Raw genomic sequence first — 60,948 nt, 5'->3', positions numbered from 1 at the left:
TTTAAAACAAACAAAATGTGTCACCACGCCTGTGTATGCGCAATAAGAAGATTTTCTCTCCTGACACACTTCAGAAACAAGGTTTCCCATCCATCCCAGGAGCCTGTGTTTCTGTGGTTGCCCCTCCTCCTTCTCTTTATAACTCAGAACCCACAGGATCTCTCCTGCGGCCTAGTGGAGGCAGAGGGGACCGAGAGCATATGAGGTCAGGGATGCGGCTGCCAGTTGAAGGGACTGCTCTGAGAATGCCGTGAGTGCCGCTCATTCAGCATCTGTCTCCAAGGTGCCCACTAGGGCACCTTCCTGAATCTTGTACCCGAGGCTGTGGGGGGCCTCCCCTAATTCCATTGGTGATCTCTCTGCCCTGCCTGCCTTCCACTCCGGGTGCCAGGCGACCTACTCCACAGGGCATCCGGTGGCCAGACGAAACGAGCCACCGGGAAGTTGTGCGCAGGCCCCGGGACCCGGGTGTTGAAAGCTGAGGCCCCGCTCGCAAATCCAGGATGTCGCTGGGACGCGCATCCCGTTGGCGGACACGCCTGGAGGTGCGCGCGCACGTGCGGGCAGCCGGCCTGAGTGGGCGAGCAGAAACCGAGGCTGTTGGCTCGTCGGGGCTCCGTGGTACACAGGCCCGTGGTGAACGGGCCACTTCCACCTGCCGCAGCCGCGTTTCTCGCCGCCTTTGGTCGACCCCAAAGGACTGACAGCCTAGGTCTCAGGCCAGCGGGAGCTGCGGTCTTGGGGCAGGATGGGAGGGAGAGGTGGGATCGAATGCCCCACAACGCGTCGGCTCCGCTGGACATAACGCTTGCCCTTCTTCCTCCAACACATGTATTGGGCGTTAACTAAGTGCCAGGTGGCGCTGGGTGCTGCGGATATACCGCAGACCCAAGTAGCTAACAGGCTCAGGGCGAAGACTCATAAATTGTAACATTACGTAGTGAGTGCTGCGCTAGGGAGAGCCAACAGAAGGTGCTCCCAAAGCAGAATGGGAGGAGAGATCAAGGAAGGCTTCTAGGAGGAGATGACCTTTCGGCTGTGCGCTGGAGAGTGAGGAGGGGTTCTCCAGGGAAAATCAGTGGAGAAAGACCAGTATTCCAGGTGAGAGGTGAATGTGTCTGTGGCTGAGCAAGCTGCGGTCTCCGCATGCACTTTTTTTTCTTCTTAAATAATTTATTATCAAGTAGGGTAACATATAGTGTATACAGTGTGCTCTTGGCTTCAAGAATAGAGTCCTGTGATTCATCACTACATGCAACACCCAGTGCATATCCCAACAAGTGTCCTCCTCAATGCCCATCACTTATTTTCCCCAGCCCCCACCCCCTATGCCCATCCACTCTCAGTTTATTCTCTGTATTTAAGAGTGTGTCTTGGGGCACCTGGGTGGGTCAGTCGGTTAAGCATCCGACTTCGGCTTAGGTCATGATCTCGGTTCGTGGGTTCAATCCCCACATTGGGCTCTGTGCTGACATTTTTTTTTTTGCCTGGAGCCTGCTTCAGGTTCTGTGTCTCCCTCTCTCTCTGACCCTCCCTTGCTCACACTGTCTCTCTTTCGCAGAAATAAATAAAACATTTAAAAACATTTTTAAAAAAGAGTGTGTCTTATGGTTTGCCTCCCTCTCTGTTTGTAAATTATTTTTCCTTTCCTTCCCCTATGGTCTTCTGTTAAGTTTCTCAAATTCCACATATGAGTGGAAAAATATGTCTTTCTCTGACTGACTTATTTCACTTAGCAAAATATACTCCAGTTCCATCCACATTGTTGCAAATGGCAAGATCTCATTCTTCTTCATTTAGTAGTATTCCATTGTATGTGTGTATGCATGTATATATACATATCACATCTCCTTTATCCATTCATCAGTTGATGGACATTTGGCTTCTTTCCATATGTGGCTATTATTGATAGCACTGCTATCAACATTTGGGTACATGTGTTCCTATGAATCAGCACTCCTGTTATCCTTTGGATGAATTTCTTTTTTAAAAATGTCTTTTAACATTTATTTTTGAGAGAGAGAGAGAATCGAGCAGGGGAGGGGTAGAGAGAGACACAGGTTCTGAAGCAGGCTCCAGGCTCTGAGCTGTCAGCACAGAGCCTGATGTGGGGCTCGAACCCACGGACTGTGAGATCATGACCTGAGCCAAAGTCAGATGCTTAACTGACTGAGCCACCCAGGCGCCCCCACTTCTTAAAAAAATTTTAACGTTTATTTTTTTTTTGAGACAGAGCTTGAGCAGGGGAGGGGCAGAGAGAGAGAGGGAGACACAGAATCTGAAGCAGGCTCCAGCCTCTTAGCTGTCAGCACAGAGCCTGATGTAGGGTTCAAACCCACAGACCATGAGATCATGACCTGAGCTAAAGTCAGATGCCCAACCAAGCCACCCAGGTGCCCCTCCTTTGGATAGATTTCTAGTAGTGCTATTGCTGGGTCGTAGGGTAATTCTATTTTTAACTTTTTGAGGAAACTCCACTGTTTTCCAGAGAGGTTGCACCAGTTTGCATTCCCACCAGAGAGCAAGAGGGTTCCCCTTTCTCCACATCCTTGCCAACATCTGTTGCTTCCTGAGTTAATTTTAGCCACTCTGACCAGTGTGAGGTATCTCAATGTGATTTTGATTTGTATTTCCCTGATGATGCAATGAGTGATGTTGAGCATCTTTTCATGTGTCTGTTATGCATGCACTCTTCAAAGCAGGGTCACTGACAGCTGAAAAAGGAAAAAAAAAACCCTCTGGTATTTTAAAGAAGATTATGAGGTAGGCCTTGTGGGAAGGATCAGAACATTTTGTTAGTCATCTTTACACATATTTTCCAGTTTGGTACTGCTTGTATGTTTAATTACTCCTGGTGGTGGAGGGTAGGTCAAGCCTCATTGAGACTGCTGGGGGGGGGGGGTGGTGGTGAGGTGGGGGTCTTCTGAGCCACTTTCCGACTGGTCATTCTGGAGAGAACAGCAGCAGCAAGGGCAGGCCAAAAAGCAGCCCTGCTTCCCTGGACTTGCCCCAAGCCAGCCCCAGTGCCCATACATTGGATCCTCCCTGAAGGTGGAATTTCTTGACCCTGGAGGTGGTTGCTGCCAGGAGTTGCTGAGCTAAGTGCTCCAGCTCCTAGCAGCCCCGCTGCCCCCCACTGTGCCTGATATCCCACAGCTTCCATTTTGTCCCTTGACTCATTGCCCACTCCATCTCGACCCCCTGCCCCTCTGCCCCTGAAGTCTCTCCTCCCAAGACCAGTGGCCTCTGCTCTAACAACAGCATTATTGAACCCCTTCTGAAAGGTACACTTAATCTTTACGACCCCACTCTGACAGATCTTACGTTGTAAAGACGCCAATTTGTGGCTCAGAGGAGTTAACTAGCTCAGCCCTAAGTATTTAAGACGCAGAGCTGGGATATGAACCCTGTACGAAGTCTGCGGTGCCCTGTGGCTTTTAGCTCTCCTTTGAGTCCAGATCACCATCTGGAATCCCTAGATGTGCCTATGCTGCGGCAGCTAAACCGCTACGCAGGGCCAAGAAAGCCCACCTCCAGGTCTGTTCAGCCAGAATTGGGGCTGGCCTGGGGAACCTTGCAGAGAAGGCAGGCTACCCCTTGGCCCTCTTTCAGTGCTGCTGTCCTTCCAGCCCCCCAACACTTTCCTCAGAAAGGATACTCAGAGGCCCTCAGTGAAGTCAGGCAAAAACTCCACACTAGGGATTGATGGTTTCCTAGTTCCCAAGAGGTGCTGGACACTGCCACCCAGGATTACCCAAGGAAAGCCGCCCACACCAAGGCCAGAAGATGAAGTTGACTGACCCTGTACAACTCTCCCCTCTGCATCCCTCTGCCTATGGTAGTCAGCTTCCTTTCCACCCTCAGGTATGCCTGCCCCAAGGCACTGGATCCCAGGAGATGCAGATAGGGCTGTTCTCTGCCCAGAATCCCTGCTTTCTAGGTCCTATTCAGCCCACAGCTCCCAGCAGTCAGATAATGGGAGTATTGAGGAGTTGGAAAAAAACACACCTCATTGGGCACAGTTTGCTGGGTGAGCCCTAGGGACCCACCTCTCCCAACACCAGAGGCAGGCTTGGACTGGGCTCCTACCATTGACTGTCACCTCACACCTTCCCATCTCTAAAGGGAAATAGATGATCCAGGATTTTGCTTCCTAAAGCATGGTCAGAAAGTTCTGAGACACATCCTCAGTGAGTGGGGGTGTGGAAGCCTTCCAGATCTCTGTAGCTTGGGGGATTGAGGAAACGATACCCATATTTCCTCCATGGCCACCAGTCCCTGGGTTCCCCCTGCACACTCATGACAGGCAGGAGACAGCATAACAAAGGCCAAATGAAGGCTTAGAAGCACCAGCTTCTCACTAGGGTTAGGCAGTGTTATCAGGGCCCTACCTAGTTCTGTTAAAGTTTGCTAGTTTCTTCCAAGATAGGAAGTAAACCAGGCCAACTGGAGGGCTCTTTAGCTCTAGACAACTACCATACCAAAGAAGCTTCTGGGTAACCAGGTTGCCAAAGGGTTGAAAGTAGCCACGTTCACTTTTGGCGGGGGGGGGGGGGGGGGGGGGGGGGGGGGGGGAAGAGTGTTAGGCTAAGAGAAGGGGAAGGAGGGAAACCAAGCAAAAGAGAGGCTTTCTTGGACGTTCAAAACATGACTTTTGAGAGTTGCCACTCAGGATGCAATCCTTGGTTTAATTCCGATCCCCTTGTTAAAACAAGGTGGAAAGTTTATTTACAAATATATATGTACAGTTTGAGTGACAGCTCAGGACTTCACAGAAACAAAGAAAGAAATTCTTTTCAAAGGGAAGCTGCAGGCAGTAGACTTTCCCTGCACCTGTTAGAAGCAAGGCAGACAAACAGACCTATACATCATGAGCTAGGCATATGGACATTGGCCTTTTTGCTTCTTGGAAGGAAGTGAAAAATGTATAAAACAGCCTTAGGTGCCGCACCCTTCAACACTGAAACCACATGGAGTGGGGGAGGTGTGGAGCAGGGAGCCATGGCAGCAACTCCCCAGTGTAAGAAATATCTCTCGTGAACAGCCAAGAAGTCCAGCTTGGCAGCGCCAGGGCCAGGGTGGGAGGGTGGGGTGCGTGCGTAATAAAGCCAATGTCTTCTGCTTGGTCAAGATCTCAGTTTGGAGGCCCTACCTCAGTGAAGATTGGAGACAAGTTCTCAGGCCTGATTCCAATCACCAAGGAGACGACTCAGGTGATAAGTTGGTTGGCTTTTCTCTTCTCTGTGTTTGGGCGTCTCAGAATGAAAGTTTCGGCAGCTGTGTGTGGGGAGGTAGTGGCAAAGTGGCTACAGTGTGATGCAGTTTTAATAAAAATTTTATTACACAGCCATAATGTAATCGACACTTCTCCAAATCCAAATGATACTAAATACAGATCTACATGGTGGATCAGAATGACTCCAGCAAATTATATGGATTCTATAATTTCATGTCTTTTAAAACCAGAAAGAAAAAAACAATCCAGGTTTGTCATGATAGGAGAGGTCCCAGCAGCTTCCAGGGCTCTGCCGGAGTCTGGGCAATGTTTAGCAGTCTGTGATTCCACATTTACACAACAGTCTATAAAGGGTTTCGGTCAATGGACTATTTCAAGTATATATGATTTTAATGAGTCCACTGCCCACCTTTGCCCAACCGAACTGCGTCACAGCTACCACAGAGCTATGTTACAGTCACAGTTTACCAATTTTACAGTCACAATACTTTTAAAAAACCATCCATTGCTGTTTTTTTTAAAATAAAAAAGTGTAAACTAAGTTAAAGCAACGCTGAGGCTCTACTAAACCCAGAAGAGTCACCAAGTTCATTTTATATGTTTAAATACAACTTAAGTCCATGTTTCCCATCATCCCACTTCCTTACAGAAAAGTAGGGTGAAGAAGTACAAAACAGAGCTTCTAAATTCCTCTCCCTCTTGTGGGACTCAGCAGCTCTCAGTTGTTTCTTTAGCTTAGTTCTCGGTATATATAGTCAGCTGTACTTTGTTCTGAAAAGATTTGTTAAATGCCACTTTTATTTACACTTGGAGCTTTACACCTGAGAATGATTATCAAGCAGTCAGCTTATCTCTTTTCAAACATTTCATAAAGACATACACACTTCTTTGCTGGCCTCACCCTAGCTGCACAACAATATATATGCTTACCATATATATATGTATACACACACACAAAACTGCACATGCTTGTAACATTTGCAACCTAAATCTTTTTGTGTTCGTTCTCTCCACATTCACGTTGAATACTTTCTCTTAAAAAGAAAACATTATTCTTTCTGAAACAGCAAAACAGAATCACTAGGAAGAGACAAGAACATGGGGTGGGAAAAAGACACACTCTATGTTCAGCCGAGAAGCTGTGGGCTGTACCCATGGGTTGAGTAAGACACCCGAACTGCCTTCCCTGGTACCTGGCCGTGGGCTTCCCTCCTACCTGCCAGGACACAGCCTGCAGGGCCGGGGCCAAACTGGGGTGTTTTCTCTGAGGGGGGGAAGGGAGAGAGGATGGGAGGAGGGGATGTTACACAGCTACAGCAGTCAGGCCTGTTTAGTAAGAAGAATCACATTTAATGAGTTTCTTTCTTGCAGTTTCAGATGCTCATGTACAGCTGAAAAAAATCTGAAACAGCTATAGACCCATGACAGACCGATACAAAGAGTACTGCATTTTAAAAAAATGATAAAAAAATCCACGCACTTAAGACACACACAAACACACACGTACACACACACACACACACACACTCTCTCTCTCTCTCTCAAAGAGCCCCCCCCTCCCCCAAATGTACACTTTTTGGAAACTAAATTGGATTTGAAAACCTCTCTTCTGCAGAGATGGGAAGAAGAGAAAGATGAGGAGAGAGGGAGGAGGGCCGCAGGTGCCCAGTCCCCACTCCCTCCACAAGTGTCCGGTGCCAAATGTTCAATGGTTGGGTCCAAGGCAGCCCGCAGAGGAGGCCACCAAGTGCTGCTGCTGGCGCCACCAGGAGCGACAGCAAGAATCCCAGCTCCACGTTAATACTGAATGTGTGCAGAGTGGCCAATGAACTGTGCTGGTTTAAAAAAAAAAAAAAAAAAAAGGCAAACACAAATCTAAAGACATGGATAAAGCCCAAGAGAGCCCAGGCCCACACTGGGTGAGAGGCCTGGGGGGTTGGTGGGAGATGGTGCAGACAAGGGAGGTCTATACAGCAAATGGTTTATATTACAGATGATTGGCAGTTTAGAGTCTCTTCCCAGTTCTACTGCTGCTCCAGCCCAAAGAGGGCAAATGAAAGGAAAAGAGGAAAGGTGGGGCACTGTGATGGGGCATGCAGGGTCAGAAGCAGCAGGCTGGGTGTGCTCAAATAAGCCCTCGCCGTTTTTTGTAGTCTTCCAAGTTTAGAGATCTCCTTGGAGCCCCATCTTTGGCTGGTGGAGCCTTGGAGGTGATGGCCAAAGCCTTGGACTCTGTGGGAAAGAAGATCAAATTGGCATCTGAAGTGCCTACTAAGTCCTGCTAGTCTCCTGCTTCACCCCTTCCAGTTGGCTTGGCTGTCCCTGCTCCCTCTCAAAACATGCCCGTGGCCCCGCTTACTCTGGCCTCTGTAAATAAGGATGAGCAGACACCTGCACTTCTTCCCTAAAATCAGGCCTCCCTGCTGGCTGAGAGAGCCATGGTGCCATCTGGTCCTCAGCCGTCACCACTCCGCCACCTGCACCTACCTGAGCTGGGAACTTGTAAATCAATCTTCACATCGAAGTCATGTACTTTAAACAAATCTTCTGAGAGGTCACTGGCTGACTTAGAATTCAAATCTTTATCCTTTCCCTGACCCTACAATGTGAAGAGAAAGACTAATTATAAAAGCATAAATGCAAGAGGACTTCAAGAAACAGCAGTTACTAATAGTAAGGAAAAAAAAAACTCTTGCTCAAGTTCATCAGATTTCCTACTAAGGCCCATTTCTGATTCTCTCACTCAGAGGGAGGACAGGGGAGGCCATTAAGTGGGTTTCTTTTCTGAAGCCTGAAAGAGGAGAAAGAAGGCTCATGTCTGTGGTGTGAGGTAGAAAGGGTGGGCTTAAGACAATAAGCTACTTTCTGACCCAAGATTTTAGGAATTCCTGGGATAGTTTGGGCTCCACAGGAAAAGACCTAACTTAGGGGAAAAAATAGCTTCTAAAACGGGCAGTTTCTTTAATGTTTATTTATTTTGAGAGAGTGAGTGAGTGTGGGAAAGACAGAGAGAGGGAAAGGAAGAATGCCAAGCAGGCTCCACACTATGAGCTTGGAGCCCAACGCAGGGCTCAAACTCATGAACCACGAGACGATATCTGAGCTGAAACCAAGAGTTGGACGCTTAACCAGCTGAGCCATCCAGGTGCCCCTCACATTTTAGTTTTGAAAGAGCTTTCATTTTTTCAACCGTCTGATCCTTATGTGTCATCAGTTCCTCCAAGTATCCTGCAGGGCAGCAGGATAGAGAGTATGACCCTATTTTACATAGGAGAAAATGTGGCTCAGGGCTAGGTGTCAGTTGCCTAAAACTGTAAACAAGGCCTTAGTTAAGCAGTGGTGTTGCATTTAGCACTTTGGTTGTCTGACTAAAATTCAGTAGCTGTTTATTACATTTGTAAATAATAAGGATGGAGAAAGGACTGCAAGTGAAATGCTAAGTTCCTCCCGGTGGGAGAGAGGAGGCCCCAATTAGGCCAAGCGTCTGGGCCACAGGGCAATGCTGCACTTGCCTTGCTCATTTCTTTTGGAGCATCTGGTAACACTCCAGAACCGTATTTTGCATTCAGCTGGGCCAATATGGCAGCTTGAACAGCCGGGTCTCTGGACTGAGAAAGAAGATCAAGTTATTTTAGAGATATAACACTCACAACAGTCCTACACTGACCACCGACCACCGACCACCACTAATATCACAAGTACCACAGCAGATCCATAAGTAGCTCAGTGGGGTTTTCCTCAAGGCAGCAAAGAGGCAATTAAAAGCTTTGAAGCCCAGCCCAGGCTGGCCTTCTCCTAGATGGCTCAGCCCACACATTCCTCATGTATGCCATACTGGTAAAGCCACCCTGCCACAGGAGGGGTTAGTTTGGACGTTTCTACAAATCCATGCCAAGTTTTCACTACCTGTATGCCCTAGAGCAAGATAAAACAAAAAACAAAAAAACAGAACAAAAAAAAGGGGGTAGCCAGACCCAAGAGTTTGAGGCAAGCAAATCCCACTAAGACAACATTATTTTTAACTTCCTTATTAATCTCCTAATGGAATTCATTTTATGTCCTAGAATCTAGGTCCTGACTAAAAATGTCCTCCTTAGGCACTCACATTAGAAACAATGGTAGGTTTGCACTGCCGCCTGGTAAAGGGATCCATCTGTTGGTTTTTCATGTTGTGACTTTCAGCCTGAAAACAGAGGGTATGCATTACAGAACTGCGTCTCCTTCCCCCCCTTCACTTATCCTAGCTTACATATACATAACAGTCTTTGCAAGGGCTTAAAAGGGTCACAGGTGGTTTCTCATCCTCTTCTCTTCAAGAACATCAAAGCACATATAGGAACAACAACAAAAGAACAAAACTGGAAATCAAGAAAGACGAACACCTGCGGAGCAGAATCTACAGGATGGGGAGGGATAAGAAGGGCAGAAGACTGTTGCCTTTCCCTATAAATCAATACCTCATACGGGACTATGTGTGCACGCAACGCGGCTGGATGTGAAGAGTACAGGTTACTTTAATAATGAAAAAAAATTAACTGGAGCAAGATGTATAGAAGATGTATTTCCTATCATTTTATTAATTAAAATGGTCTTCACTGATCCAAATAAAATTGTCTTACTCACCACAAGGGCCTTCTCAGATTCTACAATGTTCCACTCCCGGTTCCGCTGGTTGATGTAACTGTGAGTGAGTAAATGGGTGAGTCAGTGGGTTGTGGAAGGAGGGAGCGGACCACTGAGCCCTGAGCCCTGACCCCGGAGCCAGTGGAGCACAGCATGTGCAAGGCCACGGGCTCGCCTGATAACTGTGGCAAGGTCTATGGGTCCAGGACAGGAGGCCAACCAAAAGAGATCTGTAACACACCTGATGGCAGATATGTTCTTGGTCCGCTGGCGGTCCAGGGCCTCTGCCCGTTCCTCCAGCTCATTCAGCTGGTCTTGGATTTGTTTGGCCTTGTCCTGATCCCCCAGGTCCTCAGCCATGGCCTGCCCAAGAGAGAAGTGTGAGTTTCTGGCTGTGACTGGCTTTGTAACGAGTGTCCCCTTACTTCCAGCACAGGCAAGACATCACATGCAGTGAACAAATGACAGGAGACAGGAAAGAACACTGAAAACAAATTTTACAAATACAAGGTTTAATTATTATTATAGTAGTAACACCTTGCCACATAGCTATCTGGCTCTGGGTCCCCAGATGTCTAACATTAACCTTGGAACCCAGACCTCATTGGGCTGACTCACCCTACCAAGGCTCATCCCATCCTTTTTTTTTTTTTAATATTTATTTCTGAGAAAGAGAGAGAGAGAGAGGGAGGGAGAGGGAGGGAGGGAGGGTGAGAGGGGGAGATAGAGAGAGAGAGAGAGGCAGCGTGAGCAGGGGAGGGTCAGAGAGAGAGGGAGACACAGAATCCGAAGACAGGCTCCAGGCTCTGAGCTAGCTGTCAGCAGAGAGCCCGATGTGGGGCTCGAACCCACGAACCGTGAGATCATGACCTGAGCTGAAGTTGGATGCTTAACTTACTGAGCCACCCAGGTGCCCCGGCTCACCCCATCCTGATGTGAAGAATGGAAAGCCACCCACCTCAGCTGGGTGTGGCAGTATCATTTGTTCAGACCCAATGCTGACATTACCCTGGGTTCTCTCCTATTACACACGAAACTAAAGGGACTTTCTAGAAAGTAAGGGGAACAGAACAGACATGATCAATTTCAATTTATAGAAAGGAAAATGGCCAAGGGATGCTGCCTCAGTGCCTGGAAAGCCCAGCATTTTCTCCCAATCCTGCCAGGACTAACTTAGCAGAGGATGAACAAGTCTGGTATCTACACCTTACAGGATGAGGAAAGAGGTTCAAATGCAACTCCTCACCTTTTCCTTTAGCAGCTGAGTCTTCTTCATTGCATAGTTGGGTGGAGCTTTCCTGAACCTTTCTTTCTCTTTTACAATCTGTACCAGAGAGGAGATACCAGCAGTGAGGTATTCCTAAACTAGGTTTGTAGACAGGCTAAGTGAGCCCATTTTGGAGGCAAGCAGCTAGTTAAGAGGGGGCTGCTCTTCCTACAGCAGTGTCATGCCCCAGAGAGAGAAAGCGAGTTCATTCCAAGGGATACTATGCTGCTTCCAGGGTCACGGAGATTCTTCTGGGACAGTCTGAAGGAACATGCACCAATAAGCAGCAGCAGCCCAAGGACCTGGTACTGTAAGGCTAGCCACTGTCCAAGAGAACAGAGATCGAAGAATTTTACCAAAATGTTTTGGGGAAAGGAAACTCATGAAGGACCAAGCCTAGCAGAATACAGATCCCTGAACTCTATTTTAAAAAAAAATTTTTTAATGTTTTATTTATTTCTGAGAGAGAGACACAGCGTGAGCAGGGGAGGGTCAGAGAGAGAGGGAGATACAGAATCTGAAGCAGGCTCCAGGCTCTGAGCTAGCTGTCAGCACAGAGCCCAACGTGGGGCTCGAACCCATGAACTGTGAGATCATGACCCAAGCCAAAGTCAGACGCTTAACTGACTGAGCCACCCAGGCGCCCCGATCCCTCAACTCTAAATACACATCTTTACTCTAGGACTTCAAATGAGAGTGTACAGAGAAAACCTTAATGAATTATAAATAAAGCAGTAATATCAACATTCTCTCATCCTTATGCAATAGTAGCACAGCTAAAAATATTAAGATATAGGGAAAGAAAAGAAAGTCATGATGTTCTCTAACACTGGTTCTTACTGAACCTCCAATCTCTGGGGTACCAGGTTTCTTACCTCTTCAATGTCCTGATCATTGAATTTATAATTAAGAGCTTCTTTAATAGATAATTCCTTCTTATTGATTTCATCTAGAGTGGGCAACTGCATGCCAGCAGAGAACATCTAGACCAAAACACGATAAAAGGTTATTAATTAAGGGATTTTAGAGACTTCCTCAGGGTTTTCATGAACAACTGCTAGGTGCTATCTATCCACTTACCGCCTCTTTCCACTTCATGAATTCACTTTCAGTGAACTCTTGGTTTGAGACAAACTCTAGGCGGAACACTCGCTGGTCATTGCCATGCCTACATAAAAAAGAGAAAGCATCTCCAAGAATGGGTTTGTTAACTGCTGTACCAGCAAAACAACCCTACCAGACTGTGACCCACCTATCTCTGTGGTTCTCAATCTTGGCTGCCATTTAGAATCATCTAAGAAGACCTAGAAATTCTAATCATCTAATCATCTACGGAAGATCGAAAAATTCTAATGCCAAAGTATCCTTCTAGCTCCACTGAATCAGAATCTCTGGGAATAGGAACCAGGCAATGAAATTAAACGAACAATACCTCCCAAGCTGTTTAATAGGCAGCCAGGATAAAGAATCACAGCTAGCACTGGGACAAAAAAGAGGACTTGGCTAATGCTTCAAAAGTTCATTTATAATAAAATGTCACAATCAATCCGCATCCAGAATATGAAATACTATGGAGACATCTGAATGACAAGGAAACTCCATGCCTTAGGGAAATAAACTGCCTTAAAAAAAGAAACCTTTTTGGGGCAGAGAGAGGGGGAGACACAAAATCTGAAGCGGGCTCCAGGTTCTGAGCTGTCAGCACAGATCCTGATGCAGGCCTTAAATTTAAAAGCCATGAGACCATGACCTGAGTTAGTTGGATGCTTAACAGACTGAGCCACCCAGGTGCCCCAAGAAACCCCCTTTTGACCAACAAACACCTGTGCTGGCAAAGTTAAGTGAGTCAGTGTCATTATCCTAGGGACAGTCACTCTCTGAATGTCATAGTCACTGCCTACTACCCCAAATGACTCTTTTAGGTTTTTTTTTTTTTTTAAATGTTTATTTATTTTTGAAGAGAAGCAGACAGAGCATGAGTGGAGGAGGGACAAAGACAGAGAGGGAGACACAGAATCCGAAGCAGGCTCCAGGCTCTGAGCTGTCCACACAGAGCCCAACACAGGGCTTGAACTCACAAACTGTAAGATCATGACCTCAGCTGAAGTCCAACACTTAACTGACTGAGCCGCTCAGACACCCTACAATTGGCTCTTTTAAAGAAGACCAGGAAAGACGACGGAGACAGAAGGGAATGGAGACCAGGGAGACAAAATTAGGCCATGCTACAGCTGGGTCTATTCTCTGTTACTTGCAGTGATCCTGGCAAACTACTTGTATTCCTTCTCATAAAGGGTCTCTAGACTTTTCAGGCTCCAAGAGGGCAGAGATTTTCATGGTTTTACTTTGTTCCTGCCTCTATCCTGATGCCCAGAACAGTGGCGGGTAGCAAGCATTCGGTAAGTATCATGTTACAAAAGAGGAAACCAAGTCCTGAAAGGTGGTTTGACTGGTCAAAGATGAGGTTACTTAGTCACAGGGCCTGGACCAGAAGCAAGTCTCCTGACCATGGTCACCAAGGAAATGCCTGCAGAGCTCTGGGATGAGGGGAGCTCACAACCTGCCATTTTCCTTCTCTACTTCCCACCATGTCTTGTCCCAGATCTCCCATGTGAGAGGGAGATGCCCTACCTTTCCCTACGGGCAAAGGCAGAATGTAAGTTTCCCCTCTAAGCCCCGTGGGGGGCAACAGAAATTCCCTGTAACAAGAAACATCACACTGGGAGAGAACAACAGCTCTAACAGGCAGTGCCTGTGCAGAGGTCGCCCCCGCCACACCTCCCCTACCGTAGCTGTAGCCCTTTGTTTGTTCTGGTGCCACCAAGCTGGTAGACCTTGGCGGTTTCCACAACACCCGTGATCTCGGCCACCTAAGTGAAAGGACAGAGGCACCAGTTAAAAACAGACTCTTTCAAAGCTCTCCACACCACTCTCTCTGGCTGTACTGACCTAACTACGAAGAGTGACCCTGCACTGAGAGAAGCCCACAGTAGCCAGGCGTTCTGGGCATCTTCCTCAGGTTCAGAACTCAGCCAAGCACTAGGCACCCCACGCACGGAGCAAGTGCGCCAGGAAAGGAGACGGTTAGCCTGGCGGCGCCCATTAGGAGCTTCCCCTCAGACTTAGTCCTTCCTTACTAAGGGGATATACTTGGGATTTCAGAGATCAGTGTTATCAATCAAACATGAAAACCATGGAGGTCAGTTTCTGTTTGTTAAGCTTTTTGGGACATGGCATGGCTGCTGGTCCTCAGAGAAGGAGGTAAACACATAATAAAACCATATAAGCCAGGATAAAACAAACAAAAACAAAAAGAAAAAACATCAAACAGCTATGTTCCAGCCATCCAGATCACAGAAGCAGTGCCAGAACTCACAAAACCACCTCTATTACGTCAGAGGGTGGTTTTTCGTAGTTTTGTTTTTAAACCTCAATATAATCCTATCTCAGAAGTCACTTGGTAGGTAACATGGAAATTTTTCATTTATTTATTTTTCAAATGAACAAAGCTTCCAGATTATGTAATAACCGATGAATATTCCCTAAATGTTTCCCTTCTTGCTTTTATATGGAAGGGAAATAAATAAAATTATTCTGAATCCAAACCCCCCATCCTTGGGCTCCAAAGACCCTTCCTGGCAGTAGTTTGTGCAGGATCTCTGGTCACCTCAGATTGTCGTTATTCTATGGGCATCTCAATTAGAGTCTATTTTCCCATCAAATGGTAGCAGAAAAGTGACAGATCTGTGTCCCTCAGCAGCTCCTACTTCCGGTCGAGAATCTTTATATTTAAAACATGAACAACTGTCTAAGGAAAGAAACACTAACCCGGTAAACTGGTTTGCTGTTGTGGTTTCCAATGCCAATTCGTACAAAACATCCTGTGACCGTTTTAGCAAAGAAGGGCATGTGACACCAACGTTCCAGCTTATGCCGTGATAATCGAACCCGATTCAATTCCTCGGGTAAGGACACGGGTTGTGATTTGGGAGGGATCTCTTCTTTCCTGTGAGGAATAAAGGACACTGAGAAAAGTGTTCCTCATACAAACAGATCAAGACACATAGACACTACCAGCTTCTTAAAACTTGACCAAAGGTACACGTGATTAACCATAGAAGAAATAAATGAAGCAACAGCAAAGAGTGGCAACAGAATCCTGCTCCTAATGGGTACTGTGAGCTGTCTTCAATGACGTGGTCATTCCAGATAACCTATCAGAGTAAGAAAACAAATGAAGCTCCAAGACAATCTGAGGGTGACATGAAGTCAGTTCCTACCTGCCAGACCCAGACAAAATGTCCAGGGGTGCAGGCTAAGAGCCAAAAGCAGAAGGAGCATATTTTTGGGGAACTTAGCCCTGCAATTGAAGGTACTAAACCAAATCAAAGTTCACCATCCAAAAAAGGAGATTTTGGAAACTACACCTAAACTTCTCCCCAAAGAACCCACCTATCCTGACTACTAGACCAAAATATACACAGCTTACTCCTCTTCTTCATCAGATGACGATGTCCTGGAGGAGCGGTCTGACTTTTCACTGGACTTGTCATCCTCTTCCTCTTCCTCGTCATCAGAGTACACCTCACTGGTTTTTAATGGCTGTTTTTTAGCGAGGAGCTCGGCTAAAAACAAAGGGGGAATGTTTACCCATGTTCTCTCAGTAAGAAACTGAACCATCTTTCATCCCTGAAAAAGAACTGGGACAATGGAGCCCCGTCGTCTGTGGACTGCACTGTGATTACTTGCGTTACAGAGGCAAGTTACATCATCCAGGCACCAAATGTCAAGCAAGCCGCAGTAGACAAAGGGGCTGGATGTTTGTTGCTAAGTGGGCAGAAAGCATTACCGACTCTACGGACAGGAGTCTGTTATTACACTCAAGACACTTGAAAATGGGCAAGAAAGACGGAGCAACATTTTATGAGGTCTTCATAGGGTCTTGGAGCAAAACTTTATTTTCAATATTAAGTACTATTTTCTAACAACCCAAAAGTCTGCACAGGGGAATGGCTGACTCGCCGCTAGTACATCCACCCAAACAGACCACTATGCAGCTATAAAAATGGAACAAGCCATCACACTAAATCCTGAGTCAGAAAAAAATTTTTGGAGGGGCAGACAGTAGATACTTTAGGTTTGTGCTTCATGTGATCACTATATCAACTACTCAACTTTGCTGCTATAGATAAAAAGTAGCTATAGACGGGGCACCTGGGTGGTTCAGCCAGTTGGTTGAGCACCAACTTTAGCTCAGGTCATGATCTCATGGTTTGAATTAGAGCCCTGCAATGGGCTCATTGTTATCAGCCCAGAGCCCACTTTAAGTCTTCTTTCTGTCAGTCTCTCTCTGCCCCTCCCCTTCATTTGCACACTCTTTCTCAAAATGAACATTAAAAAAAAAAAAAAAAAAGCGCAGCTACAGACAATGATGAAACAAATGTGCATTATTGCTTTCCAATAAAATTCTATTTATAAAAACAGGTAGTCTAGGGGTGCCTGGCTGTATCAGTTGGAGGAGCATGGGACTCTTGTTCTTGGGGTCATGAGTTTGAGCCCCATGTTGGGTGCAGAGATTACTGAAATAAAACTTGAACAATGCAAAACCGGATGCCTGGGTGGCTCAGTCGGTTGAGCATCCGACTTCAGGTCATGATCTCACAGTTTGTGAGTTAGAACCCCTCACTGGGCTCAGGGCCTGCTGAGGAACCTCTGTCCTCCCATCTCTCTCTGCCCCTCCCCCACTTGCACTCACTCTCTCAAAAAATGAATAAAACATTAAAAAAGTTACCTGAAACAGAAGGAAAATAATTTTCAAAAACAAAACAAAACAGGTAGTCTACCAAAGACTGTGTGACATAAAAACTAAGGAATAATCTCTAGGATCTAAGGTTAAGTGAAAAAAGCAAGGTAGAGTAAAGTATCTATGGTGAGCTACCTTGGAAGGTGAATCTGTGTTCTTTCATTTAAAAAAAAAAGGAAAGATGTAAAAAAAACTTTTTTTAAATGGTTGCCTGTTACAAAAAGGAGGCCAAGGGTAAAATAGAAAGATATAGATGCTAAACTTCTTTGAATATACCTTGTTTAGTAGCTTTGGCGCTTTGTCTTTGGAACCTTGTATTTTTTTTTAGAGAGATACATGCACGTGAGCGGGAAGTGGGGCAGAGGGAGAGAGAGAGAATCTTAAGCAGGCTCCACACTCAATGTGGAGTCTGAAGCGGGAATCAATCCCATGATCCTGGGGATCATGACCTGAGCTGAAATCAAGAGTCAGACACTCAAGCAACTGAACCATCCAGGCACCTCCCACTTTTTTTTTTTTTTAAAGTAAGCTCTACACCAAACATGGGGCATAAACTCACAACCCTGAGATCAAGAGCCAGCCACATACTCTACTGACTGAGTCAGCTAGATGCCCCTGGAACCTTTTATTTCATGTAATCATGGAACAAAATAATAATAAAAAGTTACCTCCACATATCACAAGCAAAATGAAATAAATAAAGTATTCAACTGATAGCAGAATCACACAAATACAAACTATAACAAGTGACTTTAAAATATAGTCATTCAAAAGACAGACACACAGGTCAATGACATAGCCCAGAAAGAAACCCTTGTATATATGGATATATGGTCAAATGATTTACAACAAGGGTGTCAAAACGACTGAATGGAGTCATTGATACTTTTAAAAAAAGTGGTACAGGGAAAATGGACATACTATGTGCAAAAAAAAAAAAAAAAAGAAAATGAAGTTAGGCCCTTACTTTACACCATGTGTGAATCAAAGATGTAAATTTAAGAACTGTAACTATAAAACTCTTAGAAGAAAACATAGAAGAAAGCTTCATGACTTTGGATTTGGCAAAGATATCTTAGATATGACACCAAAAGCACAAGCAACAAAAGAAAAACATTAAAATAAATTATACTTCATCAAAATTAAAAACTTTATATGCTTAAGGATACCATCAAGAGTGAAAAGAAACATATAGAATGGAAGAAAATAGTTGCTAATCTTGTATCTGATAAGGTATTAATATTCAAAATATCTGAAAAACTTACAAGTCACAACCAAAAACTAAGAACTTGATAAAAAATGGGGAAAAGGGGTGCTTGGGCGGCTCAGTGGGCTAAGCATCTAACTCTTGTTTTTGGCTTAGGTCATAATCTCACAGGTTGTGAGATTGAGCCCTGGGCACGGTGATTACTTGCGATTCTCTCTGCCCCACCCCCACGTACATGCCCTAAACAAAACAAAACAAAAAATGGATAAAGGACTTGAACACTTTATCAAAAAAAGATACCCTTATGGCCAGTAAGTGCATGAAAAGATGCTCAACAGCACTAATCATTACAAAAATGCAAATCAAAACCAGAATGAAACACTTTATTTTTAATTTTTATTAAAAAATATTTTTAAAAATTTTTTGTTTTATTTTTGAGAGACAGAGAGACTGAGTACCAGTGGAGAAGAAGGGGGGAGAGAGAAAGACAGACAGACAGACAGACACACACAGAATCTGAAGCAAGCTCCACACCTGACACGGAGCTTGAACTCATGAGATGTGAGATCATGACCTGAGCTGAAGTCAGATGCTCAACCCACTGAGCCACCCAGGCAACACCTCCCCCCAAGACTTTTTTTTTTAATGCTTTATTTTTGAGAAAGAGAGAGAGAGGGAGAGAAGGAGAGAGCACACCAGCTGGGGAGGGGCAGAGAGAGGAAGACACAGAATTCGAAGCAGGCTCCTGGCTACGAGCTATTAGCATGGAGCCTGACGTGGGGCTTGAACTCATGAACAGCGAGATTATGACCTGAGCTAAAATCAGACACTTAACCAACTGAGCCATATGGGACAATTTGAGAATAAATAAGAACTGCAATGGACTGAAATACACAAAAGTATGTTCAAATCCGTAAGTGCACAAGGATATTTAAAATAGGCAAACAAACCTTACTGGTCACCTCTGGAAGTTGCTAAGGTACTATCTCAGTCTGTTGAAAACTAGTAAATAAAGGGGGAAAAAAATCAAGCATTTATTCTGCCTTTTCTATACAAAATGTACCTGATGATAACTAAATACCTGATGAGGAGTTTCACTTTACAGAGGTAAATGAAGAAAGAATGAAGAATGATAGATTAGCATATCACCATTTTGCAACTCATAATGAATTAAATGATCTAGGTAATAATTATCAATGGCTGCGGGGATAGAATGTATGACTATTTCCAATTCTTCACCCTTCTCTGTACCCATGCCCTGTACCATATGTCTCGGTAGTCCTCCCAGCTATTAATGATGGACTTGGTCATGTGACTTGCTTTGGCCAATGAAATATGCACAGACCTGACACTATGCCTACCAATTCCAAGTCTAAGGTCTTAAAAGGCATCTCATGTTTCTGCTTGCCCCTAATACATTTCTGCTATCACCAGGAGAAGAATGTGCCCTAGGTGTCATTATCATGAGAAGAATGTGCCCAAGGTCAGAGGAAAAACAGAGATAGGCATAATAGACCTGGCCCCAACCTGCAGCCTGGAGACAATCTAGGCAAAACTGTATATGTGTATCAGGCAACCCTCTGCTCAACTGCAGACGCAGGGCAGGAACAAGTGAGTATTTACAAGTTTGGAACAGTCCTTCAATTCACATTATTGTGATAAAAGCTAAGTGATAGGGCTGGTAATATCACAAAATGAGAGCCAATCAGATATTGTGTGTCTCCTGATGGAAGTATACAGCACCACCTAAAACTTAGCCTTCCCCCAAAAAATAGTAACGGAAACAGAACAAATCTGAATTTGTCCAATTTTCTAGCTCTAACTAGAAATTACAGGAAATTTAAGAGATTATAGAGCAACGCATTCAATACCACCAATGGGATGTACCTGGCATCTGAGAAACTATAGAACAAATGACCTAATTTCTTCAAAATAAGCTGCAAGGGGGAAAAAAGAGATGTACGGGAAAATCTATACAGATTAAGTGACTTCAGGGACATATTAACAAATCACAATGCGTGGATTTTGTTTCAGCTTCTGATTCAAACAACCAAATTCATATTAATGATATAACAACTAGAGAAATTAGAACACTGACTAGATAAATGATAATATTAAAAGGGTCACTGTTACTATTTTTTACATGTGATAATGATATTATAGCTATGCTTGAAAGAAGAGTCTTTATCTTTTAAAGTCACATATAGAAATATTTACGGGTGAAATACAATGATGCTGTGATTTACATCAAAATCACCCAGTAAAAGAGGGGAATATAGATTTAACAAGATTGGTGATGAGTTGACTGTTGAGGCTGGATGATGGGTTTATGGAGGTTCATTATACTATTCTCTGTATGTGGTCAGAATTTTCCATAATAAAAAGCTAAAAAGGGGGGTCCTAACAGGGGAAACGTAAAAGTGGGCACCAAAAAGTCAAATCGTACGAGAGACACAAAGTAGCCATTACAACATTTTCCCCACTGACCTGTTCTGTTCTTTCGTTTTTCTCGCTCTGCTTTTAGCTCCTCCATGGCTTGAGATTTCTTATCTAGTTTCTCATCCCGTTTGGAACGCCGTTCCTTGTTGTGGGATGTTACCTGGGAAGGGAAAAATATGTAGGATGGCTCTTTTTATTAACAGCCAATGACAACATTCTCTATAACTAATGATTAATCATTCAGTTTTCTAACGTGAATCTATATTGTCTCTAGAAAAGTAAACTTGCTTAAGGAGAGAGAGCATCCCCTAGTGGAAAAAGAGGATGGAGCAGTAAAGTCAGCCCCCTTCTTACTTGCCTGACAATCAGAAAACCCAAGAATTACAGGAATAAACACTTTCTGGAAGGACACGCTAGATCACAGCTAATATTTGTTGACACCGTCAACAGAGCTTTTTGTGATGAATGGAGACATGACTAACTTTCACAGCTACAATTATTATGAAGTTCAGGATGACATACACCTGAGTAAACATCATAACCAATCTGGCTACCTGGGACAGGACGTTTATCAACTTTCCCTTAAGGGATGCCCACACAGCGGTGAGTTCCTTTTTCAAATGCAGACCTGAGTAAACAATTCCTGAGAAACTGAAGAGCAGAGCTAATGGTGAGATATGTCCAGAGATTAGTGAACCTATAAGATGAAGACTACATGTCTTGCACTAACTGAACAAGGCTGATTTATATAAAACCATTAAAAACAACACCACACACCTTTTACAAAAACATACACCTGCATGCATGCACGAGCGCACACATACACACTCAAAAACAGAGGTTTATTTTTTGGGTAACAAGGACCACTGAATTTCCTACCTGAGATTCTTGAATCTGTGTCAGCTTTTTCTTTTCCTGTTCCTCTTCTTGCTTTTTCTTTTTTTCTTTCTTTTCTTTCTTTTTGGCTGTTTTTAGTTTTTTCCTGATTTCAAATCTGATTAAAAGATATTTGTTTGGTTTTTAGGTGGCAATGAAATATTTACAAAAACTGATTTCTGTTAGATAGGAAAAAGAACTTCATAGGGGGAAGGAGTTAAACATTTTGGTTTCCTGCAAGAAAATTCCAATATTCCTTATAAGTACACCAAACACAGTTGAAAGCATTACTTTGGAATAGGCTTAAAATGAGAAAAAATATTCAGGATACTGTTGTATCCTGTTGGTATCCTGTTCTTCACCTTCACATAACAGTTGATTTCTGGATAAGTGTCATGATGTCCTATTAGAAACAGAATAAAGCCATAGAAAGCCATTGTCAAATTTTAAAGGTGTTCAGGCTGTATCTTAAAAACATCATTTTTGGGGCGCCTGGGTGGCTCAGTCAGTTAAGCGTCTGGCTTCAGCTCAGGTCATGATCTCACAGTTCGTGGGTTCGAGACCCACTTCAGGCTCTGTGCTGACAGCTAGCTCAGAGCCTGGAGCCTGTCTTTGGATTATATGTTTCCCTCTCTCTCTGACCCTCCTCTGCTCTCTCTCTCTCTCAGAAATAAATAAAACAGTAAAAAAAAATTAAAAACAAAACAAAACACCATTCTTGGGGCACATGGGTGGCTCAGTCAGTTGAGCATCTAATTTTGGCTTAGGTCATCATCTCACGGTTCGTGGGTTCAAGCTCCACGTCAGGCTCTGTGTGGACAGCCTCAGAGCCTGGAGCCTGTCTTCAGATTCTGTGTCTCCCTCTTTCTCTGACCCCCCCCCCCACTCATGCTGTTTCTCTCTCTCAAAAATAAACAAAACATTAAAAAAAAAAAAGAAAACGCACACCATTCTTGGGGTGCCTAGCTCGTTCAGTCAGCAGAGCATGAGACTCTTGATCTCTGGGTTGTAAATTTGAGCCCCATGTTGGGTATAGAGATTACTTAAAAATAAAATATTTAAACAAAAACAAAAGCAAGGGGCGCTTGGGTGGCTCAGTCAGTTGAGTGTCTGGCCCCTTACTTTAGCTCAGGTCTGGTTCTCACAGTTCGTGAGTTCAAGCCACACATCGTGCTCTGTGCTGACAGTGCAGAGGCTGCTTCGGATTCTGTCTCTCTCAAAAATAAATAACCTAAAAAATAACCTTAAAAGGGGGAGGGGCAAAAAACCCCCACCACTCTCCATTTTCATTAGGAAAAATGTCTCACCACCACCACCTCCACACCAGCAAACATAATGAAATAAAAATACTATTGTCCTCAACAAATGGCAATTTAGACTCCTTTCCTATAACGAAAATCAGGCTTTTATAAAACAAAACTATATTTTTGTGCATAAATTTAAGGAATATTATGGAAGGAATAAAGGAATATAAGAAATATTAAACCCTTTTCATAACTCTTTAAAATAACCCCATCGGGGCGCCTGGTGGCTCAGCCAGTTGAGCGTCTGGCTTCAGCTCAAGTCATGATCTCACGGTTTGTGGGTTCGAGCCCTGCGTCGGGCTCTGTGCTGGCAGCTCAGAGCCTGGAACCTGCTTTGGATTCTGTGTCCCCACTCTCTGACCCTCCCCTGCTCATGCTGTCTCTCTCTCTCAAAAATAAACAAAACATTAAAAAAAAAATTAAAATAACCCCATCAATTTTTTAACTTAATTAACACAGTACACAAATTTCTTTTGTTATGTCCTTTACATGCATAATTAAGGTTGTCAATACACATTTATAATGTAATATAAGGGATCACTGTTAATGAATTCACTGCTTAAGATTCTCTTTCTCTCTCCTTCTGCCCTTCCCCCACTCACACACCCTCACGGATGTGTGCGCACATTCTCTAAATAAACACTTTTTTTTTTTAAATATGAATGCATATCTTTTTTTAAATGTTTTGTTTATTTCTAGGAGAGAGAGAGAGACAGCATGAGCAGGGGAGGGTCAGAGAGAGAGGGAGTCACAGACTGAAACAGGCTCCAGGCTCTGAGCTGGCAGTCAGCACAGAGCCCGACGCGGGGCTCGAACCCACGAACTGTGAGATCATGACCTAAGCGAAAGTCAGACACTTAAGCGACTAAGCCACCCAGGCGCCCCTCTCTAAATAAATACTAAAAAAAAAAAAGAGAGAGATGATGGGGTGGCCACCTTATTCAATTGGTAGAGAACATGACGCTTGATCTCAGGGTTGTGAGTTCAAGCTCCATGAGAAGGAAGAGGAGGGGAAGGAGGAGGGGGAGGAGGGGAGGAGTGAGGAGGAGGAAGAGGAGAAGGAGAAGGACAAAAAAGGAAGAAAGATTTCAAATCAGTAACTTAATCTGTCCCTTTAACAGAGTGGAAAAATAAGAGCAAACTAAATGTAAACCAAGCAGAAAAAAAGAATTAATAAAGATTAAGGAAGGGATTAATGAAACATGGAATTGGAATAGAACAGAGATAATCAATGAAACCAGAAGTTGGCTCTTTGAAAAGATCAGCAAAACTGATAAAACTTTGTCTAAACTGGCCAAGAAAAAATGACGGAAGATTCAAATTACTAAAATCAGGTATGAAAGAAGAGACAACACTATCATCTTTACAGAAATAAAAGAAAAATCATAAGGGAACTACGAACAACTGTATGGCAACAACAAAGTAGGTAATTTGGATAGAACGGGAAAAATCTCTAGAAAGCCAAAACTCATCAAAACTGATTCAAGAAAAAATAGAAAAATCTAGACAGACCTGTAATAAGAGATTGAAATAGTAATTTAAAAAATTCCCAGAAAGAAAAGCTTATGCCCACATGGTTTCCCTGGAGAATTCTCCCAAATATTTAAAAAAGAATTAACATCAATTCTTCACAAACTCTTAAAAAAAAAAAAAAAAAAAGATGAGGAAACACTTCTCAAATTATTCTGAGGCCAGTATTCCCTGATACCAAAACCAGACAATGACAATTGTAAGAAAAGTATAGGTTAGTATCTCTTATGAATACTGACATAAAACTCAACGAAATAGCAAACTGAATCCAGAAACATATAAAAACTATGACTAAGTAGGATTTATCCAAGATATGCAAGGTTGGTTCAACATAAGAAAATCAATCATTGTAATATATCTATTATTAATAGAATAAAGTACAAAAATCTCATGACTATCTCAACAGACCCAGAAAAAGTATTTGACAAAATCCAACAACCTGTCTTGTTAAAAACTCTCAACAAACTAGGAAAAGGAGGGAACTTCTTCAAATAGACAAAAGTCAGCTATGAAAAACACATGGCTAATGTAACAACGATGAAACACTGCATGTTTCCCTCCATAGATCAGGAACAAGACAAGAATGCTCTCACCCTTTCTACCCAATACACTAGAGGGGAAGAAAAAGAAATAAAAGGAATCCATATTGGAAAGGAAGAAATAAAATTTATCTTTTTAAATAAATTTTAATGCTTTATTATTTATTTTTGAGAGAGAGAGAGAGCGTGCACAGGTGAGGAGCAGAGAGACACACACAGAATCCAAAGCAGGTTCCAGGCTTGTAGCCGTCAGCACAGAGCCTGACGCAGGGCTGGAACTCACAACTATGAGATCATGACCTGAAGCGAAGTTGGATCCTTAACCGACTGAGCCAGAGGCCCCCAAATTTTCTTTTTTATAGATTACATGATCTTGTGTATAGAAAATCTTAAGGAATCTATCAAAAACTAATAAATGAGCTCAGCAAGGTTGGAAGGGTAGGAATCAATATACAACAATTAACTATTTCTATATGTTACAATGAGTACTCTGAAAATGAAACAATTCAATTTATAACAGCATCCAAAAGAACAAAATATTTAGGAATAAATTTAACAAGTGCTAGCCTTCTACACCAAAAACTGTAAAACAATGTTTAAAGAAATTAATATCTAAATAAGCAGAAAGATACCAGGTTCATGGATTGAAAGACTTAATATTGTTAGGATGGCAACATTCCCACATTTGATATACATACAGATTCGACACAATTTCTATAAAAACCCAACTGCTTTTTTTGCTCTTGGAGAAATGGACAGGCTGATACTACAATTCATCTGGAAATGTAAAGGGCTCCGCCCTATATAGCCAAAAACAATTTTGAAAAAGAAAAACAAAGTTGGAGGACGCACACTTTCCAAGTTAAAAACTGATTACAAAACTATGGCTACAGTCAACAAAACCATAGAAGACAGACATATGGATAAACAAAAAAAAAATGAGAGGTAACAAATAAACCTATATATCTAAGGACGACGGATTTTTGATGTGTGTGTCAAGACTGTGGAAAGACCAGTCTCTTCAAGTGGTATTGAGACTAACTGGATGCCTACATGCCAAAGAATAAAGATGGATCCCTCCCTCACAACACACAGAAAGATGATGTCAAAATCGATCAATGACCTAAAACTCTTGGGGTGCGTGGGTAGCTTAGTTGGTTGAGCGTCTGATTTTGGCTCAGGTCGTGATCTCATAGTTCATGAGTTCAAACCTCACAATCAGGCTCTCTGTTGTCAGCACAGAACCTTTTATGCTACCTGCATACGCCTTCAACAAAAATATTTTTAAAAGAAGCAGAGGATGGTATTTCACTACTGGTGCTGTTGGCTATAAAATGGGATGCTAATGGTGTTTATGTAAAAACATCATTATTAAGATTAAATGAGATCCACAGAAAGACTTCTAGTAAGAAGTGAAAAGGAGAAAGTTTATGAGTTACATACAGTACTGCACTGTCATATAGCTAAGCAAATGAACCACAAAAAAAAAAAAAACTCGGGGCGCCTGGGTGGCTTAGTCGGTTAAGCGTCCGACTTTCGCTTAGGTCATGATCTCGCGGTTCGTGGGTTCGAGCCCCGCGTCGGGCTCTGTGCTGATTGCCAGCTCAGAGCCTGGAGCCTGTTTCAGTCTGTGACTCCCTCTCTCTCTGACCCTCCCCTGCTCACGCTGTCTCTTTCTCTCTCTCTCTCTCTCTCTCCTAGAAATAAATAAAAACATTAAAAAAAATCTCAATTTTCTGTGATGGCTCTGAACTTCTGTCTTAATTGTCATCCCTGAAAACATTTCTCTAGTCACTAAAAAAAAAGTTACTGACTCAGTCAACTGCCTCATTCATATAAGATGAAAAATATAAAACCCAAGCTTGAGATAAGCCACGGCTCACTCTCAAGTTATTCCGTGATGTTAATATAGGACCTTGTAGGTCTTATAGAAGACCCACTGCTCTCCACGGTATAGAAATACAAACTTTAAGTCATCCCTAACCATCTGGGAAACTCCAGCACAGTTTCTTTTGTCCTGTTTGTTCCAAAACAAGTAATCTTAGAAGCATTTATACTCAAAACAAATGTCTATTACTTGCTACTGATTGAAAGCCAAACATTCTTGCTTAGGATAACTTACTATACTTAATATGGTCTCCACAGGAAACAAACACAGGCTCCCAGATGAAATGGAACTAACTGCTATCAGAACAAATTCTATTTTTCTTTCATGACATGAGGTAGGCAGAAAAGGCCCCTAGTTCCGAGGACGATTTTATTTCTAGAGACAAAAAGCACGTCTATTTATTTATTTAAAAAAATTTTTTTTAACTAATCTCTATACCCAACATGAGGCTTGAACTCACAATCCCAAGATCAAGAGTTGCACGCTCCACTGACTGAGCCAACCAGGCGTCCCAAAGCATGTTTATTTTTACCAAGGGATTCTGTTATGAGATAAGAAAGAACTTTTACCATTTAAATATGGCAAAAGTAATTCAGAAAACAATGAAGCATCTTTTGACTATCAAAAAGCAATCTGTTTTTTTTTAAAAAAAAATACATAAACCATGTTGGAAAGATATCAGATATGTAACTCAGAAATTATGAGAAGTTCTAAATCTTGAATCCTAGGAAAATGGGCTGCAAATGTGAATTATAGAAAATTTTTTTTTATCATTAAGGACTCACAAGCTTACCTTTTTTTCAACACCTCCCTCTTCTCTATGCGGTTGAATAGTTCTTGCTCTCGCTCCTTCTCTGTCATCTGCTCCAGACGGGCCCTGTCTTCCTCATCACCCATGAGGTCTTCTCCATAGCCATCATGGAACTCTTCATCTTCTGAAGAAGAGTCTGAATCCGAACTGGAGGAGGAGCTGTTGCTGTCAGAATCTGACACTTCACCTACAACAAAGCCGAAACTCAAGATTAGGTTATGTTACAGAAGACTGAGGACACACAGGGGACTCCCCCCACCATGTAGATAATTGCTATCGTCTCCCTTTTAATAAAGTAAGCTCTTTGCTCAACGTGGGGCTTGAACTCATGACCCCAATATCAAGAGTTGTATACTCTACTGAATGAGCTAGCCAGGCACCCTGGAAAGTCATTACCCTCTGACTTTCCTAGGTTAAGGGGCACACGGCCATCTCAGTTTCGTTAGTAACAGTCACTGCTTTGCCTTTGGCAAATGCAAACACAGGTTAGGGAAATTTAAGCTGGAATAAGGAATTAGCATGATTTTTTTTAGTTCAATCTTTGTTTTTTTTTAAAAAATTGCAGACCTACAGAAAAAAAGCTACAAGAATACTCAGACTCACAGGGACCTGGGTGGCTCAGTCAGTTAAGAGTCCTACTTCAGCTCAGGTGATGATCTCCTGGTTTGTAGGTTTGAGCCTCGCACCAGACTCTTGGCTGTCACACTGAGCCTATTTGGATCCTCTGTCCTGCTCTCTCCCTGCCCCTCCCCCACTCATGCTCACACTCTTTCTCTCAAAAAATAAACAAAAAAATAATATAAGAAAAAAAAGAAGAGTTTGACTCACATACGTCTTTTACTTAGGTTCACCCATTGTTAACATTGCCAATTTACCTTCTCTGTGTCTACAAATATAAAATAACGTATACAGTTTTATTATTTATTTTGTTGAACTGAGAGTAAGTTGCGGAGATTATGATCCTTCACTTCTAAATACTTCTTGTAAAAAAAGGACAGTCTTAGGTAACCAAGTATACAATTACCAACTTCAGGAATTTTAACATTGACATAATACTATTATCTAACTTACAGTCCATATTCAAATTTCACCAATTTTTCTCATATAGTCTTTTACAGCTACTTTTCAGCCAAAGGAGGACCCAATCTAGGATCACACATCATATGTAGTTGTCTGTCTCTATTGTACGCTTTCATCTGTAACAGCCTCTCTGTGTCTTTTACGTCACTGAATTTTTTAGGTAAGCTCTACAGCCCTATGTGGAACTTGAACTCATGATCCCAAGATTAAGAGTCATGTGCTCTACCAATTGAGCCAGACAGGTGCCTCATATGCCACTGAATTTTTGAAGAGTATAAGACTGAACTATCTAAGAAAATTTTGTGAGGTGATGATGAAAATACTGTCTATCTGAACAGGAGCCACGTGTGGCTACTGAGCAACTGAAATACGGCCAGTACAACTAACTCAATTTCAAATTTTAATTTTTAATTAATTCAGATTTAAATAGATCCTGTTGTCAAATGTCCCACAACTTGGGGTGACTGGTTTCAGTAAGAAACTATTGAGGTTATGAATTTTTGGCAATAATCCATAAGTGATTTTTAAAGTATATGTTAAAAATATTTCATCAGGAAGCAGCCGGCATGTGTTTGTTCTATTAGTAGTGGTATTAATTTGGATTATTTGGTTAGATAGTGTCCTCCACATTTTTCCCTTTGTAAAGGCACCCTTTTCTCCTTTGTAGTTAAGAAGATACTTTGAGACTGTGTAAACAGCTTGTTCTCCAACAAACTTTCACCCACTGGTTTAATACTCATAATTCTTTTTTTTTTTTTTCTTACAAATAGTTTATTGTCAAGTTGGTAATACTCATAATTCTTAAGTAAAACAATTGTTACCATGATGGCTGAAAAACAGTGATTTTCTATCATTTCTTCTACACCTATTAGTTGGCATTAAAAAAAATTCAATGTTTTAATGAGTCATTACAGTGACTGGTTAAGTTCCCATTGAAACTGGATCTTGACAGGATAAAGGTTGATGGAAAAAAACAGTATACATTACACATAAGTATTAAGTTAAATTAGCAATTTAGTAAGAACTCTGCTTGACTCAATTTGAGTGAACTTTCATAGGCATGTGATTAAAACCAGGTTTGACCAATTCTATACAAGCCAGATTTTACATAAATGTTATTTCTTAAAAGAAATGCAAAGTTTATCATTCTAGTCTTGAAACAAATTCACTTTCATCCCAATGTTAGCAAAAATTCTGGAACTGATTTCAACACTTCATCTTAGCCAAAAGGCCGAGAAGCGATTGGAATTGATTTCAAAATAAGAATTTTTTTTTTTTTTAAACTGAGTTTTTTATCTGGTTCAGGGATTTTCTTCTCTGGCCAGACTATGCATGTGTAAAGGAAAGGAAATGGAAGGGAAATGCACTCAAGGTAAAGTGGGTTGAGACTCTAAAGCAGGAACTCCTCATAGGTTTCCTGTATGGGCTTCAGAGGTCTCATGAACTCCTTGGAATTTTATCTATTTTCCTTGCTTTATTCAGATTTTCAAAGGATCCAGGACCACTGGAAAGGTTATGGACCACTGCAATCAAGACAGAGGTCCTGCTGTAATGCAGGCCCCTTAGCCTCCCATTTCTGACTCTGTAGCTTCAAGCTGGCAAGAGCGGGAGTTCAGCCCCAGCTCTGTGCCGCTTGGCTCACCTTCCTCAGGGGCTGAGCTCTCAGCAGAACTGTCTTTATCCGAACTGCCTGAAGAAGCAGTTTTGTTGGCTTGTTTCTTCATGGTTCCTTTCTTCTCTATTTTTCTGGCCTTTCCTTTCTTCTTATTTTTATTGCTCCCAAATGTCCACTATAAGGAGAAAAGAAAAAGGAAAACTGAACTAGGAACTTTTTCAGGAAAAGCTAGACAAGTCAAGAGTCAAGTCTCTGATATTCATCAAAATGAGTCTCTACTGCTTCTGACCCAAAACAAATATACTTTATACGAAGATAATAGATTTTTGAAACCCTCATTTTAAAACTTCATAACTCCCAATTTGTAATATCTTAGGGATAGTAGATAATGGATACAATCAATATAGAATTTAAATATTTTTTTTTTTATCACACCAGAAAAACAAAGATATGCAACTTTTGGCAAATCAACTTGAGTGAGTAACTCAGTTGGTACAAAACAGAGCTTCTAGGGGCGCCTGGGTGGCTTGGTCGGTTAAGCGTCCGACTTTCGCTTAGGTCATGATCTCGCGGTTCGTGGGTTCGAGCCCCGCGTCGGGCTCTGTGCTGACTGCCAGCTCGGAGCCTGGAGCCTGTTTCAGTCTGTGACTCCCTCTCTCTCTGATCCTCCCCTGCTCACGCTGTCTCTCTCTCTCTCTCTCCTAGAAATAAATAAAACATTTAAAAAATAAATAAATAAAAAAAACAGAGCTTCTAATGTTTTCTGTGGAAGAGAGGGAAGTAATTGCTAGGGACTGATATGTCTGGGTTTTAGTACACAAGATGGTTTAATTCTGGAGTGGGTCCCAGGAAGGCAGGGAATAAAGCTTGTTAGCAGGTGAAAACTATACAAAGCACAGGAACAAAGGATAAGGACTGATCCCTGGCATGGATGGGAGCACTGGTACCAACGGCAAGGAGACAGAGAATAGATTGTCAAATATATATATGTGTGTGTTTATCTTCCTTTTTCAATCTGAATATATAACACTACAACATGATGTTTAAACTGGATCATCAACAGGAGATCTTATGTCTAAATAGAAGGATTTTGAAATCTGTGTTATCAAATAATAGGCAGATAATACACAGTTAATCATCTCGAGGCCAATAAAATTGTATTCATCAAGCATTTAATTATAAAGATAAAAGACTATGTGATTATTTTAAAAATTCATAAATACTGTTTGGCTATATTAAACCATACCCCTTTATTTTATATACTACAAAAAATAATCCTTGCCTTTCCAGCATCACATTGAATAGACCTGGTATTAATATAATAATTCTCCATCTACTATTTAACAAAGTCTTTGCTGCTTCTATCGTATAATCATAAATTAATCTCTTACCTCACAACAGTTAAGATCAGAAGTAAATTTATTTCAGAGGTATACTTTTTGGGGGAGAAGGGATAGTTCTGATAGGGTTTCCATCTTAGAAATATTCCTATGGGTCGGGGCGCCTGGGTGGCTTAGTCAGTTAAGCGTCCGACTTTCACTTAGGTCATGATCTCGCGGTTCGTGGGTTCGAGCCCCGCGTCGGGCTCTGTGCTGACTGCCGGCTCAGAGCCTGGAGCCTGTTCCAGTCTGTGACTCCCTCTCTCTCTGACCCTCCCCTGCTCACGCTCTCTTTCTCTCTCCTAGAAATAAATAAAAATATTAAAAAAAAAAAAAAAAAGAAATATTCCTATGGGTGCCTGGGTGGCTCAGTTGGTTGAGCATCAGATTCCTGATTTCAGCTCAGGATATGATCTCACGATCTGTGAGATAGAGCCCAGTGTTGGGCTTTGAGCTGAAAGCACATGTGCTCTCTCTCAAAAATAAACAAACATTAAAAAAAAAAAAAAAGAAATATTCCTTATGAGCTATTTTTTTAAAAAATATTTATTTTGGGGAGAGCTTAAGTGGGAGAGGGGCAGAGAGAGAGGGAGAGAAGATCTGATGCGGGCTCTGCACTGACAGGCTGACAGCAGTGAGCCCAATGTGAGCCTCGAACTCACAAACTGCGAGATCATGACCTGAGCCAAAGTCAGATGCTCAACTGACTAAGCCACCCTGGTGTCCCCCTTATGAGCTATTCTTAAGAACCCACACTCTGCCAGAGTAAAATATTGTGAAAGGGATTTTAATCTTTTGACTTTTCATTTTAGTTTACTCTTAGCTATTTTAATTACTACTTATATTTGTACTTAAGAGCAAGGAAGAAGGGAAAAGTGAAAAAAAAAAAAAACCCAGCCACATGTTCTAGAATGATACATTAAAAGAATGGCCAGCAACTTTCCTTTAGAAGCGAATTTGCCTCTCAAGCTTTAACATTTCAACACCTACATCATTATTTACAAAGAAATTCTAATGGCTCTCCTCTAAAGCCTACTTTTCAACCATTTCAAATTTTAATCACTCAAGGAAGATAATTTTTAGGTCAGTTTGAAAGAATCCAAAAGAGGCCGAAGGGTTCAATTTTTTAGTTAACTGAGTTAAAATGTATCAACTTCCTATGCTGACAATACACATATTTCTACAGTCAGTAATGTATAAAACACCTTTTGCACTGGCTTTGGTTACAAGAAATAGCACAACAACAAACATAATAGGTAGTCAATATTTACTGGTTGGTTATGAAACCTTTCCAGTGTGTCTTGGCCCTTTGTACTTCTACCAATGGGAATATGAAGAGGCTGAGAGGGTAAAGGTTGGCTACCAACATCACACATGTGTTAAGGGTAGCTCGGTCTTGAGGCGCCTGGGTGGCTCAATCAGTTATGCGTCCAACTCTTGATTTCAACTCAGGTCATGATAATCGTGGTTTGTGAGATCGAGCCCCTTATTGGGCTCTGCACTGACACTGTGGAGGCTGCTTGGGATTCTCTCTCCCCACTCACTCTCTCTCCCTGGCTTGAGCACATGTGTGTGCTCTCTCAAAAAGAAAACAGTAAATATTAAAAAAAAAAAAACCAGAAGAAAAAATGTTTCGGCTTAAAAAGGGCTTTCCTGGCTAAACCTGAGCAAGCGAAGGGAACCTCGTTTTTTTCCTTCCAACAATTTCAAAAGAAATGTGACAATAAAGCGACCTTATCTCCCATTACGCTGACACAATAGGGTCTGTCATGCCACTGGCAAACAACCAAGTTCATTTGTATGTGATAGGGTTTTAGGGGAATTATAATAACGTAGGTGACTTAACTTTATTATTTATTTATTTATTTGATGACTTTACTTTAAAAAGGTACAAATTCTAGGGCTCCTGGGTGGCTCAGTTGGTTAAGATCTGACTCTTGATTTCAGCTCAGGTCATGATCTCATATTTTTTGAGTTTGAGCCCCATGTAAGGATCTGTGCTGACAGCTGAGAGCCTGGAGCCTGCTTCAGATTCTTTGTCTCCCTCTCTGCCCCTCCCCTGCTCATGCTCGGTCTCTCTCTCTCTCTCAAAAATTTTTTAATCTAATTTTATTTTTGAGAGAGAGAAACAGCACGAGTAGGGGAGGGGCAGAGAAAGAGAGAAAGAGAAAGAGACAGAGATAATCCCAAGCAGCTCTGTGCCACCAGGCCAGCACAAAGCCTGATGTAGGGTTAGAACCCACAAAACTGCAAGACCGTGACCTGAGCTGAAACCAACAGTTTGACGCTTAACTGACTGAGCCACCCAGGCACCGAAAAATCTAATTTTAAAAACAATATACATTCATTATATGAAGCTTTGAAAACATAAGAAAGCATTTTTAAAGTTAAAAAAAAAAAATCACTTGTATTTCATCACCTAAAGGTAAACAATCACTTAAAATCTGAGGGCCAGTCTCATTATTACTCATGTATTATTATTATTTAAATACAGAGAAAGACATTTAAATGAGTTCCAATAATCTTCCAAAGATTTTTTTGCTGGTGAATAGATCACATTTATTTTTATTATTTTATTTTATTTTGATTCCAGTAGAGTTAACATACAATGTTAGTTTCAGATCATATTTGTCATATTTTACATTTACTCCCATAAACCACAGGTTCCTGAATGTTTTTGGTCTAAGCACCTATTTAAAATATTTACCCAGCATCTCTTCTCCCAAGATCACGGTCTCTGATAAACCATAAGGGACAGTGTCAAAGCTTATGGCAGGCGACATCAATAGAGAAATATCGGAATCCAGTTATATAGCCCAGAAGTTGCTCCCCTGTCCCTGCAAAAGCCTTATTCCGTTGACTCTAAGAAGGAACATGAATCCTTCACCTACGGAGTGTGGTAGGTAGTAAATGAAGTCAAAAGAGTCAAGGACAGGATTAAAAGGGATACTCTTAGGCTTTCCCCATCCAGAAGAGTATAGGAAATGACTGGGCATTTTAAAATTTGTTTTGGGAACTGTGACTCTACTGAAAGGCAGGCTCTGCTGTGACCTTGAAAATGCCCTAAAATGCTGCTCAGAAACAATCTGGGAAAGGGCAAGGATACGTTACCAGTCAGGACTGTCATATATATGACTCCCTGTTCTCTCAGGCGTTCTACATGGAGGTGGGCTGACACACACCACCAGGAAAGCATCATGTATGCAGGCAGTCAAGAAAACCTAAAACAGAGACTGGAAAGTAGGTGTGTTCTTAACTACTAAAACAGTTTAGCACTTGGACTCTCACTGATGTAGTAAACACTATAATGGCAGCATTATCTAATGATATAAGGGAGGTTAGTACTACAACCTTGTGCCAACCTGAGTATGTGAGGGTGGTATAAGTAGGTCCTACTCTATGAAGGGGATATAAGCTGACCTCACTGGCACCCAGCTGACAGCCAGAAACATGGGGTGCCAAGTGGTTGCTTTGGACTTGGATAGATGGAGACGCTGAGGACTTTGAACATGCTGAGGCAGAAAAACAAACTTCAAGATTTCAGAGAGGTTGCATGCCTGTGTGGCTGGGTTGGTTAAGCATCTGACTCTTGATTTTGGCTTGGGTCATGATCTCGTGGTTTGTGAGTTCGAGCCACACATCAGGCTCTGAACTGTCAGTGCTTGGGATTTTCTCTCTCTCTCTCTCTCTCTCTCTCTCCCTCTCTGCCCTTCCCCTGCTCTTGCTGTCTCAAAATAAATAAATAAACTTAAAATATAAATATAAATAAATAAATAAATAAATCAGAGAGATTATCTCTAATGGGCAAGGAAGATATTATAGGTCTCAGAATCCAGAGTAGAAACCACTGCAGGCCAGTTACTCTGAAATGAATTTACAAGTGAAATGAAACACACTGACGTGAGTAGTATTCAAGAACAACTAGGCTAGCGATAAAAAAACATTGGGATTGGGAGTAAATGGAATGCAGCCCAACCCCTTAACCTGAGACTACTTATCTCTAAAGTAGAAATAATAATACTGCCTTGACCACCTATCAGGGTCGTCTGAGGCCCAAAGGAGACAGAATAAGAGAAGTACACAGCTCACAGCAGAATCCATGAAGTTCTATATTAAGGCAGGATACTATTTTATCATGGGAAAAGGAAATCAGAACTTCTGTTAGGCTGTTTCCATATCTGAAATAAGGGAGTCCAGATGAGCTCTGTGATTCTATGCATTTTTAAAGGTGTAGGATTCTCCATGAACTGTGTTATACTAAGTCAAAGCAACTGTCTAAAGGATTCTGTAGTCTTATTCTAGACCTTGACAGTGGTCAGCAAAGAGGTATATGGGGAGGACATGGTTCCTGATTTATTTATCTATCTAAAGGCTATAGATAAGGGTCAGTGGAATTGAAGAGTAACTGCAATGTAATAGAATATTAAAGAGTATGAAGGATATAAAGAATATGAAAACTAGCTCAGCTTTCTTTCTTTTTTCCTTCTACTGTGTAATTAATCAGACAAAGTATAAAAGACACTACTGTATTCTGTAATCAGGCATCACATGCATTTAACTGAAAAATAGAGAATCCCTACACTCAGTCACAAAAACTTACAGTCTGGTTATGGAGACAAAAACAAAAGTGAAACAGAAGTCATTAAAAAAAAATGTAAAAGATAATAATCAGTACCTCCATTCCACTGTTTGGTGGAAGTGTCAGAATGTAAACAAGTTTGAGCAAGTGGTCCATGAAAATAACGTCATTTATCCAAATTCTAATGATGAGATTTTATGGTGTGTGGTAAAAGAGGTGCTACTGTCTGGTTATCTACATAGCCAAGAACCAAGAAGTGTGTTTGAGAGAAGAGGGAGGAAGGCTGTAAGCAATCCAAATAGCTGTAGCTAAATTCAAATAAAGCAGGGTTTTCCAACCTAAACTCTAGAGGGTCACCAGGTCTCCTGATCCCAGAGCAGGTCAGATGCAGCAAGCTGGGAGTAGAGAGACTACCAAAAGAGGAGAACATGGCTACTTTTTACCTACATTAGCAGAGAAAGAAAAGGTATAAAATGCACTACTACACAGCTCAGTTATTTTGGAATTCCTTATTTTACAATACAACAACTGCCATTCATAATCATTAACTAAATCAGCAAGAAAAACTATATACAATAATACCTACCAAAAAATTTTTCAAGTATAGTGATTTTATCTTTTAAATTTTTAGAGATTTAGTTTCAGTACTGGGGTAATTGATATATGTAGAACATCTTGTTCCAGAGATAAGATGTATACAAAAACAATATACACACTTGGAAATATTACCTTAGCAGTGAAGGCCTTTCTCGAGAGCAGGTGCTAATTAGGTATAACCTGTATGGTAAAGCAATCACAAAATGCTCTTGGGTATCCAGGTTGACTTCCTAGAGAAGTTGTTAATGAATTAATTTTTTTAAAAAATTTTTAATGTTTTATTTATTTTTGAGAGAGAGATAGAGACAGCATGAGCAGGGGAAGGTCAGAGAGAGGGACACACAGAATTCGAAGACAGGCTCCAGGCTCTGAGCTAGCTTTCAGCACAGAGCCCGACACGGGGTTTGAACTCATGAACTATGAGATCATAACCTGAGACGAAGTCGGATGCTTAACCGACTGAGCCACCCAGGCACCCCTAAATGAATTTAAAAGTAAATATTCACTGTATAGACTCTGTATAAACTCTAGAGGGTCACCAGGTCTCCTGACCCCAGAGCAGGTCAGATGCAGCAAGCTGGGAGTAGAGAGACTACCAAAAGAGGAGAAAGATGGCTACTCACCCCATGGAGAACATCATGGGGTGCCTGGGTGGCTCAGCTGGGTAAGCATCTGATTCTTGGTTTCCACTTAGGTCATGATCTTGTGGTTTCGTGAGTTTGAGCCCTGTGTCAGGCTTTGCGCTGGCAGTGTGAAGCCTGCTTGGGGTTCTCTCTCTGCCCCTCACCCACTCATGCTGTCTCTGTCTCTCTCAAAATAAACAAATAAAACTTAAAAAATAAAAAAAGTAAATGAACATCAAAATGTTCTAGTATGAAAATACTGGAGAGGCACCTGGGTGGCTCAGGTCAGGTAAGTGTCCGACTCTTGATTTTAGGGTCAGTTTGGATCTTGTGGATCCTGGGATCAAACCCTGTGTCAGGCTCTGTGCTAAGAGCATTCTCTCTTGCTCTATGCCCCTATCCTGTGCACATGCTCTCTCTCTCTCTCCCTCTCTCAAAATATATAAACTTAAAAAAAAAACAAACATACAGGAGTGGCACCTGGGTGGCTCAGTAGGTTGAGTGTCTGACTCTCGATTTTGGCTCTGGTCACGATTTCATGATTTGTGGGATCAAGCCCCACATTAGGCTCTGTGCTGACAGCTCAGACCCTGCTTGGGATTCTCTCTCTCCCTCTCACTCTGACCCTCTCCCATGCATGTGTGTGCTCATGTGCGTGCGCGCTCTCTCAAATTAAACAAACATTAAAAAAAAAATTCAAACTAGCTAAGAGTTAACAGAGTGGGAAAAGGAGCACAACTAGATCCAAATGAAAGAATCTGAAATATCAGATAAGAAAAACAGAGAAGGAAGAAGCTTCAGAAAGAAATAAAGTAGAGAAAATGGAATGGGGGAAAAGCAAGAAGACAGCAAAGTCTTCGAAAAGGCAAGTGGGGGCATAACCACCAGCAGGAGGACTGACAGAAGTTCTGGGGAAGAACAAACAGGTGTGACAAGTACTGAACTAGGGCTGAGCCAAATGCTTCTAATTCTCAAAAGTGTTGAAAACAAGACTATACATGAAACTTTTAAAAATAATTCTTGCTTAGGCAGAGGGTATTAGAAGATAATTCAGCTGTCTTCTTACTTGTCTAATATAGTGTTATTCAATTCTGAACAATAAAAAAGGTTTTTCTTGGTTTTCGATGTGATTTTTACAAGGAAGAAAACTGAGACTTTCTTCTTATCTAGCTGCAGCTGTTTCTGGCAGATCCACCATGCTTTTTTAAGATTTTTATTTTTAAGTAATCACTACACCCAATATGGGGCTTTAACTCACAACCTCAAGATGAAGAGTCACACGCTCCACCAACTGAGCCAGCCAAGTGCCCCAAGATCCACCATGTTTTTAACGTTTTTTTTTTTGTTTTTTATTTATTTTTGACACATAGAAAAAGCGTGAGCAGGGGAGGGGCAGAAAGAGACAGAAACACAGAATCTGAAGCAGGCTCCAGGCTCTGAGCTATCAGCACAGAGCCTGACGCGGGGGTTGAACCCACGAACTGTGAGATCATGACCTGAGCTGAAGTTGGCCGCTTAACTGACTGAGCCACCCACGTGCCCCAAGATACACCATGCTTTTTAAAAAAGGATTCTGAACTCCTTGATTTAGGACTCTGTTCCTCCTAACAAATGGACTTTTTGTTTGGGCCATTTTTTTTTTTTAACCTCATCTTGTCAATGAGTGATTGCTAGCTCTCTCCTCCTCCTAACCTTGTTATTTCTCCTCTCTGCCACTCCTGTTTGCAGTGGTGCTTTCCCTATCAAATGCTTTCAGGGACGGGAAATGACAGTCACAAAACACCACACTATAGCATTGTGACCTACCTACCACTGAGGTGTGCTTTCCAATTTCCCAGGCTTGGTCAATATAAACCTTACAGAAAGAGTCCTGCTTCTTATTTTTACATGTGCCCCTCAAGATCTCATTGAGAATAAACTCTTCACCAAAAGTAATACACAAGTATATTCTCTTTCATTAAATTTAGGTTTTCCTCCTTGTAAAGATACTACACACGAAACATCTACTAATCCCTCCCTACTTGAACCTTATACTTAATGTCCAATGTGCCCACTTTTTTCTGCATAGGAAATGTCCATAACTTCTCTTTATACTGGCCCCCACCCGCACCTTCCCCTGCCCCAGGTCAATTAGCTAGATACTTTCTGGCTCTAAAGTCAGGGCATGTCTCTCCTTATAACAAACTACCCATTAACCTTCTAAATTAGTTGTTCTTGACCAGTTTTCTGTCCTAGCAAATCTGAGGGGACCAACATACTTCTATCTGTAGTAATGGCTTACTAATGACAACAAATAATAAAAGAGATGGGAAGGAAGAAAGGGTGGGAGATGTATTTAAAAAAAACTCCAGAGTAGCCTCTAGTACAGAAGTCAGAGCATAGGCTCACCACCTAAAAAATGCCACTTTAACGATCAAATTTCAAAAAGGCTAGGTTGTAGGTCATAAGAATAAAAGTGCCATAGCAGAAATCAAAAGACATAGTAAATTACTTTAGTATGTAAAGTAATACAGAGATGTATCAATATTTACTGTGAGAGGGAAAAATAAGCAAGAGCTTCCACCTCAAACTTTATATTCTAAGGATCTCTCCAAAGTCCCCTACCAACCTTAGAATATCTTTAAGGCAGGCATAAATATGAGTTCACAGTAGTATCACTGAGTTCTCCAGTAGTTGTCATGACTTAAAAAAATATATATATTTTAATCTTTTTGGACAGTTTGCTTAACTGTCTAAAATAATGAAATACTCACCCTAACTTTGAGATGTTCTTTGCTAAGCTATTAGCCTGGGTTAAAGACTGATAGGATAATGCAAACCAAAGAGGCACCTTTCAGAATGACCATGTTATAGAGGGTGCTATTCCCAGTGAGGGTGAGGGGAAAATGAGACTGGAGTAGAGTTGCAGGAAGCAGGTGGGCCTGGGACCCGGAGGCAGCAGCAAGAACTAAGAACCTTGTGGGGGGAAGTCACTCAAAGTCTCCTTCCCTACTGAGCAGGGCATAGCTTATATGTTGGCTTTTTCTCTATTAAGTGCATAAGTTGTTGGGTAGCCTTCTAAGATGAGGACATTCAGACTTGGTTAAGGAGCTGTGAATGACAAAGGGAACCATAAGCTGTGAAAGTTTTTATAGATGCTGAATTGATTCTAATAAAAATTCTGGACTCGTATAATGCAGTGGGGTTTACAGAGACTCTGCCCTCCTGATCGAAGCAGCTAAAAAGGATAAAGGGCTTCCCTACAATAACTGCATACCTGGGACTCTGATCTAATGACAGGAATATGGAGAACCAAATATTTCACAGGATAATTATTGCTTGTATCTTAAGGAAACGCAAAGACCGAAAACATATTACACGGTATTCCAGACACAACACGGATTCAAATTTCATAGGATACTGCTGGGGGTGGAGGTGGTGGGGGGAGACAGACTCACAGAAGCTGACTTTTGCAACATGAAAAATAAAACTAGTTGATATAGGAATAGTGGGAAAGAGTATTATTTCAAGATTTTCCTGTATCATCTAAGTATTATTTTAAGAAAAATGAAAAAGCAAAAACTTACTTCAAAGAGCCACTGCTTTTCTAACAGATTAAGTTATTTTATCAATTTGAGAGGAATTATAGTTCCACCATTAAAAATAAAAGAAAAACTCACACACTCACTACCACTTGCTGTGGAAAGCAGTTTTAGGTCTATTAAAGATTAAGAGAACTTCACTACAGTCGATCAGAATGCAATCATTCCTAATTTACATATGCAGGGCATTGGTAAATACTGTTGTAACTGTTAATTAAATTTCATTATAATAAAAACATGTTTTACTTTAGTGGAACTTTAAAACGAAGTAAATATACCATTAAAAATATTTTCCTAGGGGGGCACCTGAATGTCTCAGTTGGTTAAGTGTCCAACTTTGGCTCAGGTCATGATCTCACAGTTCCTGAGTTTGAGCCACTCATTAGGCTCAGAGCCTGAAGCCTGCTTGAGATTCTGTGTCTCCCTCTCTCTGCCTCTACCCTGCTCACACTCTGTCTCTCTTTCTCCCTCTCTCAAAAATAAACAAACATTGGGAAAAAAATTTTTCCTAGGGGTACCTGGGTGGCTCAGTCCATTAAGCATCTGACTCTTGATTTCAGCTTAGGTCATGATCACGGCTGGGGAGATTGAGCCCCGAGTCTTGTTCTACACTGACAGTGTGGAGCTTGCTTGGGATTCTCTCTGTCCCTCCCCTTTGCTCTCTCTAGTTCTCTCTCTCAAAATAAACAAACTTTAAAAAAATATATATTTTAGACTCCAGAGTCTGAGATTCAACATAAAGGTAATAGCTGGCCTCTCTCCAGGAAATTACTAAAATAAAAAAGTACTTACTTACTTTATTATGTTAGAGAAAGAGAGAGAGAAAGAGAAAGAAAGAGAGAGAGTGTGAGCGCACACATGCAAGTAGGGGAGAGGGGCAGAGGGAGAGAGAGACAATCTTAAGCAAGCTCCATGCTCAGCATGGAGTCAGATGCAGGACTTAATCCCACGACTCTGGGATCATGACCTGCGCCGCACTCGGGAGTTGGACACTCAACCAAATGACCCATCCAGGTACGCCAAAAAACAGTATTTTAAATCAAATGAGGAACACGTGGGACGGCTTCAAAGACCTTTCCTTGGTCTCTCCCATTAAAGTTCCACATCTTTTAGAGCCTTTTTTTGTGGTGGGCAGTTTGGGAAAGTCCTTGGTTTAAACAACGAACAGCTGGATTTTCATCCTTTAAAGTTACAACCAGCACTGCAAGGGCATCAATTCAATCCCTCCAAAGAAAACTTATCTTGCTAAAGTATTTCCCACTAACATAGGCATTCTTTTTTTTTTTTTTTTTTAATATTTAGTTTTTTTAAAGTAGACTCCACACCTCACAACCCTAGGATTCAGAGTTGCATGCTTTGCCAACTGAGCAAGCCAGGTGCTCCTAACATACGGCATTTTTTTTTTTTTAATATTTTTTTAAATTTATTTTTGAGAGAGAGAGAGATAGAGACAGTGTGAGCAGGGGAGGGTCAGGGAGAGAGGGAGACACAGAATCTGAAACAGGCTCCAGGCTCTGAGCTAGCTGTCAGCACAGAGCCTGACATGGGGCCCAAACCCACGAACCGTGAGATCATGACCTGAGCCAAAGTCGGACGCTTAACCGACTGAGCCACCCAGGTACCCCAACATATGGCATTCTTGACAGAGTATCTTTTCCAGGGTGGCTCAGCTGGTTAAGCCTCTGACTCTTGATTTTGGCTCAGGTCATTATCCCATGGTTAGTGAGACTGAGGCTTACATTGGGCTCTGCACTGACAGCATGGAGCCTGCTTGGGATTCTCTCCCTCTCTCTCCGCCCCTCCCCTATTTGCAAGCAGGTGCATGCGTGCATTCTCTCTCTCAAAATATATGAACATCTAAAAAAAAATTTCTTTTCTAACTTGGAAGTGTAATGAAAAAGAGGACCAAAAAATATATTAAATAAAGAGATGAAGACTAACAGGTTGTAACTCTTCTTTTGCAAAAGGGCTGGAAATCAGCAACTAAACAATGGCCACATATGCCCTGTAGAGGGGCCCACTAGGTAATGACAGTACAAGGAAACATGACAATTTGAGAGCTTCTCTTACACGACTTTCTTTCCCTAAGAAGTTCTCGTAGATCTTAGGTAGTAAGTCTCAAGTTAAGGAAAAGCAGCTGTCAGGAGCCACCAAATCAGGACCCTCAAATACCACTTAGTCCCTGGGGCCAAGCCCCTCTGCACCCACCTCATCATCACTGTTGGACGTCTCAGAGTCTGAGGAGGCTGCAGGCTGACTCACAGGTGGCTCTTTCTCCTCGGAATCACTGCGCTTCCGCTTCGCCAGGGATAAGAGCTCCTAACAAGGCAGAAGTAGACGTGTGAGTTTTGTTCAACAGAGAAAAACATTCAAGTGCAGCAAAATTCCCACGTTCCCTAGATCTCTTCTACCTCTGTGTGCTTTCCATCGAAAAATGTCATCACGGGAACTTTTACCATACAAATAGACTAAGTACCAGTATTTCTTTTATTTATTTTATTAATGTCTTTTATTTATTTCTAGGAGAGAGAGAGAGAGACAGCATGAGCAGGGGAGGGTCAGAAAGAGAGGGAGTCACAGACTGAAACAGGCTCCAGGCTCTGAGCTGGCAGTCAGCACAGAGCCTGACGCGCGGCTCAAACCCACGAACCGCGAGATCATGACCTAAGCGAAAGTCGGACGCTTAACCGACTAAGCCACCCAGGCGCCCCTAAGTGCCAGTATTTCTAAGCACTAAAAAAATGATTTCAAAATCTGTCCTTTTCTTCTTAATGGGAAACCTATGTGTGAAATGGAAAAGTGACTAGAAAACTAAACTGGAAGTTACCCCAAAACTGTCACCATTTCCTCTATATGCTACAGAAGCACCGATTCTGAGGAACTGATATAAGAACCATGTTTTCAAAGGCAATTTGCTCACTGATCTTACTGGTATAGCTAACTAATACTCAAAGCACCCTCTCACTGTAATTCATGGGAAAAATGGCATTTGTGGGCTTTTCTGAATGAGTTGACAAACTTCAAGTTTCTAAGATCATTTTTTATTTTGAATGCTTGAACCAGAAAAAAAAGAGGTATATTTTTGGCATTTAATCCAAAGTCTGATAACAAGCAGTGCGGGCTTCTACACGACAATCCTAATGTGACAACCCACATGTTCCCATTCACCACCAGCTCTGCTGTGCCCTGGTCAACTGTGACAGATTAGAAGAGGAAGGATGTGCCAGTAAGTGTCATGAGTACAACCAGGATCTGCTCTCTTACATGGTTCCTTTCTCCAGTTACTTCTTGCCAACTCAGACCGGTCACCCAAAAATGCTACAAATGGAAACTTCCGTGGTTCTTGATCTCTGTACTATCAGTACCAGTCCAAAATTATACTGTATTTACTTGGCATCGGGTACTTTTCTAAGTATCTAACATTTAATCTTCATGACAACCTTGAGGTAAGTGCTTTTGTCTTCCCCATTTGAAGAGAAAGAAACTAAGCAGCAGGAGGGGTTAAGTAACTTACCCAGGGTAACACAGCTAGTACATGATAGAGCCAGGATTCAAACTAGTGGCAGAGAATCCTAGCTCCAATATTCAGTCATGGCCTACCAGTCTAAAACATTATTCCCCTTTGTCAAAAAAGAGAAAAATACAACTAATAAATACTAGCAGTATTATTTCTTGATGATGATGGTGCTATACAATTATAGGTCAAGTGCCAAGATGGATTTTAAAATAATAGACTGCTACAAGTAGCTATTTTCTTCTTCCAGTCTCTTTCTATTTTAGGAGTATACTCTCCTTGGCCAGAATGAGAAAATGACCTTCTCAGATTAACAGCTGACCTGCTCTCTTCTTCATAAGCAGTCATGAAATGTTACTCTTCTCAATTCATTAAAGCAAGCTAGCACACCAACTTCCAACTTCATGAAAAGGCTGAAGATCTTAAGAACATTCTACATTTTCACTCCAAAACAGTAACTTCCATTTACCAAATGCAAATTACAGCAATACGTGTATGTGTTTATGGTCTTTTAAAAAACTTGAAGGGGTGCCTGGCTGGCTCAGTCAGTGGAGCAAATGACTCTTGATCTCAGGGTTGTGAGTTCGAGCTCCACACTTGTGTAGAGATTAATTAAAAATAAAATCTTTAAAAAAATAAAAAAACTTGAGGTGTAAATAACATCAAGTACATTTTATCCTTTCTTAGGTATAAATTCTATGAATTTGGACAAATACAAACAGTTTAACCAATTCTACAATCAAGATATAGGGAAATTTCATCATCCTCACAAATATTGCTATAATTTACATTTGGTCAACAGGAGTCACAGTTTTGGTATTTTAGAAAAAAGACTGTTCTTACTATCATCAGCCCTTTCAGGAAATCAGTGCTCTTCATATTCTTTCCTCCATCCCCCAACAACCACAGACCTGTTTTCTGACTCTACAAACAGATCTACCTATTGTAGAATATCACAGAACTGGAATCATATAGTATGTATCCTTTTGAGTCTGGCTTCTTTACTTAGCAAAATGCATTTGAGATTCATTCATGTTGCAGTACGTATCAACAGTTTATTTCTTTTTACTGTTAAGAAGTATTCCATCATGTGGTTGTACTACACTTTATTTTTAAAAAATTTTTAATGTTTTATTTATTCCTGAGAGAGAGAGAGACAGACAGACAGACAGCATGAGCAGGGGAGGGTCAGAGAGAGAGAAAGAGATACAGAATCTGAAGCAGGCTCCAGGCTCTGAGCTAGATGCGGGGCTCGAACCCACGAACCGTGAGATCATGACCTGAGCTGAAGTCGGGCACTTAGTCGACTGAGCCACCCCGGCGCCCCTGTACTACATTTTATTTACCAGCTGAAAAACATTTGGGTTGTTTCCATTTTGGGGCAATTCATGTTCATATACAGGTTTCTGTGTAAATATAAGTTTTTATTTCACTTGGGTATACACCTAGAAAGAGAATTTCGGAGTTACTTGGTAATTGACATAATACCTCTACTATTATCCCCCCCACACACATTACCTTAATGCAGATTTTTAAATTTAAAAAGATTTCTGATAAGTTATCACTTTCCTGACCCTTTGTACAAATGCAAAGAAATCTGTTTTAACACCAACTCACTATAACAGGGATTTTGGACACCTAGCAATCAAACCCTACCCTGAAACATTAACTATTACAAGCAGTAGGCATCCATTAAAAGTTACTGTAACTTAAGTGTTGAAATGTTAATACTGCCTTCCTGTTAAAGAAGTTCCACTCTAGGGACACCTAGGTGGCTCAGTATGCTGGGCGGCTGACTCTTGGTTTTGGCTTGTGTCATGACCTCATAGTTCGGGAGTTCAAGCCTGGCATCAGGCTCTGTGCTATCAGTGTGGAGCCTGCTTGGGATTTCACTCTCTCCCTCTCTGCCCCTCCCCCACTAGGGTTTCTGCTCCACTCTATACTAAAAACCTAACAAAAGACTCTCTTTCATCAACAATCAATTACGTCTGACAGACACAGTCCCTCTTCTCAGACATTCAATACCGTATTAACAATAGTATGGTGACAGCAAAGACCTCCTTAGCAGTGTGAAAGATACCCTTTCCACAAGTTAAGAATTGCACAAGTAACTAGGGGAGAATATGGCAAGGCTACTCTATAGTTAAGTCCCTTGGTCTACTGACGGCTTGTCAAGTACAGCTCATCAGACTAATATGCAATGGAAAGGTCTTTGCAACATGTGTATGTGAAGAGACCATCATCAGCTTTACTACTAGTGGGGGTTGACTGATCAACACCTGGACTTGAAAAAGCCAATCTAAAACGGATTCAGGCACAGGGCGTAGGTCCATCTGCAGCTCTCTCCTGCCAGCCCGATTCAACTGTACCACACTGGTTGAGATGTTTCTGTGTGTCCAGTGGTTCTCTCTCACCACTGTTCCTGTAGTTCATCTCATCCAGTGAAAACCTTCTCTACTTAGCTGGGTATGTACCTAAGGGAATGGCGCTCAGGGGTGCCAGCATGAGATATCAAGTTTAAGATGAACTAAAGACGTGCTTAAATTAAGGCCAATGCCCAAATACTATAGGTATGGCTGTGCAGGATGCCGCATCTGGCTTCTAGAGCAGTTTCATTAACACTGCTTAAAAGCCATATTTAACATTAAACTAGATTGCCAAAACCAAGACCCTAAAATAAAGCAAGTCTAATTGCACTAACGTAATGTTTATTAAAATAGCATCATTCTGGTTAAGATTAGAATTCTAATCAATACATAAAGACTCATAAACCTTAAGATTTCATTCCCTCACCCCTTCACTCACAGTATACTCTTTGTGATGTCATGTCAGGATCAATCAGTAATAAAGCAACTTAGCTCCCTCTTACTTACTTAAAGGAAATTAAACCTCTTCTTTTTTTTTTTTAATATTTTTATTTTATTTCTAGGATAGAGAGAGACAGCGTGAACAGGGGAGGGTCAGAGAGAGAGGGAGACACAGACTCTGAAACAGGCTCCAGGCTCTGAGCTGGCAGTCAGCACAGAGCCCGACGCGGGGCTCGAACCCACGAACCACGAGATCATGACCTAAGCGAAAGTCGGATGCTTAACCGACTAAGCCACCCAGGCGCCCCAAACCTCTTCTCTTTAATCAAACCTCCCATGATCACATGAAAGTGGGATATGTAGTCTGCACCCCGGAAATGAGAATAAAAGCCTACAGGGATAAGCCTCAGAGGTTTTTATGGCTAAGTAGCATGCTGAACTCTTTTTCACTTATTCATTTCATAAATGTAACTACTGTAAATAATTACTACCAGCTAGCCTGACCAAAAATCTTGGTTTAGTCAGGACTATCCTGATTTTAGCACTTCAAGTCCTTAATTCTAGGAAACTCCTCAGTTCCAGGCAAACCAGGATGGATGGTCACCCTACTACCAGCACCTATTATGTACTACCAAGCCCCAAAGACAGTCATCAAAAAAGATGGGACGCCTGGGTAGCTCAGTTGCTTAAGCGTCCAACTCCGGCTCACGTCATGATCTCGTGGTTCGTGAGTTTGAGCCCTGCATTGGGCTCTCGTGTGAACACAGAGCCTGCTTCAGATTCTCTGTCCCCCTCTCTGTCCCTTCTCCAGTCTCTCTCAAAAATAAGTAAACATGAAAAAAAAATATTTTAAAGACATACAGTCTGTGACCTCATTGAATTTAAAATTGAGTGAGGGAGATAGACAATAAACAAGAAACAATTATTATACCTTACGGTAAGCGCGAGGAAGAAAGTAAATCAAGTGAATGGGGGATGCATCTGTGATAAGGTGATCTGTAGAGGCTTCTCTGAGGCAATGACATTTAGGCTGAGACTAGAAACTTTAAAAGAGGAAAGAGAAGTGCAGTTTTCTGGACAGAGATCTCCAGATGGAATAGCTAAGGCCCTGAAGCTGGCAACAGCTTGGCTTATTTGAAGAACTGAAAGGGAACAAGTGTGAGTGGAGCTGAGAGGCAAGGGGGAGAGTGGAGTAGGGCTGGTTAGAGGTTAAAAAGAAACCAGATCATTTCAAGGTTTATAAAGCAGGATCAGGAGCATGCATCTTATCTGAAAGCAATGGGGAGCTGTCAAATTGTTTTAGGGGGAGTAACTATCTCCAGACGGTTTTTAAAACAGCATTCTAAATGACAGAGGAAGAGACCAGAGGGGTCAGGGTGGAAGTGTAGGAAGGAGTCAGAAGAAATCCACAGCAATGTCATCAGAGTGGATGGTGACCTGGATAAGGACAGAGAGAAGAGGGAGGAGTACAGAGATTCTGAGGGAAGAGCAGTAATTCACACAGGTTTAAACCTGAGATGTTCATTCTTATTCTCTGTAGGTAGAAGAACAAGATTCCAATGGCAGACATGGGTTACTTTTCAGGAGTAAGGAATGGAGCCATTGTGTGTACGTATGTTTTTGGGACAGGGAGGTTTTCTGGTTTGTTGGAAGTGTTTCAACAAGCATCTACTATTTTTTTTTTAAGCATCTACTATTTTTATCGAAGGAAAACAAATCAAAACAATGAACATATACACAAAAACCCTTCTGGGGGGCGCCTGGGTGGCTTAGTCGATTAAGCGTCCGACTTTCGCTTAGGTCATGATCTCGCGGTTTGTGGGTTCGAGCCCCGCGTCGGGCTCTGTGCTGACGGCCAGCTCGGAGCCTGGAGCCTGTTTCGGTCTGTGACCCCCTCTCTCTCTGACCCTCCCCTGCTCACGCTGTCTCTCTCTCTCTCAGAAATAAAACATTAAAAAAAAAAAAAACCTTCTGAAGTAATTCCAAAGTGGCAGTATAACAATCCTCTATGTTTCACATGATTGGTACAAAATATGGCAACTTATCCTTCCAATTTCCAGCCAAGAAATTATAGTCTTAGATAAAATATTGAATTCTATAAATGCCCATGATGTTATAAAAGAGACAAAATCACTTTTCAGCCCCATTCAAAATGTACATAAAAAAATTTCTATTGTTACTTGTTCTTACTTAGTTTCCTCCTCTAATATACTTTCTCACTAACGCACATTTCTTCTACCCCTTCAAGGGATATTAGTATTAAATCAGAGGGGTTGGAGCAAGAACCTCAAATTGACACTATCCTACCTCTGAATAATCCTTCTGTAACCAGAAAAGTCAAAAAACTTTACACCATGGATATGCCAAGTAGCATTTGTATATTCAACAAAGGTTTATTAAGTGCCTACTCTGTGTCAGGCAGGTATTAATATAATTATTTAAAAAAAACCTCTCTTTAGTGGCGCCTGAGTGGCACAGTTGGTTGAGCGTCTGACTCTTGATTTCAGCTCAGGTCATGATCTTGCAGTTCATGGGTTCGAGCCCCACATCAGGCTCTGTGATGACAGTGCAGAGCCTGCCTGGGATTCTCTCCCTCTCCCCCTCCCTCTCTGCCCGCCCGTGCACATGCTCTCTCTCTCTCAAAATAAATAAATCCACTTAAAGAAAAATCTGGAGAAACAGGACCAAAGACAAGATTTTTTTAAAAATTTATTTTGAGAGAGAGAGAGAGAGGGAGAGGGACAGAAAGAGAGGGAGAGTCAATCCCAAGGAGGCCCCTGTGCTGTTGGCACAGAACACAACACAGGGCTCGAACCCACGAACCTTGACATCACGAACTGAGTTGGGTGCTTAACCGACTGAGCCACCCAGTTGTCCCTCCAGCTTTTTTTTAAAGTAGGCTCCATGCCCAATATGGGATGCGAACTTACCACCCCAAGATCAAGAGTCACATGCTCTACCGACTGGGCCAGCCAGGCCCGAAGCACACATTATTTTCAACTACCTACTTGATGTTTCTACTTAAATTTATCACAGACAACTTTAAACTCTATATTCAAGACTGAATTTATTTACCTTTTTTTTTAATGTTTATTTTGAGAGAAAGAGAGAGAGAGAGAGTGCATAAGCAGGGGAGGGGCAGACAGAGGGGGGAGAGGATCCAAAGGCGGCTCTGCGCTGCCAGCAAAGAGCTCAATGCAGGGCTCGAACTCACAAACCATGAGATCATGACCTGAGCCAAAGCTGGACGCCTAACCAACTGAACCACCCAGGTACTCCCCATGCTCTTCACCTTTAAACCTGATCTCCCCCAGAGTTCTCCATCTCAGGCCAGAACCTCCTCTTCCTCACCTTCAACATTCAATCATCAAGTCCTCTCATTTAAACCTTAATATTATGTCCGATCAAATCTACCTTCTGTTGTCTCTGTAAGTACCATACCAGTCCAAGTCAAGCATTCATTTAATAAACACTGACACAGTATCTGCTGCATACCAGGCCTGTCCTAAGTGCAGGGATACTATAGTAAACAAATCACCTTGCCTTCCTGGAGCTTCCATTCTAATGGAACTTATGCTCTCCACCATCTCTCACCTGGACTCCTCTCTCTACCACCTAACTAGTGTCCCTTCTCCAGATTACCCTCCACATAACAGCCTAGGCAAACTTTTTTAAAGATGAATCTGAACACCTCTTCCAGCTTAAAATCCTTCCAGCTTCAATCCTTCCTATCCTCAGAAGGAAGTCCAAAGTCCTTAATATCGCCAACATGTCCCTATCAGTAACTTAAAAACTTTTTAACCCCAGCCCACAGTAAGATCAATGATACCTCAAGAGCCAGTATATACGAGAAACATAGGTTTCAGAAAACAACACTGACACATGATTTTTTAAAAAATTTTATTAAAAAAAAATATACCCAACATGGGCTCAAACTCACAATCCCAAGATTAAGAGTCACACGCTGTAATGACTGAGCCAGCTAGGTGCCCCTGATGTTTTCTATTTGATTCAATTTCATTTTCATTTTTAATGCTGGTTGTGATTCATTAAACTGACTTTTCCATCTTCAAAGGGTCCAAATAGAGACTACTGCAGCTTCATATGTACTTTCTCTCTCCAACTTGGTATATTCCAGTCACTGTGTGTTTCTTTCAGTTTCATTAGGGTGCTAGGTCCTTCCTGCCCCAGTGCTTCTGTGCATTCTGGCCCTTCAACCATAAACACTCAACATGTCTTTGTGCCCTTCAGTCTTTTAATCTTTTCCTTAACACATATTCCAGGTCTCAGTTTAAGTGTCACTCGCTGCAGGGTCACTTGTCACACTCTCACAATATCCTTGCTCTTCCCTCATAGACTCTAGCAAAACTGAGGAAGTGACTCTTTGAGCAATGCTTGCCCTGCCCCATGCCCAGCCCTCCTCCTCCTCTCTCTCTCTCCTCTAAGCTCCTTAAAGGTGGATACTACTTCCATTCTGTTCACCCAATAATAGTCCTAGTGCCTAGCACTGTCTAGCACATTTACTAAAAGATAAACAAGCTGTGCCCTTGGGGAACTTACAGTCTAGGAAGGGAGCAAGAAGTACATCGACAGATTTGGGGTTGAGAGATCCGTTCTGAATTTTTCTTAAAAGCCTCTCTGTTAAACCTCCCATGGAACTCCATCTTCTCAGCACAGAAAAGGTGAGCGATATTAGCAAAGGAGTTACATCAAGCTGGATGCAACATTATAACACATTTAAAAACTTCAGGAGTCAACACTGACCCTTCTCACAAGTTCTTCATCCTAGACTTCTACCAAATTCTGATCCTAATATAAAGAAGACTATATGAGAGGCACAACTTTTAAAGTTCCCAACTTTTATGGGGAAGGTTTATAGAAGGATACTTTATAACAATGGTATTTTTTACATATGCCTAAAAATAACTCCTTAGAAAATACTTTGGGGCCTATTCTTTCAAAGACAAACTTAATTATTGCTACTTCAAGTATCATGAGCAGAGAAAAAGAGGACATGACAACATAATCACCATTTTAAACAAGATAGGAAGTTATGAAATAAAGCATTCTAGTATGCATGTAGCTCAATTTATTTTTCTTGAGAAAGGCAGAGTAAAGTTTTTATAAATACTGAGTTGTATTGATCTGAATAAAGAACTCTTATTACTTTATTACCTTTGGATACTTTCCATTTTCTAAGACCCACTGCATAAATATTATTCCATTAAGAGCAACACACATTATTTCCATGGAAGTACATGATGGAGTAAACAAACAAACTAGGTTTGTCTTGAACTCTTTTCCAAGGGGTATCAAAAGCAAGTTATCTTTGGGATTTGCAAATTCTAAAATGTTGAAGAAAGGGTATGCCTAACATAAAAAAATAAGGTCACTATGTTAAAAGAAATCCTTCAAATTCTCAAAGGTCTGAGTTTTTAAAACCTTTTAAAGTGAAAACAACTTTAAACTACGCTGATTCAGTTACTGTACACCTTTCTTCCCATCACGAAGAAAGGAAAAACAAATAGGCCTCAATAAAAAGCATCCCAACAATTCAAACAGCTTCAGAGATTTAGAAAAGCCAACAGCTTTGCCATCTCAAACATCTCTGTTAAATTTCTTCAGTTGTGCATACATCATGGCTGGGACAGGAAGCTATTTCTCTCCCAAACTACTTAAGGCATCTTACTATAAAGATTAACTTGCACACAGACAGTGGTCTCAATCATTAACATAAATAAGTACCTGGATGCACACAGTAAAATGCAGAGTCAAGGGCTCTATCCCCAGAGAGTCTGATTTGGTAGGTCTGGGATGGGAGCCCCTGCAAAGTACATTTTAAATAAACAATTCAGGCAGCTTCTGACACAGGTGGTCTTCCTCCTACCACCAGAAGAACCAGCATAGAAGGCTCACCTGCCTCACTTTCAGCAAGAACTAAACTGGAAGGGATACTTCTAACATAATGGCTTAGGTTCCCATCTGGAAAACCCAGGGACAAAAGACCTCCTTTCTGACTGTGCTTCACTCACACTAGACCTTAGATTTGTCACAGTTTGGTCTTTCCCGCAAGAACCGTACACTAGACAGTGTTCCACCCCCAACGAAGACCCAGAACCAGATTGGAGCGGCCCAAGATGTCTTGGTCAGAAAGGCCTGGGATGCATTAATTTCGTCCTGAGGATTCCAAAGATGCTGAAACCAGCCTGACTTGGAACTTCTGCTAAAGGTCTCTAGTTAAACTTCTAGGGGGCAGATCTTTGTTTTTGATTCCTCTGAGAGCCTGGCACAGCACTGAACAGATAAATAGAAGGCACTGGTGCCTCTGTTAGGATGTACAGGGAAAGGGAATTTTGATCTGGTTCCCATCTGATAAAAGAATGCCAATGAGAGTGGTTGCAGACAAAGTTGAAATTGCTGTTAAATTGTATTAGGTATTACTTACAAATTTTATGCTAATTTCTTTTTATAAACAGATAAAGCTAGGTTTAAAGTTGCAATCCCTTCCAGTGTCCACTTTGGAAAGGCTCTTTGTGGATCAGGTAGAACCTCTCTACCACAAAAGGAAGCTCTCAATTCATTTCATTTGTTAGAATTCTGTGGAAAATCACTATGGACAGAGTAATTTGCAGCTTAGTTCATTCATTATCAGTCTCAGAGCGCTTTACCAAAGAAGCTCCCAAAATATCTTTTTAAGTGATGTAACAATTTCCTCTAAACTATTCCATGGACTTTAAAAACATGAATTCTAGCAATGTGGAAAATGACCGTGAAACATCATTCTCATTTTGCACTATAAAAAATTAAAAGATGAACTGATTAAGTTGGTATAGTGAGGAGTATGGGCCTTGCAGTCATGCAGATACATAGTTCAAATTCCAACTCTACCACCACCAAATTGTGTGAATCTAGGTATGTTACTTCTTGAATCTCCATTTTCCTCATATGTAAAATAGGGAAAATGATACCAACTTCACCATCAGTTGAAAACTTGACAATGTAAGTAAAGCACCTGAGGTTGACTAGTTCACCCCAAACACTATGTAAACAGTAGCTGATGTTATTATTAGAAATACCGACATTTCTCGATCAGAAAAAAAAAAGTTCTAATCCTCCTAAGTGCCAGTCTAAAATTATCAACCAAACTTTTCCAAACCAAGAATATGTTTTTTATATTTTTGTAAATTTCAGGAGCCTTTCAGTTCTGATCCCCAAACAAGGTTTTCTTCCTCTGATAAAGCCCCACTACCTTCCCACCTAAATACCACCATTTTCAAAACAGTCCTCTTTTTCTTCAACACATTTGAAAAAGTCCACCCCTTTCATGCCTTAACAGTTTAGTCCTGAGACCTCTGGCCTAGTCCAAAGAACCCCCAACAAGCCATTTATACAAAAGCCTTACTTTGCAAGTTCTTGTACCAATATTATGTCTTACAAATACTTAATCCTTATAATACCCCAATTAGATACTCAAAGTTAACGTTGTATCAAGAGTTTACAGTTACAGCCAAAAGATACACGGCTAGAAAACAGCATAGCCAGCCTAGAACTCAAAATTTCAGATTCTAAATTCACTACTCTCTACTCAAATTATAAAGCTACTATCTCTTGCATATTCTTTCCTCCTCTCATTTGTTCACAAAACATGGGAAGAATCTTCTGGTATCACTAGAGCACTGCTAAAAGGACAGCTTTCTCCCTAGTATTTTCTAGGATATAAAAACAGTTCAACCCTAAGGCAGTGAGACCAAAAGTTACTTTCAATGGCTCCTGCATAATCTTCAAATAAGAAAGAATTATGGGATGCTTCATGAAAAGGGCCAAGAGGCCTCAACCATAGTCCTTCCATATTCTCCTATATATTTCTCCACTTCTGCCCACTTTCCTCCTCCCAAGAGTTTTCTTGGGTCTGACATCTCAACAGAGACTCTTCTCAACCACAAACGACCCTAGTTACCAAATAGATTTGTGTCCACAGCTAAGTCTTCCTCATCAAGCACGGCAGAGGTTTCCCGGGACGTTTAAGAGTGTCCCTCCTCTTGGTCCACACCCCTTGTCTGAAAAACTTCATCTTCCAGAGCCCACACCTTCTCGCCCCCCGCCCCCACCATCCCACACTCACCCTTGCACCTCCTCCCAAATCTCCCAGCCTCCTGGGTTGGCGGGCGATACTTCCTATCTCTCGGGACCCGGATCGCCCGGCCTGCAGCCCGCCGCTCCGATCTGGCCCCAGAAGATCACGGACCGGTCTGGTTCCCCAAGCCAGAGGCCCACCAGCCTGGTCCCTGCCCCGCCTCCCGGCCCAAGGCGCCAAGTCCTCGGGGTTCCTTCTCCAGGCCCCGGCCAGACTCCGAGGGCCCCGGACGCTGCGGGGAACACAAGAAGGGGGTGGCAGAGGAGGTCAGGGCACGGGGCGGGCCGAGAGCTCGGGCCAGGAGGCCCCGGACCCGGCCAGCTCCTGGCTCCCGTGGCCCGGACTCAGCCCTCCCGCTCCGCCGGCCCGCGCCTCCGCGGCCTGCCCTCACCTGATCCAGGTTCTCATCGCTGCCGCTGTCCTCCGTGTCCGAGTCGATCACGACGCGGCCTTTCCGCTTCTTTACCATGGTGGTCCCCCGGCTCCCACGCCGGACGCCGCCCGGACTCCCCTCTTGCCCGCCTGCCAGTGGGACCGCCACTGCCGCCGCCGCCGCCGCCGCTCGACCCACACAAAGGCGACCGCGCATGCGCGCTCCTCTCCGCCCCTGGCCCCGCCCCCCGCTCGTCGCACGCAGTTCGCCGGCGCCCGGCGCCCCGCCCTACCCCACCCCCGACGCAGCGTAGGAGGCGGAGCCCCGTACAGGGCTGGGTTCCGGGCAGTGGAGAGCCGTCCGGTACCCTGCGCGGGCGCGGGGAAACCTTGGGTGTGTCTCCTCTACGGGGATGAACCTTGGTGTGCTACTTACCTATCGTGTACGGGGGCTGCAAGCATCTGGCTGCAGAGCATCAAGTCTTTCAACTGGCCCACACTGATGGAATGTCGAGGGCGATGTCGGGGACCTCCTGGAAGACACAAGTTGGCTGGACCATGTTGAAGACATCCGTCGGGTATCAAGCCTGCTTTCCTGGACTGTGCAAGTGACACCTGAGCTGGAACCTGGAGGATGCATCCGAGTTACCCAAAAGAAGACTAGAAGGAAAGGTGTTCCAAGCAGAGAACCGCGTGGGCAAAGGCCCATAGATAATTGAAAATATTGGGTTCAGGGAACTGAAAGTTCATTATGGAACACAGAATATGATGTGTGTGAAGGGACGTAGCGACCACATTATTCATTACCTAATAAGCTATAATCATAACTTTATAGTATTGAAAAGTTTTAAACTGACGAATGACGTTATTAGATTTGTGTTTTAAAAAGATTATTCTGAACGTAGTTTGATGAATTAATTAGAAGAGAGGGAGCCTAAAGGCGAGAAGACCACTTAGGCTGTTGGTATCATTATGGCAAGAGATGAGGGTGCCCCCAACTAAGGAAGAATCAGTGAAAATGGAGAGAAGTGGATGGATTCTGGATAATTTGGAAGCCAGAATTTCCAGGAATTGAATATTAGTTGGGAGAGGGGTAAGGCGAGGTCCCCCCCACACAAATAATGCTTAAAATTTGGCTTAGCAATCTAATCTTACGGGTGGTGAGTTGGCCCTTCATCGAGATAAGGAACATAAGTGTAAAGGAGGTTTGGGAGACTGGTGTATGCAGGAAATAAGTTCCATTTTTTTACCTGTGGAAGTCACCTGATTAAAAGGGCAACTTCAGAGGCACCTGGCCAGCTCAGTAGATAGAGCATGCGACTCTTGATCTTGGGGTTATGAGTTTGAGCCCCATTTTGAGTAGAGAGATTACTTAAAAAAATAAAAGGGCAATTTCTGAAGTGATTGCTTTGTGGGATTTGAGAATATAGGGTAGGGAGCATAAGCAATAATAATTTGAAAAGGTTCTCAAAACTTTTGGGGACTCCATTAATTCTTTATTCTGGTAGCGAACTTAGGAGTTAGACTCCAGTCTCCTCTGGGCATTACTGGGCACAGGCAAGCTGATGAATCCTTGCTTTCTGACCCCATTTTTCTTTTCCCTTATACTGTCGAAATTTTATTTTCTCCAGTAAGTTGCAATACATATCACAAACGTGCATGATGTAAAATGGTAATAAAAGAAAATATCATACCAGGCTTAGAGGAACCCCTAGAAATAAACACATACTTAGATGTTCAGTTTGCTTCCAGCTAGCTTGAAAATGTGTTCAGGATTAAGTTAGAGAAAACAACTTGACTAAGGCCCAATTACCTCTTTATTCCAAAAGACTTTTCCTAAGATGTAACCCCTAGATCACTCTCCTCCTTGGAGACTGAGCCCATGGCCAGAATGACTCAAAATGACCAGGCTAGTTTCCCTATTTCTAGGCACCCTGAATTTCGGTGACTTTCTGTGAGGACCCTCTTTTTTTTTTTTTAATTTTTAAAATGTTTTTTATTTATTTCTGAGAGAGAGACAGCGTAAGCAGGGGAGGGTCAGAGAGAGAGGGAGACACAGAATCCAAAACAGGCCCCAGGCTCTGAGCTAGCTGTCAGCACAGAGCCCGACACGGGACTCAAATGCACAAACCGTGAGATCATGACCTGAGCCAAAGTCGGACGCTCAACCGATTGAGCCACCCAGGTGCCCCGTGAGGACCCTCTTTATATGTATTAATAGAAGAAGACCAGGGTCTCCGGGTGGCTCAGTTGGTTAAGCATCCAGACTTCTGCTCAGGTCATGATCTCATGGTTCATGAGTTTGAGCCGCGCATAGGTCTCCATACTGACAGTGGGGACTCTGCTTAGGATTCTGTCTCTGCCCCCCTCTCTTTCTCTCTCTCACAAAAATAAAAATAAACTTAAAAACAAGTCAGTGGCCCTTGACTACAGTTAACGAAGATATGTTCTAAGGCACCTGGCAGGCTTAGTGGGGATAACATATGACTCCAATCTTGGGGTCATGAGTTCAGGCCACATGTTGAGTGTAGAGATTACTTAAAAACTAAAACAAAAACAAAAACAAAAAACGGGGGTTCTTTCTTTGAGTGAAATCTATTGATTTCAGTTTTTCTGTAAGGGATCTTTTTTTTTTTTTTAATTTTTAACGCATATTTATTTTTGACAGAGAGGGAGGCAGAGAATCCAAAGCACCCTTGGTGCTGACAGCAGAGGCTCATTGAGGCTCAAACTCAGGAACAGTGAGATCACAACGTGAGCCAAAGTCAGACGCTTAACCGACTGAACCACCCAGGTGCCCCTGCAAGGGATCTTCTAACACTTCATGGGCTAGAGTTAGTCCATATTGAGACTAGACAGTGTCTAAATTGAATGAATAAACATACTGTACTCTAAACTTCCTCTTGAGTTGGCTTCCCAGAGAGCCCAAACTGTGAAAGTTTTCCCTTAGTAAATGACAGTAATGATAAATCGGCCTCTTTGGGTTGTAATAAAGTTTAGATTAGTTAACATATGTAAAAACTTGCTGGGAATACTTCCTTGCATAGAGTAAGCCCTCAATAAATGTCAGCTAGAATATCGTTTTTTTATTGTAAAAATTATTCCTACTGGGACCCCTGGCTGGCTCAGTCAGTAGAGCATGCAAATCATGATCTCAGGGTCATGAGTTCCAGCCCCACGTTGGATGTAGAGACTACTTTTAAAAAAAGTATTCCTACTGGGGCACCTGGGTTGCTCAGTCAGTTAAGCATCCTGACCTCTGTTCAAGTTGTGATCTCATGGTTGGTGAGGTCAGGCCCCACGTCGGGCTCTCTGCTGTCAGCACAGAGCTCACATTGGATCCTCTGTACCCTGCTCTCTCTGCTCTTCCCCCACTCATTCTTTCTCTCTCTTCCTCCCTCAAATAAATAAATTAAAAAAAAATTAGAGGTGCCTGGGCAGCTCAGTCAGTTAAGCGTCTGACTTTGGCTTTGGTCATGATTTCTCAATTCATGGGTTTGAGCCCCACATTGGGCTCTGTGCTGACAACTTGGAGCCTTGGGCCTGGTTCAGATTCTGTGTTTCTCTCTCTCTCTGCCCCTACTCCAGTAGTGCTCTGTCTTCCTCTCTCAAAAATAAGTAAACATTAAAAAAATTTTAATGAATTAAAAAATAAAAAACTTAGAAGAAACTATCCCTACTTACTGTAAATAAATTGAAGAACAAAAAACTATAAAGGAGGGGTGCCTGGGTGGTTTCAGTTAGTTAAGCGTCTGATTGGACTCAGATCATGATCTCACTGTTTGTGAGTTTGAGGCCTGCATCAAACTGTGCTGACAGCTCAGAGCCTGGAGCCTACTTCAGATATTGTCTCTGTCTCTCTCTGCCCCTCCTCTGTTTGTGTTTTCTCTCTTTCTCTATCTATCTCTATCTCAAAAACAAATAAATACTTAAAATTTTAAAATAAAATAAAAAAGAAAAGTATAAAGGAAAAAGAACTACATAAAATTCTACCTCCCAATATATCCACCCACTCTACCAGAAACAATTCTTGCGTGTGCATTTATTCAACATATACTTAATAAGTACTTACTGTATGCCCGACCTCAGGCACTGAGCTAGATATTGAACAAGATGAATAAGTGATCAAGACAAGATCCTTGCTCTCAAGAGCTTACATTTATACACACATACACTGCAAAAGGCATGGACTTAAAAATAATTTTTTTTTTAATGTTTATTTGTTTTTGAGAGTCAGAGACCGAGCATGAGCAGAGTAGGGGCAGAGAGGGAGACACCGAAGTGGAAGCAGGCTCCAGGCTCTGAGCTGGCAGCACAAAGCCCAATGCGGGGCTTGAACTCACAAACTGTGAGATCATGACCTGAGCTGAAGTCAAATGCTTAACTGACTGAACCACCCAGCTGCCCCAGGCATGCACTTTTAAAATGCTGTGAGGACCCCTTTTTATGAAGACCACATCAGAGGACACAAGACATTTTTTACGTCTGTTTAAGAAAATGTAAAATGACAAAAACTGTGGATGCACTAACAATTTTATTTTAAATTTTTAAAAAATAAGTTTGTATTTTATTTTACTTTTTACAAAAATGTTTTATTTATTTCTGAGAGAGAGAGGCAGCATGAGCAGGGGAGGGTCAGAAGGAGAGGGAGACACAGAATCCGAAATAGGCTCCAGGCTGCAAGTTAGCTGTCAGCACAGAGCCCGACGTGGGACTCGAACCCACAAACTGTGAGATCATGACCTGAGCCGAAGTAGGATGCTTAACCGACTGAGCCATCCAGGCACCCCTTCACTAACAATTTTAAATGAACTTGTATTCTGTTTCTTATAACCACATCTAAAGATATACTTGAAAATGGTGATACAAAGGGTGCTTGGTTGGCAAAGTCAGTGGAACGTGTGACCCTTGATTTTAGGGTTGTGTGTTCGAATCCCACATTGGTTGTAGAGATTACTTAAAATCATTAAGGGGTTCCTGGGTGGCTCAGTTGCTTAAGTGTCCAACTTGGGCTCAGGTCATGATCTCACAGTTTATGGTCTCAAACCTGGTGTTGGGCTTTGTGCTGACAGCTTAGAGCTTGCTTGGGATTCTCTCCCTCTCTCTCTCTCTTTCTGCCCCTCTCCTGCTTGCTTGCTCTCCCT

The 60,948-nt window shown here is 42.2% G+C and overlaps 1 protein-coding gene across 1 annotated transcript; it reads right to left on the bottom strand.

The window, feature by feature from the left end:
* Positions 1 to 5,317: 5,317 nt before the first annotated feature.
* On the bottom strand, positions 5,318 to 56,021 carry RTF1 (RTF1 homolog, Paf1/RNA polymerase II complex component). Its single transcript, XM_039232855.1, has 18 exons — positions 55,824 to 56,021; positions 43,186 to 43,296; positions 30,246 to 30,393; positions 27,506 to 27,710; positions 21,455 to 21,569; positions 20,624 to 20,735; positions 15,616 to 15,751; positions 14,955 to 15,132; positions 13,914 to 13,996; positions 12,207 to 12,294; positions 12,002 to 12,109; positions 11,106 to 11,183; positions 10,101 to 10,222; positions 9,860 to 9,917; positions 9,342 to 9,419; positions 8,749 to 8,844; positions 7,724 to 7,835; positions 5,318 to 7,468 (listed from the first exon to the last, which is right to left on the bottom strand). The coding sequence occupies exons 1-18, from the start codon at positions 56,019 to 56,021 to the stop codon at positions 7,362 to 7,364; spliced, it is 2,133 nt and encodes a 710-aa protein (XP_039088786.1). The 3' UTR covers positions 5,318 to 7,361.
* Positions 56,022 to 60,948: the final 4,927 nt, after the last annotated feature.

The sequence above is a fragment of the Hyaena hyaena genome, unplaced genomic scaffold, assembly GCF_003009895.1.
Source record: "Hyaena hyaena isolate Hyena2069 unplaced genomic scaffold, ASM300989v1 scaffold_70, whole genome shotgun sequence".
In the NCBI taxonomy this organism is placed as follows: domain Eukaryota; kingdom Metazoa; phylum Chordata; class Mammalia; order Carnivora; family Hyaenidae; genus Hyaena; species Hyaena hyaena.
The sequence above is the reverse complement of the archived record's forward strand: the minus strand, read 5'-3'. Positions and strand labels throughout refer to the sequence as shown.

What these genes read in the sequence shown, in the direction of transcription:
- RTF1 (XM_039232855.1), bottom strand. Translation starts at nt 56,021, where the DNA reads ATGCGCGGTCGCCTTTGTGTGGGTCGAGCGGCGGCGGCGGCGGCGGCA. An exon ending in GCGATGAGAACCTGGATCAG is followed by an intron (nt 43,297 to 55,823) that starts GTGAGGGCAGGC and finishes CTGCCTTGTTAG; the next exon opens with GAGCTCTTATCCCTGGCGAA. An exon ending in CTCCAAAAGAAATGAGCAAG is followed by an intron (nt 7,836 to 8,748) that starts GCAAGTGCAGCA and finishes TTCACATTGTAG; the next exon opens with GGTCAGGGAAAGGATAAAGA.